Source organism: Eutrema salsugineum, unplaced genomic scaffold (genome assembly GCF_000478725.1).
Source record: "Eutrema salsugineum unplaced genomic scaffold, Eutsalg1_0 scaffold_5, whole genome shotgun sequence".
NCBI classification, from domain to species: domain Eukaryota; kingdom Viridiplantae; phylum Streptophyta; class Magnoliopsida; order Brassicales; family Brassicaceae; genus Eutrema; species Eutrema salsugineum.
In genome coordinates, this window is record NW_006256612.1 from 729,169 (window position 1) to 801,257 (window position 72,089).

Genomic DNA, 72,089 nt, shown 5'->3' on the forward strand with positions numbered 1-72,089 from the left:
TTTTCAATAACAACAGTTACACAAACATTATATTTTTTGATCGTCCAAGTTCATATCCATTCAAAAAAGAAAAAAAAAACTGTTTGCATAAAGAGAAAAACAAAAGAAAGATCAACATAAAAAAATGGTTACTGAGATATAAAACTGGCTACTGAGATACCTATTATCTACCTTTATTGGTGAGATACTCATTCGAAATCTCATCAATGTAATACTATTATTTTTAGTATGGTTTTATATTTCTAATTTGATTTAATCAAAAAAATTGTGTTAGATTTTATCCGTAACTAGAGAAAATATTGTTTGACGACTAAAAAATAGAAAATATTTAGTTAAAATATGAAATTAAATATGAAATTTATTTAACTTAATTGATTAGTTATATTTATCTATAATATATATAATAGTAAATTCTTAAAACTGTAAATATTACCAATCTTAATAGCAGTATAAATATTTTAATACATTATAATTAATATAATTATGTATATTAAAGAAAACTTAAACTGCTCGAAAACATCGATAACGTGTAAAACCATGATCAATGATATAACTAATTTGGGTCTAACATTCAATTTTTCAAACATTAATTTTAACTAAAATAAAAGAAAACTTTGTGTTTCAAATCACAGATTTTGTATGAAATTGAATATTATTTTATTAATTAAAACATTACTAGTTTTATATTAACCTTAACTAATATTAATTTAAACTAATTTTATATTCTCATACATAATAGAATTTGATAGACAGATAATTTTAATTTAAAGAATCTAAAATATTAGTATTAAAAAGGTTTGATATTCGATTTTATGAAATATTATAGTAAAACAATATCTACTTCTTAATATCACAAAGAAAAATTTCTTAAAATAACATAAAAATTAAGGGGGAATGGCTAAAAATAGGCCACAAATTGAGTTCACTTGTAAAAGTATACCCCCCCTCCCAATTTAAATGTTAGCAAAAATTGGTCAAAGTAAAAAAGAAATTACTATTATCTCATACATGACTAAATAAAAAACGGATGGTCTAGTTACGATTATAACCCTACAAAGTCTGTTAAGCAGACTTCATAAAAAGTACTCTATTATTAAATATTATATTTTAATTTAAAAAATATATAAAAATAATAGGATTTAAAATTTGTTTCTATAAATTAAATATATACAATTATGATGTATATAAATTTAAATCTAATATAACTGAATTAAATTAGACCAACAATAATAAACATCATAACTGAATAATTTTAATTTAGGGTTATAGAATACTTTAGAAGTCTGCTCAAATCGTAACCGGAAATGAAATTTAAATGTTTACATAGACTGGAAATAATTAACCTAACCGGATATTTTAAACCTATTAAATAAACGAAACTTACCATTTGTTACCCTAAATTAAAACCCTTGACTCTCTGTAAAACGGTGCTGCACTGTTCTCCATTTTGGCCGGTAAGCCAAGTTCTCTTTCTGCTATTGTATTTCTTCTCTTCTTTTTTATCTCTTCACCTCTTATTTGGTTTCTGCTGCAGATCTTATTTGGTGCTGTCTTCATCCTCCTCTCTCCATTTTTCTGCTTGTAAGCCTTACTACTCACTCTCCAACTACATCTCTTCTATCTTGTTTCTGATGCATATCTTGTTTCATCTATCTCACTTCTTATCTTGTTGCTGCAGATCTTATCCGGTGTCTTCATCCTTCATATCTTCTCTTCTGACCTGTAAGTTCTTCACCAAATCTTCCTCTTTTTAGTCTGTATCATATTGTTTATATGTTTGTTCCATCGTCCTTACACATTGTCTTTTTTGTTGACTATTATTGTTGCAGATCTAAGGCCCAACTCGAGAGCAAGTAAGTAAAATTTGTTTTCTTATCAGATTTGATATTTCAGCATATTTTTTTGGTAAAGTTTATTTTTATTATTTTTTTTAGCTACAAATAATTAAAATGATGTTATGCGTTTTTTTTTTGTTTTTTTTGTTTTTTTTTGTTTTTAGCTACAAATAATTATGTTTTTCCAATGTATAAGTTCGACTGCTCGACGTCGGTCCGGTGGAAGTTTTGGATTTTCCATCTGTTGTCACTGCGATTTAGTGCCAGTGCTCCAAACATCCTCCACAGCCTGAATCCAGGTTGAACGTTCTATAGATGCCGTAATACTGAGGTAATTAGTGGTTTGTTGTATTGTTTGTATGCGATTGGTTTGTGAGAATTTTGTTTTTTGTTGAATATGGTTCTGTCTGTGATTGAAAAGCTTAGGTTGGTTGTGGAGTAACAGGCAGACTTCATTCGTTACTTCAAATTTGGTGATTACCAAGCTGTACAGAATTGTATATATTAACAAGCCACAAATGGAGACAATGTGGCGTATGATTCTGAGCTTGGGTACAAATATAACACAACTAAGGGACCAACTTTTGGAGAAGTGTTTGGGAGGCTTCAAGTTGAATCATGTGATGGTGGCCGGTACAATCCTGATAGGTGTGATCATTTTGTGTGTGTTTGTTTGAGTAGATCCTAGTTCTTCTCGAAAGAGAATATGAATTACAAACCTTTAATTATGTTGTCTGAAATGTATGTTTAATTTATATTTGTGCCATATATCGCAATAGAATGTCAAATTCTTACCGCAGACTGAATACGCAAATTGAAAACGCAGACTGAAACCAAATAAAATTTTACGTTAAACCAATTAAACTAACCAATTAGAATTTTAAAATAAACCAAGGTGCTTACCAAAATAAATTTGAACTAAACCGTACTTGAATCAGTGTTGAAATTGAATTGGTACATATGGGTACGTGAATCATTGCTGAAATTGAATCGGTACAACCATACCCGAAAATATACAGACATATATAAGTTTTTTTACAGAGTGTTAACATAATATCGGTAAAAAATTTTATTGACTGTGATAATTTCTCTCTGCAGACTCGACAGATTCTACAGTATACGCCACCATACGGTATATGGTAAGCCATAATTAATGCAGACTTCTCTTGCAGATCAGGATCGAAGTCTGTGTTATCCTAAACCATAATCCTCTTTGGTTTCTATTCCATATCTGGTGTCACCATTGGTTTCTGTCGCTTTTGGTTTCAGCCGCTGTTGCGAGTGTGTTCGAAGGTATGTTGCAGATTTGGGTTAGTATTTTTTAATCCGACAACCATAGTCGGTTATATCGTGTGGGGTTTGAATCCCGTAACCGTATTTTTTAAATTCGTGTAGAGTTTGAATCCCTAGTGTTAGAGAACTCTGTCACTGTCTCGTTTTCTGGTAAAAACCGATATGCTTAGTGTAATAATGCATGTTAGTGTTAGATATACTCTGTGGACATCTTGATTTTTGGTAAAATCGAGAGAAAACCGATCTGCTTAGTGTTATATAACTCTGTCGGCGTCTAGATTTTTGGTAATTGTCAGAATCGACATGTTGATGCTAAGAGAATCAAGGGTTACTTCTAGCTTCACATTTTAAATTTATAACCCTAAATATCTGCAAGTGCACAGATGTACGCTGTAGTACTTAGGGGTCGAACCACAAAGATTTTGAGCTTTTAGTGCGAATCAATCAAGACTTAAGACTAGCAGAACAAGCAAATGAATGTTTTTGGTTTTTGTGTCACTAAATCTAAGTGTAAATCGAAATAAACAAGTTGTAAAACAATAAGAAACAGGCGCTGGGTTCAAAGGGTTTTCGCAGGGGTTCATGAACTGATCAAAAGACATACAAATCGATAAAGGTAATCATCTAGTGAGATTTCGAACTAGAATATACACATATAAGATTAGCCAACTGTCGTCACCCTAATCATCTAATCACTCAACACAGCAATTAACTCTCGCTCTCATGCTGCGAATAAGATCATGCATTGTACACAGAATTCATCCACGCTCACGATTCTCTACAGGTAGCTTTTGTCTCCTGTAGAGAATTCGCTCGATCACTTCTAGGTCTGGTAATTCGATACAGCACTTTCGTGGCTCCAATTACTGAAATCAATTTTTAAGCGGCTAGCAACAGAAAACATAGTGAATAAGAATGAACGAAGGACTCCTAGAAGATCAATAACCCTAAATCGAATAAAGCATATAATCAAGACATGAAATTCCCTTTGAAAAATCCCTTAAAAACCCAATTGGGAAATTACTCAGACATAGTTGAATTCAACATCACAAGAGTATTTAGAATTGCAGAGAATTGAAATAGACAGAGTTTAGAAACGAAGAACAAGTTGAAGAAGGAGGGCCGATGGTGACCCTCTCGGTGGCTCCTCTTCTGGGCGAGCTTCTCTTCTAGGGTTCCTGGTGAAAGATGTGGCACCCCTTTCTAAACGACTTGAAAGGGGTTTATATAGTGTCTTGAGTCCTCGGGAACGCCTAGGGCTTGCAGGAATAATGACAGGAGTGACTTGGGCTTTGATATGGGCTTCTGAGGCTCGGAATTTAGCTCCCCACGGTCTAAAATTTTGCACCCCCGGCGGATGATGTTCTGGCCGCGGGTGAGCTTTTGACTGACTGTGATGATTTTCCTTCAGTTTATCGATCATATCTGGAGATATAACCGTTGGATTTATCTGATTTCACTTGTATTGGAAAGCTGGTTGTCTCCTCTATCTTGTATCAAAATTTGGAGATGATCGGACGGTGAGAAGGCCTCTGTTTGTTACCAAACTTATGACAGTCTGAATTTATCCAAAATTATGCTTTTTTCTCCCAAGTGCATTCCTTTTGTCAAAATATCCTGAAAACTCTTTTGAGATACTAAAACATAAAAATCATTTAAAAACCTTTAATACTGAGTGAAAACACCTGCATAAGATATTAAAAGTGATCCATAAAAGTGGTCACAATCAGGTGTTATCACATATTTAAAGTTTCAGACTTCTTTTCAGACTTTTTTGCAGACTTCTATTGAAGACTTCTTTTTCAGACTTCTCTTGTGGAATTCTCTGTCAGACTTATTTTTCAGACTTCTCTTGTAGACTTCTCTGTCAGACTTCTTTTTCAGACTGCTCTTACCGCATGTTTCTCTTAACGCAGACCTCTCTTTCCATTTTGCAGAATTTACCCAATCCAATGATCAAGCCAGAATTCCCGCTGCATCTATTCTTAAAAGGCGATGAGCCGTATCCTCTTAAAAACATAGACTACTATAGTGGTGAGTCGAAGCTGATGACTTTCTTAGCGGAAGTACTATGAGAAGATGAATGAGAAGAGATTTGGAATTCCAGACTGGGAGTATTCTTAAAGTTCACTCAACTAGATTTTGATTGGGCATCTAGACTGGTGCATTACATTTTTTAGTATGCAGCTAGTTTGCAACAAAAAATTTGAGATATGGAGCCTCATAGGTTCAACTCTCGTACACTTTTCTTTGAATGAGTTTGAACTTATTACTGGGCTCAATTGCAACTATGTGGAAAAGCTTAAAGATACGAAGGTTGAGGTTACTGATGAAATGCAAGAATTCTGGGAGCAAATGGGAGTAAATCAGGAATTGGGCGTGAGTACTGAAGATTTGATAGAAGCTTGTAATGATTGTGGATCATGGTCTCGTAAGGATCGGTTGAGGATAGGATACCTAAGCATTTATTCTTCTTTTATTGAAGCACGAAAACCATCTTCAGCTACTCGGGTTAGTTTGGCTAGGCTAGTGATGGATTTAGATGCGTTTGAGAATTACCCTTGGGGAAGAGTCGTCTTAAAGAACCTGATTCGGTCGGTGAAAGAGAAAGATATTACGAAGTCGTCGTACACGATTAAAGGTTTTGTACAAATTCTCCAAGTTTGGATTTACTTTTCTCTTCTTGAATTTGCTGCTAGATTTGCTGAACCTATTCCAAACGACCCTACTCCACCACTGCTAGCTTATAAAGGATCCAGAGGGAGAAAGTTTATGAAAGAGAATATGCTGAGACAGGTAAATTTTCAGACTTGTTTATTTTTTAAAGGATGGTGGTTTAAACAGATATTGTTTTCTTTTATATAGACATGTATAAACAACTACGCTGTTAAGGATTTCGAGCAGATGTTTTCAGTCTGGGAAGATGATGATCATGATGAAGAAGATGTGAAAACTGGCAACATTGTGCGAGCAATGTTTGGACACTTTGGCACTCTACCATGGAAATGGGAGAGAAATCATTGGCCTCCAACAGGTGTGACCAAGTCCAATAACGTAAAGTCTGAAGTGGTGGTTGACCTGAAAAGGAGATCGGAATCACTCGGTGATGAAGAAAGTTAGAAGCGGTCTTGGGCAGGCACATATGATGAAGAAGATTCCATGGTTACGATTTTGAAGGATCATTGGAAGATTGCTTCCAGAAGATGATGACTGAGTTGAGTAGTTGTGAATCTCAGATCAAACAACTCAACACAAAACTGGTAGCTATCGAGCAAAATTTAGAAGCCGTTACAGGTGGCCTAAAGAAGGATGTGACTGATGGAGAAGAGTTCAAGTCCGCGGAAAATCCAGAGGATCCGAAACCCTGTGACGAAATTCCGACAGACATAAATCTTGACATTAGGGTTAGTAAAAAACCCCTACAAAGAAATTGAAAGAAACCCCAAAAAAAATATACTTGTTTTCGAATTTGTTTTTACCCTAAACTATGAACCCACTTTTAATACTTTTAAATCTGTCTAAACACATTTTACTACTTTTAAATACGTTTATGCTGATGTTGTTTTGCTGTTATTTGACTTATGGTTGCAGTTGTTGAAATAATTGTACTTGGTTTGGCTTAATGTTTTTGTTGAATCTCTATACTTGCAGAGTAATTTTAAGTCCATGCAAGATGATCAAAATAATGTTCCGAGTGAGAGCGTGAATGATGGTAAGGATGCAAGTGTTGAACCAAGCACCGTCATGGTTGATAAAGACAAATGCGACATTGACTTTGAGGCGTTCCAGCAAGAGAAAGCAGACAAAAGCAAGAAAGCGGCACATTGCACGAGCAAAGAGTGATAGACAGCGGAAGTTGTCTACTTCACAACAGAGTCCTTTCAAAGGCAACAGCACAGCAAAGAAAATCATCCCAAATCGAAGATTGCCAGGGTGTGGATATGATCCATTTGATATGACTTGTGTTAAGCAAAAGCTCAAAGTCCTAACCAATTATCTGAAGCTTGATCCGTAAGTAATAGTTTAGGGTTTATATATCCTTAGTTTTTTTCGTTAACTTAAATTGATGTGGTTTATATTTTTTACAGCAATCATCCCAAATAGATCGAATGGTCTTCACTTGACTGGTACTACATTCTAAGAGTCCCGAAACAATGTTTAGTGGACACTGTAAGTTAAAGTTGCCCTCATTAAAATATTTTGCTTCGCATATTTCATGGACAACTTCAGAAACATTTTTGTTTTTCTTGTAAACGCAGCACATGGAAGCTGGGATTAATCTACTCAGACTACGATTTGCAAAGCATCCTGAGTGGTTTAGGTCCAACAGGATCTGTTTCCTTGATTCACTGTTTGCAGTGATGTGGAGATCAAAGTACAAGGAGTTTAAGTACTACACAGGCAAAGCACCAACTTATTGCAAAAGTGAGAAGACCTGGGGGAACGATTTGGATGACTTGTACTTGATGTTGCACATAATTGACGATCACTGGGTGGCAATGTGGATTTCAATTCCAAACATGCACATTGTCATTTGGGATAGTCATGCAGAAAAGCATGAATCAGACAAAATTATTGAAGCAGTTGTGACTCCAATAGCAGTCTTGGTTCCTTACATACTTCGTGAGTGTGCTTCTGCTGAAGATCGGTTCACTCTTTCATACGATACATTCACTCATTAGCGGGTCAAAGGCTCGAGAATCTCGCAAAACAAGCAAAGCAGTGACTATGTCGTTTATTGTCTGAAGTACCTCGAATGCCATGTCCTTGGGATGCCATTTCCAAAAGCCTTACATAATGCCAATATCAAAAATGTCCGAGACAATATGGCAGCGGAAATATTCTACGAGACTAACATTAACGGTACAGAGAGATATGCGTATCAATGGTTGGATGTATATGAAGGATAATGTATTTCCAACTATTTATATTCTAAATTGTAAGATAAAAGGATTATGGTTGGCACTACAAGAAAACACCCGATTTCAGACGACCATATCCATCGGTAATCTGTTGGAAAATGTCATTCTGGACGGAATTCCGACAAAAAGAAGTCGTCGGGATCAACTCGTCATAAAAACAAATCCGTCGGAATTTCATCGGAAATTTCCGATGAATTACCGAGAACTCCAATTATCCAACAGTTTCCCGTGGACGCATCTTTTCCGATGGATTCCCGATGATGGATATTTTTCGACGGATTCCCGAGGATTATAGTCTCTGACAGATTACCGATGGTTGTTTAAACCGAGGAGTTTCCGATGATCGTTATTTTGTCGGGGGGTTAAATTCCGATGGAATACCGACGAGTTTGACAGTTTTCGTTTCCTAACGGATTTCCAACAGGTACTCATTTCCGACGGATTTTCGACGGTCTTTTTTATTACCGACGATTTTTCGACGGTAAACGGAAAATCAAAATAAAATTAATTTAAAACCTAATATTTAGATAAATAAAATTGTAATTTAATAATTAGTAAAACTGAAATTTATAAATATAATTACAATATTTTAACAATTTTAATATTCAAATAAAAAAAAAACTAAATCTAGGTTTTCGGATTTCCCGTTCCCGAACTTCCAAATCCCGGGAAGTCAGGGGATCTCGCCTTCATCCAATTTGTCATGGTTGCGACCTCCGATTTGGTCGTAGTGAGCTCCGATTTGGTCGTAGTGAGCTCATGTTGTGTAGCGTCCAACGTCTGCTCCAAATCCGCTGCTTTTGCCATGAGCTCTTTGTTTTGCTCGACGATATCTTCGGGATAATAAGAAGAACCGAAAGACTCTTGACTCGAGACAACATTACCTAAACCATGTCGGCGTCCTTTCTTCAATGGAAGTTCATGCACAATTAAAACAATAAGTTTTTAATACCAACAGCAAATCTATACAAAAAAAAATGTAAACAAACAAAAAAAAACTTACTTCGCGAACCAAACGGTTGATTTCCTCGTGCGACAAAAAGACGGGGATGAGGAGTCACCTTGTGACTGTTGACTGCTATCGACGGTCTGCGTCACCTTCTCATATATTTCATTCATTAGAGGATCCTGAATCACATTGCTCCCCTTCTTTGTGTGCACCTTCTTCATCACCTGAAGATGATCTGGACACACTACTCCAGTCTCTCTAGTCTATTAAAAAAAACACTTAAATGTTATAATAAAAAGTGAACAAGTATTGTAAAATCCCAAAAAAGATAGAAGAAAATTTACCATTTAGTCTTCTTGACTCAAGAAGCTAATCGATCCGGAGTTGTGAACATATTGTCCTTTACCTTTTTGGTCAGTCCTTTTGTTTGTGGAATTAGTCTTCGATCTCTTCTCCGTCTCGGGGTTCTCCCAATATGGGATGTAGTGTTCCCAGATAGTAGCATTCAACCCTTTCGGTTTTCCTTTCCCATTCCTCCAATTCTGCTTCCACTCGTACATGTTTTTTTTAGAATTGCCTAGCACACTCAGCAAGAAACAAGCCTTCCACCTTCTCCGTGCGGTTTGGATGCCATGTAAAATTTTGCTGAAAAACAAAAAATAATGTCTGAAATAATACTAAATTAAAAAAAAAAATTGAGTATTGAATAAATTGTTTGAAACTTACCGCAAACTGTTTGAACCATATGTTTTTCTCTTCGATAGAGATGTCAGAAAACTTCTTGTACGGTTTCTTGAGGATTGAATGCAGCATTCTCAAAACGCATTTGCCAATCCTGTTGTTCGAATATCCAAACCTTTAAACAAAATCTTGTTATTTTTATAAACATATTATCAAAAGAATAAAACGATAAAAAAATTTATTACCAAGTCGCATTTCTTTGCCGAAGTGGATCAAGCGGTGTGCATAACTCTCGTCCGGGCTCACCGAGTAAATTGTTAATACTCGTGTAGAATGCATCATATGATGGAGGAGCCGAGAAAAACTCTCCGGAACCGCGGAAATCTCTGGGATATCATCCAACTCCGGAAACTCCGAATTATCATTAGACTCCGTGATATGCGTATCCGTATGAGTCCTCGACCAAAAGCTCTCATTGGTACGTCGTCGTCGGGATTGAGATGACGTACCAGATATATAACCTTGGTATTCTCGGTACTGATCCCTTTAATAAAAAAAAATTATCTAAAGTTAAAAAAACATATAAATTGTAAAAAAAGACATTAAGAACAATTTTTTTAAAGAAAACTTTAATGTTTTAAGAAACATTTTTGAAAATTATCCAAAAATAAGTCCAAAAAAGTAATAACAAAATTTTGTTATAACAACAGTAAATGTGTTTTAAAAACAAATACATTATCTATCCAAAAATCAATTTAAATAAAATTTATAACAATTTTTATTTCTTATCTACAATAATAGGAGAACACGTTATCTTTTATTGATAAAATTTCTAAAAAAAACTATTCGAAATGATAAATAATTTCTTGTGAATATATTTGTTAGAACTAGGTTCTTGTATATATAGTATTTTACAAAAATTAGCAAATCAATTTTTTTGTTGACAAAAGTAATAATTTTAGAAATCAAATAATTTTACATATCTAACAAATCTAATAATTTTCCAAACTAAAAATTTTACAAACAAATTAACCACAATTATAATCTAACAATTCTAATTTTTTCTTACAAATCTACACTTATCAAATCTAACAACTCCTAACAAATCTCCTTAAATCTAACAAATTATACTAAATCTAAGAATTTCCATAAATCTAACAAATAACTCATAAATCTGGTTTTAAACAAACAAAAATCAAAGAAATCTGGTACTTAGGCCGGCGAACAGGGGCGGTGGAACAGGAGGAGAGACGGCGGCCACCGGCAGAGCAGGAGCGGCGGAGCAAGAGCTGCACAGGAAAAAAAAATTCAGAATACCAGAGAAGGGAAGAGAAAGGAGGAGAAGAGAAGAAAAGAAGAGAGGAAGAGGAGGAACTTACCAGGAGCAGGCGGCCCAGATCTGAGGAGAAGAGGTGGATCGATGGAGGAGATGAAAAACTCGGCGATGTTGTCGAGAAATGGAAGAAGAAGATAGGTTTAGAGAATAAAATTGTTAAGTCCACATTTATATCCAGTTTCCGATGTAGAAGTGGTCGGAATTCCGTCGAGACCCACTAAAAAAACCAAATTTTTCATTTGGCAGTTCCATTTCTCGGGTTAATTTTTAGAATCCGTCAGAAATCCGTCGAGAATTCTGACCGATTTCGATGGAAAATTAAAAATTCTGGTATTTAATTGTTCAGTTAACATCTGGATACATGTGTTGACCTACGATTATTAAACTTTCCGTCGAAAATCCATCGAGAATCACGACGGATTTCAGACGATTTAGAGTTTAGGGTATGAAAAATTGAAACTAAATTGAGACTTGGCTTTAAAAGAACATTCTTATATCCATATAACAACATTTAACATATAATTCAACATAAAACAAAACTTATGTTAATTTTTAAAAATCGAATAATCATCACATGTAACCCTTCATAAATGTATGTATTACTTACTTAGAACTTTAGGGTTTGGTTTAGGGATTTGATTAAATGATGAAAACAATCTTATATGCATATAATAATATTTAATTTATAGAATTAATTAATTATAAATGATAAGCTACTAGCTAGTTATTAAATTTACCTACGATAGCTTCATGAATGTTTTTAGGTAGAAGACCGGCGAAGGCAAATGGAAAGGAGGTGTTGCATAAAAACATGGCAATCATGACTCTTCATCCCACACAACTTACCTTCTCCACTATCAACGCAATTAAGTAGGTTAGATGCATATCCATCAGGGAATTTAAATTTTTTCTTAATTCAGTCGAATAATTCTTCTTTTGAAAGCGCATTTAATCGAAAAGCTGGGGGCAATGATTTTCCATTTGCCATAATATGCAGTTTTTTACGAGAGCAAATATCAGATAAGTCTAATCTTGCTTTCAGATTATCTTTGGTCTTCCCTTGCACATTAAGTACAGTATTCATGATGTTGTCAAAAAAGTTTTTCTCAGTGTGCATCACATCTAAATTATGCCGAAGTATATGGTCTTTCCAATATGGCAAATTAAAGAAAATACTCTTCTTATTCCAATTGTGGTGCTCTCCACATCCTTGAACAGGAACATGACCATTCCCACCACATGAAACCGTCTTCTCAGCATCAAAATCTCTTAATTGTCGGATTATATCTAAACTTGTAGGCTCTGGAGGTGGAGCATCATAAATATTTTTATTCTTCCTAAACAGTGTCGTGCTCCTTCGATATGGATGATCAGGGGGTAGAAACCATCGATGGCAATCAAACCAAGAAGTTTTTCGACCCTGTCGTAATTGGAATGCATCAATGTTATCTTGACAGTACGGACATGCTAATCTTCCGTGAGTGGATCATCCAGATAGTATACCATATGCCGGAAAATCATTTATCGTCCACATAAGAACCGCTTCCATTACAAAATTATGTTTTAGAGAAACATCATACGCTTCAATGCCATATTTCCATAACAGCTTCAACTCATAAATTAGTGGCTGTTAGAAAATATCAAGAGATGTCTTGGGGTGATCTGGTCAGGAATGAGTATTGTAAGAAACAAAAACTCTCGTTTCATGCCCAAACTAGGTGGCAAATTATAAGGTGTGAAAATTACTGGCCACAAAGAATATTGCTGCTCATGCTTGCCAAAAGGGTTGAATCCATCCGTAGATAACCCAAGGTAGACATTCCTTGGCTCAGACACAAAACTTGGATAGAGCTCTTGAAATGTTTCCACACTTCTGCATCTGAAGGATGCAATCTTTCCATATGAGTTGTGTTGTGCATGCCATCTCATTGGAGCTGCTGTTCGCTCTGATTGATATAACCTTTTCAGCCTCTCTTTTATTGGCAAAAATCACATCCTTTTATGTGGAACATGTACTCTGCTACTTGTTTCCTGATATCACGGTTTATGACGAAATTTGCACTTTAAACAATGCCCGTTGTTCCTCCAGAATATTATACAATTGTCGATGCAGACATCTATCATTTCATACGGTAATCCAAGGCCACTTACAAATTTCTGAATCTCGTAATATGAAGCCTGTGAGATATTATCTTCAGGTAAAATATCTTTAACAAAATCAGCTATTGCATCCACACAATCTTCAGCCAGATTAAAATTCGTCTTGATAGTCATCAACCTGCTTGCGGTTGATAAAGGCGATATACCCTCTCTACATCCTCCATATAAAGGTTGTTTAGCTGCATCTAGCATAACAAAAACCTATGGGCTTCTATATTAGGTTCTTCTGTTCTATTACCATCCTGAATATACGATGCTACATTTTCTTGAAATGCGTCATCTACCATCTGAACAGTACTACCTACGTTTACATCATTCACCATCTCAACTTATGGAGTTGGTTCTTCTATCACACCAGAAACACTGCTATAATAATTTACCATTGATTCAGTTTCTCCGTGCATATACCAAATCTTGTATTCTGGCATAAATCCATAGTCCTCTAACAGAGTTTACTCTGCTATTGCGACATGTAAGACAAGGACAATAGAATTTACTATTTCAAGATCTCTCACTATTCTTTGTCGCAAAGGTTATAAATTCTTCAACACCGCTCGCATACTCATCGGTTAGATTTCCTGATGTTGGATCAAGACGGGGTTTATCCATCCATGATCGAAAATAATTATATGTGTTTGGGTTTGAAGAAGACATGTTCTTTTACCCTTGATTTGTATGTTGTGAATGATAATGAGGAGGTATTTATAGAAAAATCTGACTTCATTTCTGAGCGAATTCCGACAGATTTCCGACGAAACTTTGAAACAGCTAGAAATTGCTAGTTCAACGGATACAACAACGGCTATACAATTCTGTCGGAAATCCGTCAGAAATGTTGAAAATTCAAAAATTATACAATTCTATCGGAAATCCGTCAGAAATTTTCCGACAGATTTTCCACTAAACCTTTAAACCCGACCATTTCAATATTTCGTTGGAAATTGGTCGGGAATCTTGACCGATTTCCGTCCAACTTTATTTTGTCGGTATTTTTCAGTTTTTCGTCGGGATTCCGTCGGTATTTCCCGACGGTTTATATTCCGTCGGAAATTCCATCAGGAATCGTAGTGTTTTCTTGTAGTGTGGGTGTGGTATGGTTGTAAGTTTTTGGTTAACCTACCACTATTGTTGTTTAGTTGTAAGTTAGTATGGTTTAGGTTTGTTGTAATATTGTAAACGGTGGTGTGGTATGGTTGTAAGTTTTTGTTAACCTATCACTTATAATGATCTGATATAGCTTTTGTGTTAGATTAAACGCATTCACTGTTTAGTTGAACAAGTTCATTAAACAAGAATGAGTTTTATAGAAATCGCATAGCTTAGAAAACAAATTTAGAAGTACTTAATAAGAACATATTCAGTATGCATTAGCATACTTCTTTTGAAAAGTTCTTGCGTAGACTTTTGGAGTAGACTTAAACAGCAAACATTTTTCTGTTATCCAATCTTCTATGCCTACAAAAAAACATAGAAACTTAACTTCTAACTAAGCAATATAACTCAAATAACATTAAACAATAAATATATTAGAGTACTTCAAACTTACATAATCCAGTCTAGTATGACCCGGTTGTTGACATTTCGAACAACAGTATTGCTTGTGGATCTTTCACGATTTGCTTTGTTTAAGCCTTGAAATCTCAAGCCAAATTTTCTACATTGCCTTCTTCTGCATACCTATATTAAGTTGGACTAGAGTTAGACATTGCATTGCTTCCTCGGTTTTGATACCAGAGCTCGCAGGATATATATTGTACGAGTATGCTGCATACAAGTAATCCTTGGAGTATGTCGGGCATACAAGAGTTGTCAGATGCATATGCCTTTCTTCTGAACGACAATAACATAAGAACAAGGTACTTTCTCAATATTATACAGACAACACACACTTTTGATATCAAAGTCAACAACACAATCTCGTGTTGATTTGCCAACCATAGATACCTTCTAGCGGTAAATTATCAGCATAATGTGAACGAATTGCCAACAAATATTCAACTCCCGAGTATGGATGGTTTGAAGACTCAAAGCATCTTCCCGCCTTTTACAAAACAAGTTTGCTAGCTTCTCACGTATGTAGTCCAACAATAATACTATAGGAAATCTCCGTGCTCGTTTAAGAACAGAATTGATAGACTCTGCAATATTGCTCGTCTTTATGTTGTATCTATCACCCGGAAAGTGAACTTGTGACCACACCTTAACGTCTGCCTCCTCCAAGTATGTTCCAAGCTCATGTTTTATATGCCGTATCTCGTCCATGTACCGGTTAAAGTCATAAACCGTATACGCAAAGCCAACGCATTTGACCAAGTACATAAGATGTTTTCCCTTAAACTTGGTGACTATGTTGTGGTGCAGATGATAATAACATATCCCTCATGTTAACCATGGTAAAACCGTCTCACATGCCTTCTTAATGGAATTGTGTCTGTCTGAAACTATCACCAAAGGAAATTTGTCGTGCAATTTGTGAAAAACAATTCCTATGCACGATCATTCTCAGTGTCTACTATCCCAATGCTAGTGGAAATATCTGGAAATTATCATCTTACGCCGTTGCCACTAGCAGAGTCCCTTCATACTTCCCAGTCAGATGTCACCCATCAACCACGATAACCCGTCTGATATATTAAAAACCAGCTATCGAAGCTCTGAAAGCTATGAATAGATATTTAAATATATTATGGTTGTCATGTTCAAGGGCGGTAATAGATATTTAAATATAACCCGGGATTGGCTTCTGCGATTTGATGCAAATAAGAATGTAAATTCTCATATCCATATTCTAGGGTTCCCCTCACATATTCTTGTGCATACATCAATGCTCTATACGAAATTGTATAATCTAGATTCATACCAAACATCACCTTCATTAAAATCTTTGATGTGTTGTGCAGTAATTCCATCAATTATTCTCACACGCTCTATAAATAACTTCTCAATGTATCTTGGAGTAGTATGCTTTCGGTTAGCCAACCGGTCTGAAACAGAACATGTATGAGTTTTTACATACTTTGTCACCCAAAACGTCGTTGCTTCGTTCTTTATAGCTGCTCTAACTCTCTATTGACATCATTTCACAGCACATTTAGACACAAACAAACGTTTTGATGACTTATCAGATCTGAATGCGAAATTTAACATAACCGCCGTCAACCTTATCTCTGATATCAGCTCATCCTTGCTAGCAAAACTTCTGTTGACTTTGATTTTGTAAATCCAGGTTCTTTCATATCCTTGTTGAGGAACTGAAACCTCATCATCAATCCACTCACCCTCTGAATGAGAATCTGAACCTCATCCTTCACTTTCCCATATTGTCTGTAGTCCTAATCTTCAGACAATGTATCGTCTTCCTCTTTTACTGGTTCGTCTTTGATGTTGTCATTGATCATCAGCACACCATCAACATTTTCGTCCTCACTTTCTTATGCAGTTTCACTTTCTGCTGCAATCTCATTCCCATCGCCACCAGCACCCCATCACATATATCCACATGATCATTACGAGTAGATACACAAAGATGTATAACATGCATCCTAGTAAACTCAATCAAGCTCTGTACTTGTCTATCATTTGTGATATGCATAGGAGAGGTATCTGGAGCCATTTTTGTAACATTGAATCTGGTAATACATAAGTGATCGACACCAAGTCAGTATTCTTCTCCAGCATATAATCATCTAGAGCCATAGCCATGAGTTCTTCATGTGTACAACCATCATTCAAGAAGAATATCATCCCTCCTTTGTGATTATCCACCACAAAATCCCACGACTGAGCACCCATAACCCATTCTCCAAATACAACAGACAATTGAATCAACATCGATCTGTGAAAAATGTTAAACTCCATTAGAAACCGTGTTCTGAAATAACTGCAGGAAGACTTCTTTAGAAGTCTGCAGTAATCCGCTAAAAGCCTAAACATCCAAGAAAATTCATTACTTTGTCAAACTTATATGGATGCAACACAAAAAATAAATAAACATGTCAAAAAAAAAACATTTTTAACAGTAACAATTATGCCAAAAACGAATTAAAAAAAAATTAGACATACTTCATATGCAGTCAGCTTCGATGTGTTAATACATAATCACAGACTTCGTATGCAGACTTTTTATGAAGTCTGCTTAAATGTGATAATTACCATTTAAAACAAGAAAATTAATAACTTTATAATTATAACACATAAACACACCAAACTCATACAGATGCAAGAACCATACCGAACATGCAAGTAAAAATAATAAAAATTAAAAAACATTACACATATTTTAGAAAATGCATTTTAAAAAAAAATCAAAAAGCAGATATCCGATCAAAGTCCACTGGGAAAATTTCGTATCGAAGTCTTAAAAAAGGACTACTTTTGCAATTGACCAAAAGTTTGACTTTTTAGTAGCAGATTTTTTTTTTTGCAGTCAATGGTATGCAAGAGTTATTTTTGCAATTGACTAAAAGTTTGACTTTTAGAATAGATTTCTTAAGAAGTCTGCTGACGGATAAAGGAAGTTTACTATAATAAAGAAGTCTGCCTACGAAGTCTGCTCTACTAACAAAGTCTACTCGAAGTTATTTTTGCATTTGACCAAATGTTGACATTCAAAGCAGACTTTTAAAGAACTTATTTACTTGTAGGTCAGATTTACATTTGACCAAATCTTATTACAATTGATAGCAGACTTCTTATGAAGTGTGCTAGGTTTTTTTTTTTGTTTGTTGCAGACTTCTAAAAAAAGTCTGAAATAAAAGTTAAAAGTAGTCAACATCTCAATCAATTGCAAAAATAACCTCCCGAGTCAAACAACAAAATCTTAGACTTTTAAGGAAGTCTGCAATAAAAGTCAAAAGTTTGACAATTTGTTTGGTCAAATGCAAAAACATCCTCGCTTTTACGGAGACTGCATTTGAAGTCTATATGAATAGTTTTTTAATTTTCAAAGGACAATTGTCAGACTTCCAAAGAAGTCTACTTTCAAAAATATCAAAAAGTTCAATTACAAATCTAACATCTGTTTTGACTAACAGACTATAAATGAAGTCTACTTTTACGAAACAGAGCTAAATGTTAAAGAAAATGAAGTAGATGTTTACCTACTTCTAATTTGAACTCGATTAGCTTCTACATACACCCATAATTTTGTATTGCACCGATAGCAAACTAGCTAAGTCGTTGTTATACAAGAAACTCCAAAAATCGATGATTTGTGAAATTGGAACTTATGAAAACGTGCATGAAAGAGTTTTTAAGATGAAATTGGAGAGAAATGTGGAGATAAATTGAAGTTATGAGCGACACAATAAGCATTTAGAGCTTCAAAATTGGTTGGAGAAATAGTAAGAACTTCAAAAGTGGTTGGTAATGGTGGCTGGCAATATTGAAGAATATGACATTTTCATGAATAACTAATATATTTTAGGATGATTGTGTCTTTTTGGTATTTGTTAAAAATAACGAAAATTTAATACATATTGACATTTTCATAAATATGTATATGGCTGTGAGAAGATAGTAGGGAAAAAGTGGTATTTATTGAAGAAATAGAAAAAAAAGATTATCTTTGCATTTAGCTTCAAATTATAGGTCATTTATGAAAATAACTCAAAAATTAAAATTAGTTTTTGTTTCAAACATATCATTATTAACAAAAATGGTTTCTTGTATAAGAGACATGCCTCCTTAGTTGTATTATGCATATTGTTTTATCATTTTTTAAATTATAGTTAGGTAGATGATAAACTAATATTTTTTAATTTATGTGCCAATACCTAAAACATCACTGAAACATAAAAATATATATTTAGTCTAAATTACCTATAATGACATAATTAAAATTGTCTTAAATTTTTAGCATTTTCATAAAAACAGAAACAAAAAGTTATTTTTTTAAAAAAATCTCATTATAGATATAATAATTAACATTTATTTTTAAATAATGTTTCTTCAATTAATAATGATTGTTATTAATATGTTCATGTGGGCTCCAACGTGCCCAATAATTGAGAAACATTATTTAAATTAATATTCTTTATTTTATCATGTGTTCATTAAAAGAAACTAACGTGCCATAACGTGCCATCAAATAGTAAAATATTATGATGAAGAAGCCAAGACGAAGAAGACGTCTAATCTGATCTTCCTTCTCTCTCACTCCACATCTCTCTGTGTTTCTTTGTTTTCCCACTTCTCTCAACGACCAAAAATTTCCCATTCTGTATACTTAAGAAGTAAAACAAGAAAATACAGAAAGAGAAAACCCATAAAAACAATGTCTACAAGTTCTATAACTCTCTTGACCCTCTTGGTGTTACTAATTTCTTTGTCTCTTGGTGTCGTGACTTCAACAAAGTCGCAGCGGAATGAAGCGGAGGTGCAGAAGATGTACGAGCAATGGATTGTGGAGAATGGGAAGAACTATAATGGTCTTGGAGAGAAGGAGAGGCGGTTTAAGGTCTTTAAAGATAACTTGAAGCGCATTGAAGAACACAATTCGGATCCGAACCGGAGTTACGAACGCGGGTTGAACCAGTTCTCGGACCTGACTGCTGATGAGTTTCGAGCTAATTACTTAGGAGGGAAGATGGAAGGAACAAGCGTATCAGATGTAGCGGAAAGGTATCGGTACATGGAAGGAGATATTTTGCCTGATGAAGTCGATTGGAGAGAGGGAGGAGCAGTTGTTCCACGAGTTAAAAAACAAGGAGACTGTGGTATGATTTCCAATTTTTCTAAAATCCATTTTATTGTCCAACAATCAAGATGTTACAAAAGTAATTTTCCTAAAAAATAGTGAAATTAGTTTATTACGGTTTTAACCAATTCTCAATGAAAAACAGAAAACCAAAGACCCAAAATCAAAAACTAAAAACTATTCAATCATTTTTCTTAGCATTATTTGATTGGATTGTGATTGCGGGTGAGATTGGTGGTTAGACCTTTATTGTTTGTAGATTCCACTAGGAATTTTTGTAATTTGTTTTCTTTCTAAAATCAATTTTATTATCCAATCAAGATGTAGAAAAGGTAGTTTTTCTAAAAATTAGGGGACAAGTTTGTAAAAGTTTTCACTAATTCTTAGTGAAAACAAAAAACCCAAGAACCAAAAACTAAAAACCAAAATCCAAAAACTATTCAAACAATCATGGCCTTAATAAATAGGAAGTTGTTGGGCGTTTGCGGCTACGGCAGCTGTGGAAGGTATAAACCAGATCACAACCGGAGAATTGATATCTTTATCGGAACAAGAACTCATTGACTGCGATAGAGGGAACGGCAACTTTGGATGTGTTGGAGGTGGAGCAGTATGGGCTTTTGAGTTCATTGTAAGAAACGGTGGTATAGTAACAGATGAAGTTTATCCTTATGTTGGCAATACTAGTGCCGCATGCAAGGCCATTGAGGTTTGTAAAACCAACATACGAGTATATTATTGACATTTTTTTTTTTCGTAGTTTTGATTGTGGTTTCAATTTGGTAACTTATATGTTCTTTAATCTTTGTTTTCAACCCACAGATGCCTACCACTCGTTTTGTTACTATTGATGGTCATGAGGTTGTTCCTGAAAAAGATGAGATGTCTTTGATGAAAGCTGTTGCTCATCAACCTGTTAGTGTTATGATATCAGCAGCAAACATGAGCGACTACACATCTGTAATTCCAATTGACACTATAACCAAAATGCTTTGATATTCTTTTTAAAACTTAATACTAAGTTGTGATCAAGTTTTGTTTTTCTTGTGTTCTTCCTCAGGGTGTGTATAAAGGACCATGTAGTAATTTGTGGGGAGACCACAATGTGCTAATCGTTGGGTATGGAACATCATCAGAAGAAGGAGACTATTGGCTTATTCGTAATTCATGGGGACCAGAATGGGGAGAAGGTGGATACCTTAGGCTCCAACGTAACTTTCATGAATCAACCGGGAAATGTGCAGTCGCAGTAGCGCCTGTATACCCAATCAAGTCGAGCTCGTCATCTAATTTGTTGTCTCCAAGTGTGTTTAAATTGCTTCTTTTATTTGTTTTTAAGTTAGTTAGTTTAACCTTGCTTTGAGATAGACTTTCATCGATGTTCGAGCTCCATTAATCTTCTCCGTTTCGGCTGTATAAGCAGAATCGTTTGTTGTTTGTTGTTCGTTGGTTTTAGTATTAGTAAAGAAAACGAGAATCGTCTCAAACCTCTTGCTTGAACTAAGGTATCATTTTAGCTCCACGAGATCTTTTCGACGAGAACAGCAAGGTTCTTTAAAATCATTAGCTTTCTTGTCACGCTTTAAGTTGATGCAACATTTAGTCCATCCTCTCAAGGGGGAGTGGGGGGTTGACGTTAAATCTCAAGATAGCTTGAAAAGATGGGTGGGTAGACAAACCACTATGATATTATGACGGGAGGAGAAGCTATGCAACTACTTAAGATGTTAACATTGATACGAGATTTTCCTAGAAGTTCTCAATTTCTGAAGAAACTTTAAGTTTCTAGGCCGATATAATAATTACTTCATACCGTATAAGTCCCGCATGAATTGGCTCAATGTCCTCACAGTTGCATCACTTGAGAGGTTAGTGGATGGTTTTCAGAGCCAACCTATGAGTTCTTATAGCCCTCACATGCTTCTATCTTTCTTTGAGCTTAATATGTATCTAATTTCAACACCAAGCCATTCTTAACTAATACAATATATGTAGTTTATCATCAATTTTAAATTATGTTTTACTATCAATTTATCATACGCAAACAAACTTCACTGTTATATTATTTCATAATGCATAATCTATTGAAATTATCGTAAACATCTAGATCAATACATTGTTTTATATTCATGTTTTCACCAATAGCTAGTTCTTAATAATCGATTGTTCTCACTTATAGCGTGGGTTATATCTTATTTCTTGTAATGAATACATAAACAAAAGAACATTTTTAAATAATGTTTCTCATTTGTTATGTGTTCGTCTGGGCTCTAATGTGCCAATCCAAAATTCAAGCGGGATATGTGCAATCACATATAATACTGTATACCCAATCAAGCTGATCTCGTCATCTGATTTATGGTTTGCTTCTTTTATATTTGTTTTTCAGTTAATTAGTTAGGCTTTGCTTTGAGATAGCTAGACTTTCGCTTTTGCCAATGATTTGGGTTTAAATTTCTATATAACCTCCTTAATTGATAATAATAATATCGATGAGTTTCATTAAATATACCTCTTTTAGCACAAATATCTTTTTAACTCTTGTTATTTTATTTTTTGTAATAATTTTTCTATTAATCATATATATGAAAATAGGTGAATTCTCTTCATATCTTGCCACATCAGTAATTGAGAAGCTGACACCTATCATTTTACATAATTATTAAATCAAAAATTTTATAATTAAAAATCAAAAACTAATTAATACCACTAATTTTAACATAAATTTCTTTTTAATGTTTATCTATATGTTCATAACCATTGAGTTACATTAAAATTAAGACTTTTCACATTCCTAATAAAAATAAATAAATAATATTTTTAATACATTATACAAAAAATAATAAAAATAAAAGTTATTTGTTTGATACAGATTTTTTTTTAAAAACTAATATCAAATAATCAAGCAAATTATCATATTCTTATATTTAACTACGTATATATATAAAAACAAACATATTTTTTAAAAAATTATGTAAAAAAAAAATTCGGGTGTATGCGCAGATACAAGTCTAGGGAATATTAATTTTAGAATGCACTTAAATTATAGTTTTACAAAATGTTATCGTCATTTCTTCCTTCCACTCCTACAAATATATAGTTTTCTTTATTTTTACTTTGTAACTTTGAGTGCTTCGAACTTTACTTTTTTCTTCTCTCTGATTACCTCTCGGGTTATTACTTCTCTAATTTATTTCTTCGGTTGGAAATTTTCCAAGTCCTTTGGCATATGCATGATTTTGTTGTAAAATTTTGATTTAAGATTCTAAAAATTGAACCTTTACATTATTTTTTGCATAAATAACCCTATACATTAATATTATTTATGTATTCAGAAAAATCCTCTATTATTAACTCAAAGAGTGTAACTAACATTGTTTGTCAAAGAGTTAGCGAGGAAACGAGAGTATAACCAAAGTTGGAGATGCATTGCTTTCCTAAAGTATGCAAGACTTTTAATGCATGTCTAGATTTGTGTACTCTTCATGCTGAACAATGTGATTTTTTTTTTTGTCAACGAACAATGTGAATTTTTTACCTTGAATTATAAATTGTATCTAACATATAGAAAATTAATTTTTCAAAACATATATACTAGCTACAATTTAAAAAAATTGTTTTCATTGTGTTTTATATATTTTTTTAAAATACATAAAATTTATAAACTTAGTAAAATAAAATCTTAATAAAAAAATATCTGCCTAGCGCGGGAATTAACCTTAATCATATTTATAAAAGAACACTTTCATTCTCTCTCTATTGGGCCACTTGGCACTCTCTTCAAAAAAAATTTTAAAAGTTATTTCATTTAAAACTACACAACTAAATCATATTAAATTCATTCAATTCATGCAAACAACAATAATATAGTAGCATCTATAACATCTTTATCAAAAAAAACCATATATGACATCTTAAAAAAAAAATGTATATGAATGTTTGTTCCTACAAAAAATTTTAAAAGTATATATTTCAAAAAAAAATTGAAAGAGGAGTTAGAATATTCCATCGTTCCATCAATATGATTTGATATAGTTACTAAATTTAGTGGAACCAAAAAAGCATCCTATCAATATATCCATGGTTACATAATCGATAAGTCTAAGAAAACCAAAAAATTATAATAGATACATTTATGTTGTACATAAAAAAATAATTGTAAACAAATGTAACGTCAATTTGTAATTTAATTCACTAAGCTTTCAATTGTGAGTTGACTTCACATTAATTATAAATTGACTGAAAAAACAGTCCAATAAAACACAATTTTTCTAACGTATGGATCAATGAGGGGAAGAAAATTGGGATTAAACCTCAAATATTATATGGCAATTAAATCTTATTATGTGATTGATTGAAAGCTAAAAGCGAAACAATTTAAAACCATAACGTATGAGTTAAAAACAAAGCCAATATCTTGAAGAAAAATAACTTATTCGTTTAACCTTTTAGCAACAAAAAATAAACGTCTTCGTTTCTTTCATTTACTATAAATAGCTCACATGCTGTCAATATAATATAAAAAAAAAAAAATATCACGTGCTGTCAAAACACAAAACAATTCGCATTATATACACACTTAATCACTTATCAAATGTCACAAACATATTAGTTGAAAGCCAATTAGAAAACCATTGTATATCAGTATATGGGTTAGCAGAATTTAAAAGTTTGCTTGGATTCATGTAGGGCATTGTCAATATAATTTTTCCCCCAAATTTTTACATCTTAAAAATTTTAACACGGCTTCTTATGTGTTTCTGTTGCAGTTGTGAAAAGATTATGATTTTCTGAAATAAATTTTTATATTTGTTCTGTTTTCTTACCACCATGTTTGATTCATTTACTGACAGTAGAAAATTATGTATTCTGTATTTGCTGATTTTTCTTTGTGTCCTTTCTCATAGCCTCTTAGCCTGAGGCCTGGGATAATGAAGAATATAGTGAATGGACTGCCACGACCATTCCCAACCTTGAGTATATGGGTGAATGGAAGCCTAAAGTTTGTCTATCTAACTGTCTAGGGGTAAATATAACATGTTCAACCTTTTTTTTACCTTTCAAGGTTGTCATGTCCTTCTGTAGCAAATCAATAACCCCGACTACAAGGGCAAGTGGGAGGCTCCAACGATTGACAACCCTGGTAAGTTTCTACACTTTGTGGCCTTCTTATTTCCTTTATTCATATTTTTCATATTCCATAATACACCTCTAGGGGTCTCATGTTTTTTTTATGTAATACTTTTTTGAATAAGAAAATTGAAGGCATAATGTAGTGAAAGCCTGGAAGGTAGTGGATTGAGATTGAAGATTTGGTGTCCAGACTAAAAAGTTTTTGGTCATTAAAGTAAGTTTAAACTTCCAAAATTCATTCTTCTTCTATTTTTCTTACAAAAATATAATTTTTTTTCTTCTATTTCTTGCAATTTGGTAAATAAAATATTGTTTATGTGATATTCATCCATCTTTAATATTAGCAAAGTGCAGAACATAGTATTAGAAATTTATAATATAATATTGTTTTCTAATATATTTTCCGACTTGAATCTAACCATTTGTTTTATAAATACAGACATGGATTGATACAAAGTTACAAACCTCAGTATTGACATTCGGGTTGATATTCATAAATTATTTTGTTTCTAAGCTCTCTTTCTTGTATGGATTTATTAGCATTGGTTCATTAGCATTATTCAATTAGGTGCAAGTGAAAGAAAGAGAAGAAGATGATGAAGTAGAGAGCAAAAAATCTGATGAAGTAGATTAGGATAACTAATTAATTTATTGGAAGATGGGTATTATTTTTTGTATAGAATTGTTTTATAGAATATAGATGATTTAGAATAAACATCTATACATATGCAAAATTATGAATTTCTAAGTTTATAATTTCTACTAATTTTATATTTTATCATATTTATAAGATTTTAATTTATTCATACATACTTTGTTTTTTGTAGAAAGATGATAACACCGAATATACTTAATCAACAAATAATTTTGTTGTTGTAATATATTAATCTATTATATAATGAGAGAGTTTTCTCTCCATCTAGACTATCCACATCACCAAACTCATAAAGCTTAACATTTAAGTATATTTAAAGTATGCATTTAATAAATATATCAATGTTTGTTATTAATATATTTAGTATAAATTAAATTAAATTTAAAAAATTATAGTATAAATAAAAAATAAGTGATAATTAGATATTAATAATTAAAAACATTGTAATTCTAACTAGATTAAAAATATATATATTTTCTTAAAAATGATAAATTATTAAATGGAAAAAATGTTTAAAAATGACGATAATTAAAAAAAAGCAAAAATAATGAAAAATAATAAGAAAAATAGAAGGAAGAAGAAAAATTAAAATACAAAAATAGAAGATGTTAAAAAGATGAAAAATAATAGAAATTAAAGACCATTAAGAGGAATAAGGAAAAAAAAAGAACACAAAGCTGATGAAAAAGGATTTTGAAAAATATGAAAACAAAGAAAGAAAGAGAACAGAAGATAAAGATATCAAAATATGAAAATATGAAAATGGAGAAGAAGAAAAAATTAACAAAAATAGATAAATATGATGTTTAAATTTCAAAAATTTGTAAGAATAAATGATTAAAAATTATTACTGCGCAACGTGTAGAGCATAAACAAAAAAAAATAATTTTAATACTGTAATAAAAATCACACAATAGTGACAGACAAAATATAAAAGTACATGAAATAAAAAAAATAACAGAAATTAATAACATAATTAAGAAAAAATTTTATTATATACAAACACTAATAAGGATTGTACAATATAAATATAGAAAAAAACTATTAAACTATAAAAAAAATTATCAAACAAATTATTTTTTTAAAAAAACATATAAAAATGTAAAACACATAAAAATATAAAATAAAATGCGCGCGAAGCGCAGACTCAACCCTAGTTATTTATAACTAAAAAGAGAGATCAACCCACTACAAAAGCATTTAAAAAATCGATAATTTACATTCATTTGCTATAAATAGTAGTTTTTATTATATTTGTTTAATGATTATATTTCCAGTAAATAGAAAAAGCTACAGATGAAAATCTATAAAAAATTTCAATTCACTAAAAAAAATTATTTTTTGTTTATCAATATATACATAATCAGAAGTTTTGTTGCTCTCATGACATATATTCACAATCATATCTATAAATCATTGATTTTGATGTAAACTTTATTTTATATACAACAAACAAAAATAATCATTTTATCATGACCATAAATTCAATTTAAAACAACAAATTATCACTAAATATATAATCTATCCATCGCGTGGACAATCATCTAGTTAATATTAATACTCAACTAGATTATATCGGACCTTATCGGAACAATTTACTAAAGATAACTCACACCCATAAATCACGCAATAACATACAATAAAAGATGCTAACGAAAAGCATAGGCTCCATATAATTAAATTGAGCATACAAAGTCTAAAAAATTTAAATTTATTAATAAACTTGAAATTGTATTATGATGAAATGACAGATTAATAAATAAATTATGAATATACATTTTAAACGCTTATAAATATGATATATAGATAATGCATATGTATAATCAATGGTTTAAATCACTTAGATCACTTACTAGTTACTACTATGCTCTAGAACTATACCAATCAACTAATACATGTATAAAACCGAATTATAAAGAAGAGTATACTGTCCACGTTGTTTACTACTATGCTCTACTATATGAGCTCTTCCAACTACACATAGAGAAGTGGTTTTGGTTTCTTCTTGAGTGAAATATCAGTAGTTCGGTACCTTTTGTGGCAGAGTAGACTGAGCCGACATTAAGAGACACGACTCCAGCAACAGAGGATATGAACCCGATGTTCCCAAATCCTGAAGCCTTGAGCAGAGGATGTGCAAGCTGGCTAAAATGGTACGCAGATTCCAAATTGGTCGAAATGTGGAACGAGAAATCCTCTGCTGTATGTTCCATTGTTGGCTTTGACCGGATTGCACCAACATTGTTAATCTAATATCAAGAATATACAATCCGAGACATGAATCAGCCAATAAAGTTTTTTTCTTGCACAGGACAATACAAATCAAATGATATGGGATGGAGACTAATTACAAGTATACTAAGCTTGGCATCAAACAATGAGGACACGGTTTGCATAAGCTTCTCTCTTTCGGTCCAGGATGATGCGTCACAGACTGAACCAGTCACTTGAAACCCTTTCTTTTTCCATTCACTTAAACACTCGTTGAGTTGAGATTCGTCTCGAGCACATGTATGTATTATTGCCCCAAATCCTGCAAGTTCCTCTACTATAGCATGCCTAGAAAGTTTCAAGAATCAACAACCTAGTGTAGTTCCTAGTGATTTCAAGATGTATGGAGAGAGAAGAATGATGATTACGAACCCGATGCCTTTGGTTCCACCAGTGACAAGTGCGGTCTTGCCTTGAAGACTCCATCTGCGTCTTTGCTCCTCTCCAGCCATTTCCCTCAGATAGAAGTGGATGGTGATGTTATCAGAATAGTTTGTGTTTTTTGGTTAAATATAAGTAAAAATATTGAAGGCCACAATTATGAAATAGTGATGGTCGATCTACCACCATTGACCAATATGAAATATCTCATATTTTGAGGATCCTACTCGTTCGGTGAGTCATGTGTCTCATCAGAGCCTTAGTATGAACGCACAGTATTCAATAATGTTTTAAACGTGGGACATTGAGCCCGCTTGTTCTTATCCGTGACCTTAAGAAGACAAACTAATCAATGAATCTTCTAGGAATAACATGAGTAGATGAACTTAGTCTAGTTCTCTTAGTTAAACTAATAAATGAAATGTCAAGGAAATAACATGAGTAGATGAACTTAATCTCGTTCTCTAAGTTAAACTTTTTTTTTATTATTATCATTATTTTTTTTAAAACTAATCAATAAAATGTCAAAGAAATAACATGAATAAAGGGAACTAGATAGTTGCTCACGCGATACTTAGATTGTGGTATCTAGTTACTTTTTAGATTCATTTACTTGATTTTGCGTCCACGCTATGCGTGAGAATTTTATTGATAAAAATTATCTACAATCAATCATATTTATTAAGATATAATTATATATTAGAATTTTAATAATATATTAAAAATATTATAGTGTTAATATAATTTTTATGTAAATTGTGAGGTTTCAATGGTTTTTTTTTTAAATTTATATACAATATGTTTTTTTCAGAAACGTACTATTTGGTCAAAGACTTATAAGTTAATATACTCAAACCGATTAAAAATTTTACAAAATAATCAAATGCTACTATTTAAACATAGTATTGACATGACGATAAAATATTATACATTCACTTCTTCAAATCAAGAAGATAATTGTTTTTCATCATTTTTACTTTCATTTCAGTTATATATGTGATCTTAAGAAAATAATAATAAAATTTTAAATTTAATCTTTTTTTCTTATTTAACCAATACAATTTTTTGATATATTAATTAAATAAACAAAGTAATAAATAAAAATTTTGCTTTGAGATTAATTCCAAAAAAATAGTTGAATATGAAATGATTAAAATCACACAAAATTTGTGAACTAAATTTATTTTTGTCATTTGGTTGTGTTAACTTTTAAATAATTTTTCAATGATTATACCTCATCTCTTCTAATAAGAATATAAAATAATTTTCATCATGTTCATTTTTATTCTTGTTAAATCTGTTTTTTCAATAAATATATCATTTTATTTATTTAATAATTTGTTTTATGATTATATTCAGTTTCATCATATTCATTGTCATTTCTTCTAATTATAATTAAATAGACAAAATTGGTATAATTTAATAAATACAAATTTAGAAAAATGAATAACAAACTGAATAGCTCAAAACTAAGAACTTCTTCATTAATCTATTGTAATTCCAAGTCAAATATAAAAATGTATTTTTTCAATCATTTTTACATAATATATTATATAATATTATGTGGAAATATGTTTTGTATATGTGAAAGAAATTTAGATGTAAATCATATATATTATTTATTAAAAATTCTACTTGAAAAGCCTTTAAATCAAGTAACTTAAACTTGTATAAGTAGTATATTTTTTTATATTTAAAAAAATAAATTTGTAACTAAAACAGTGATAACGGAGATTTTAATATCATGTGGTTTATTTTTGTTGTTAATTATGGAGATTTTTTTAAAAAAATTTTTAACCATAATATTAGGATTTGAAACTTGATTTTAATTTTTAAATGTTGATATGAATACCTTAAAAATAATATGGCTAAACTGTTATTAATAATAGAATAGTTTAAATTACAATTTTTCCTATATTGTTTTGTATTACCAATGTAATTTTATAATTTAAAAACTTTTTGAATTTTAATTATTAATGTGGACTAAAAACATTGACCTTTTAAATTTTATGTGGATGTCCTTGGAGGCATATAACTTCAGCTTTTATTTTTCTATAAATTTTTGTTTTGTTAACAATACAGTTTTAAAATTTGAAAATTTCCTTAATTTTAAATATTGATATGAACCAGTAGAATTGAAATTTTAAATCCTATACACTCTTTGAGGCATATAGATTCAGGTTTTATTTGTAATATATTTAGATATTAACGCTGGAAGATCCCACACGAGACCCGTTGCGGCAAGTAATTTTGGTTTCTCCTCCATGTTTTGAGGCTTACGGAATATATTCTGCTATTGTTTGATTCAGCTAATTGTTACCTTTGTGCTTCAGGTTGGATTGCTAAACCCTTGTCAGATGTCATGTTATTCCAAAGATTTTTCTCGGATACCTCAGTCTCTTTCGCCTTACTGCGGAGCCTCTTTCTCTATTTTTATTAGTTCGTTTTCAAAAATTTTGGGTATCAATCATTTGACATGTTTTTCGAATTACATGAAATTTATCATTCTTTTCAAATCTAGTGGTAAAACTTTAGAGATTTTACGGTCTCTTTTTCAATATTAAAGCAGCTTGTAATGACTTTGTTTTCATCATATTCTTTTTAATTTAGCTAATAGTTAAACATATAGTTTATTCAAGTTGGTTCTTAATTTTACATTGTAATGATTTATTCTTTAGTGAAACCTAACTCTATTTTTTTGCTTTTTTTAATTGAAATGGTTGTACACACATAAAAAAAATTTAAAATTTATTATAGTTATGTGACAAAAATTTGGATACTAATGTAGGAGTCTCTAAATATATGTGTATAAGTAAATAAATTTTAATATTTTATTTGTTCTTAGTTATTTTTATAATTGAAACATCTAATTTAAATTTAAATTTTCCTATTTTAAAATTATTTATTTTATTTTATTATTATTAATATAAATTGTATGTATAATTTATTCATCTTTAATAATTTTTTTTTAAACTATAATAGAATTTAGAAACTTTTTTATTTTTAATGTTGAGGTGGACCAATAAAAAATTTATATGCAAATTTCTTTATTCAACAATAATATTAGAATTTGTAAATTTTCTTAATTTCCTTGTTTAACACTAATATTAAAATTTGGAAATTTTCTTAATTTTGAATGATGATGTAGACCAATAAAATTGTTAATTTCTTTATTTAACAATAATATTAAAATTTAGAAATTTTTTTAATTTTGAATTTTGAATGATGAAATGGACCAATAGAATTGCCCTTTTAATCCTATGTGGACACCTTGAGAAGCTTATAGCTTCAACTTTTATTAGTATATAAGATAAGATAAGATGATTATGATATAATATTTTTTGCACATAAACTAGAGTTTAAATAAAAATTAATGAATCATAGTGCGATAAAAACTTATATACTTCATGAGCGCAACAAAAACTTATATTCATGTATATGTATGTTGATTGATAAAAAAGTGTGTTTTGGGTGTGAATCAATTGTTTTTTGAATAGATTTTACTAATAATTTATATATACACGTAACTAGAGTTGGCTTTCAGGTATACAAGAACATAATAATATAGACAGCTAAGCTTTTGTTTAATAGATCAATAAATGTTGTTTCATACAATTTAAAAAATACAGGTAAGCTTCATTGATATCTATATATGTATATAATAATTTCTATATATAAATAATCAAGTCTCTTGTCTTCATGTCGACAAGAAAATAAAATAATATTAGTCCATTGACTACAGTAGTAGTATATGAGAATTTGACTTTGTAAGAGTATCTCCAATGATCTTTCATTTTTACATTTTCCTTCATTTTGAAGATAAAAATGAAGAAAGTTCTTCAATGGTGCTTCAAATTCATCTTCAAAATAAAGAAATGAACAATGTTCCTTTAAATTTGAAGGAACACTGTTCATTTCTTCATCTTTTGAAGGTGAACTTTTTTATTTACAAAATATATCTTTAACTTTCTACATGCTTTGTTTTATACCCAAACAAAATTTATATATTTTTTTATCCAATTAATTTTAAAACTGTTAATTTTTTAATTAAATTATTAAAGTAAAAAAATACAGTAAGCACAATAAAAATATACAATAACATATATTATATAGAAAATACAATAACATAGCCCACAACAAAATTAAAAATGCATAATTAATACTGAATTATAAATAATAAACTTAACTAATATAAATTAACAACTTAATAATTTGGAAAATCACTTCCAAGTCCATTAAGATGATTAAAATACTGTCCAAATAAAGTTGATGCTGAAGGAGGAGTTTGTTGATTTTGTTGTTGTTCAGCCCTTTTCTGTAAAATCCGTGCTTGTTCAGCTTGAACATATGTATGAATATTCACATCTTGTATAGAATTTATGTCTTGAAACAAAATTTTTTTTTCTTCTTTAAATTCTTTCAAAGCATAATTCTTACTTTGAATATCTAAATGGTGCTGTCTTTGGGAGCTGGTCTTTTTTAGTTGCTCCACAAGTTGTCTACTTCCTTCTTCTAAAGTGTTGATAACAAGTGATGTTTGATTATCACTTTTTATTTTCAGCTTAGCTTTTCTCACTCCAATCGGTCGTTTAGATGCAGACCCACCAATAATGTCTTCTTCATCATCTAAATTCAAAGAAAGTGAAAGCAAACCTGAAGATGCTTGTGTACCAAAGTCTGGGGTTGGATTTTCCGACTCCGAAGATGCATACCCAAAACCACATGTATTTGGTACGTTTCTAGCTGGAGTTTCACCATCTTTAAACTTCTCAAAATTCTTAATAATGCTCCACACATGATCAAATTTCCAACCTGCTTTGTATTTTGGATCTTCCTTTAACATTATTTTGGCTTGATCAAACTACACATAATTAAAGAATTTATTAAAACTAATGTAAATGAATTAAGAAATCATATATTAACTATCACAAAAAATACTCACAATGTCATCATTTTGAAGCACCACTTGGACGTTGATTTTCACATTGTCTGATGCATGCATGTAATTTTTTTGTTGCTTTTTCAATAGCTTGAAATCGACATTGGATGGATTTCTTTGACCGTTCACTCCAAAATGCATCTTTTCCATTCTCGTAGCCTTCTACCACACGAGACCAAAAATGATCAGATGATTGATAAACACCTGTGATAGGATCTTGATAAATTTCCATAAAAATTTGACATAAAAATTTATCTTCTTCTTGAGTATATCCACAAGAACATAAAGGCATTTTTGTAAATAAAAGTGAGAAAAGATATAGATGAATATGAAAATTATAGATTGTACAATGTTGTGAATGAAAATAAAAACTCATGATCTTATTTATAGATGTTGGTAAAAATTGTCATATTTTTAATTTTTAAAAATGATCTGACAATATAATTGTAAAGTGTTTTAAAGATTCTCACGTTTCTTAACTTATTATAATATAAATTGACAATACAAATGCAAAGTTAGTCAAAGAATCTTTTTTTTTCTCAATTTATTATGACAGAAATGACAATACAATAGCAAAGTAATTCAAGATTCTCACGTTTCTTTTTTTTTCAATTTATAGTATCAGAAATGATAAACAATGGTAAAATAATTTAAGATTCTCACATTTCGTTTTTTTTTTTATTATGACATGAAATGATAACACAATAGCAAAGTAAATCAAGATTCTCACGTTTCTCTATCTATCATGATAATATATGTCATCTGATAATACAAAATAAAGTGATTCAAATATTCTCATGTTCTCTATTTATCATAACATGATATAACAATACAAAAATTAGTAAAATAAAAAAATTGACAATACAATAGCAACTTGACTCCAAATGTTTCAATTATCATTTCTATAAGTAGCACCAAAACTCAATATGTTTCGTCACAACCTCAACAAATATTTATTACTTTTCTCACTCTAAATCCTATCTCTGAAAATGAATTCTAATTTTCCAAATTTACTACATTTTCATGATTCATCATCATCATCTTCAGATGATGATAATATGGAAATGATCAATAGTCTCGAGGAAGAAGAACAAGCAATACATCTTGCTATTGCTAATAACAATGCGATCATTCAATACCTTCTTAGCCAACAGAGTAACCAAGTGCTCCACGGTGGTTCGGTTCCTGGATGCTCTTTCATACACCGTGATCGAGAAAGTGCACATTACAGATTATTCAACGACTACTTCTCAGACAGCCCGCATTACAATGATGCTATGTTTCGCAGGAGATATCAAATGTTTCGCCCCTTATTTCTTCGTATAGTCAATGCCGTTGAAAGTCATGACAAGTACTTCAAACAACGAAAGGATTCAACTGGTAGACTTGGATTATCCTCCCTACAAAAAGCAACAGCCGTATTTCGGATGCTAGCATATGGTGTACCAGCAGATGCCACAGACGAGTACATTAAGATAGGCGAATCAACGACAATTGAAAGTATGAAGAGATTTTCTCGAGCCGTAGTGGAAATATACTCAGCTCAATACCTGCGTTCACCAACACCTGATGATGTTTCTAGGCTTCTTTACATTGGTGAGAAACGAGGTTTTCCAGGAATGCTAGGTAGTTTGGATTGCATGCACTAGAAGTGGAAAAATTGTCCAACCGGTTGGACTGGACAATATGCTGGTCGTAGTGGATCACCAAGTATAATTCTTGAAGATGTGGCGGATTATGATCTTTGGATATGGCATGCATATTTCGGAATGCCTGGCACAAATAATGATATCAACATTTTGGAGTCTTCCCACCTTTTCTCCAACCTTGCTCAAGGTATTGCTCCTCCTGCTCATTTTGTCATTCAAGGAAAAGAATATGACATGGGCTATTATTTAGCTGATGGTATATATCCAAAATGGTTGACCATTGTGCAAACTATTCATGAGCCAGTGGGTTCAAAAAAAAAATATTTTGCTACACAACAAGAAGCTTGCAGGAAAGATGTAGAACAAGCATTTGGAGTTCTTCAATCACGTTTCCCAATTGTGAAAGGGCCAGCTCGTTTTTGGGATAAGAATGTGCTACATGACATAATGACTACTTGTATAATTTTACATAATATGATAATTGAAGATGAGCGTGATCTCAGTGCACCAATTGAAGTAAGAAGAGAAGTTCTACCTCCAGAGGTTGAAATAGAAGCGAATGAAAGTATCCGGTTCCAAGAATTTCTGGCTCGTTATAGAAAAATCAAGGATAAAGAAATTCATTTCTCTCTTCGAAATACATTAATTGATCATCTATGGGAAAAATATGTGTCTTCTAGTACATCATAAGATTAGGCATGGTTTGCTCTTATTTACATTATGTATTGTAATTTTCTTTATATAAATTTTTTTTAATTATATAAAATTTATAATTTGGTTGAATAATTACTCTACATAAATAAATAGGTGAAAATTTGTTAAACTGAAAAATATAGAACCTTGTTAGCAATTAATAAAAAAATAGAGATAAAATATGTTTGGAATATTCTTTCTGAAGAAAAAAATAAAGAAAGTTTGCTCCAATAGTTTCTTCATTTTTTCCTTCAAATAATAGAGTCAATTAACTAGAGTTGGCTTTCAGGTATACATAAACACATATGTGCAATTGAAAGGATTGAATCAAGTCAAGAAATTTGAAATTAAGAGTATGTGAATAGAAAATCCCTGACATTAATTAAGGCCTCGATAAAATATCGAGTACACAAGCCACTTGCGTAAAGCCGTAATTAAACATAATCAAAGGAAAAGTAAATTGGTTCTTTAATTTGTAAGAGTCTTTATTCATAAGAACCTCAAAATGTCTCTCACAGAAACAAAAGCTTATTCTTCACCGCCGGCATTCTCGCCACTCTTAACGATGTGCTTCCTTGCGTATGTCTGATTCCTCAGGAACTTAGGGTCCATCTTAATCATATCACAAAGATAGAGAAGCGAAATCAAACTCCGAAACTAAAATTGTTATATGGATAATTTGGTTATAATTGTAATCGATACTTATTTCTTTGGTGGAGGTCTGACGGTGCCTCCTTGGCTTCTTGCTTCCGTTCTTGTGGGCCTTGACCGACTGGTTATGCGCCGTATGATTCTTCGATTTGGCTATCTCTGTTAAAAACGCCCGAATCAACTAAAACCCTAATGGCCCAACATTTATAAGAGCCCTAGGGCAAGAAATTTTTTTGGGTCCTTTATAACAATCTAACACCAAAAATCTGTATTTAAGAGTCCTTTTAAAACAATATTTTTGCATGAGCCTTTCAAAACAAAACATTTTGATAAATATGGATTTTTTGAAGAGATTTTTTGTCAAATATGGGCTTTTGTGTAAGAAAAATTTTGTAAAAAAAAAATAGACCCAGGGGCGGTGGCACCTCTGCCCACCTCTTTTGGGCCGGGCTAAACAATATAAATTTAAGCTAATATTATTCTGATATTCTCAAAAGTCAAGAATCAACTAAACCTCCAAACAGTATAAACTAAAGCTAAATATTATACAGATCCAGTGAAACTACTTGTAACACGTTTTCTATTAATCCAACTTCTGAGAATTATGAAATCGAAAGATCTAACCCCAGTGCAATAAATATAACTAAACTAAGAAACATCATCAACCAAACACATGAGACCAACTGTTTCCATATCAAAAATCAATAAAACACGATGAAACGAGCACTAGGAAAACAGATCGGACTGATTATAAGCCAGAACAGCAAGCGAGGCTAATAGTTCCTTTGATCTCATAATGATTATTTTTTTATATATGACTTGGTCTGATACCAAATGGATGCCTGGATTAAGACAAACTAGGCTACTTGCAAAAAATGGAACTCTGCTAGAAAGATGTTTTAGTTTAAGGTAGAACTGTGTATCATGTTGTGTGTTCTGTTTGTGGTAAACAATCCAAAGCATACTTTGCATGAGTTGGGAGAGTGATATATGTGTTAGTAAAGTATGTATGGTTCATGGAAAGAACACAATGACGGAGCTAAATAGTAATATAAGAAAAGCAGTAACAACAACCCACAATCAAAAAAATCCATCAAAACAAAAATATGTATAAAACACAAGCGTCTCTGTATTTGATGATTGGTTTTTCTGTTTAGCTCTGTATCTATGGTTCATGTTATATCCATTATTGTATTTTTAAGATATTCAATCAGATTAAAATTTTAACATTGAAACTGATAAATATTAATATTATATGGCAATTTGACGGAGCGGGTTAGGTTTTTTTTTAATAATTGTGATCTTATGCATCAACACATGCAAGATATTAAAATAAAAATTATTTCAAAGTTTGTAAATATTTATATTACATAGTAGTATGAACAGGCAGAATACATATGGTTTTATAACCTTGGTTCTTTCAGATTAATAGAATGAGCGAGTTAGAAATATGTTTTTATAATAATGATTATTTTCGATCAATAGAAAGATTGGATTAGAATTACAGTTTTATGCTCGTGGTCATAATAATACTAAAAAAATGAAAAACAAATTATATCTAAACAAAAAAAAATAAATTTTTTTTACTTATTTGAAAAATTATATCTATAAAGAAAATAAAATTACATTACAAATTTTGATTAAAAAAAAATTTCTGTGCGGATGCACGGGATAAAATCTAGTAGAATATTAAAATTCAAACAATAATTTTTATTTACATATGTTTATGATATATTTAGCAGCTTTTTATTAATTTATACTAAAACAAAAATCTAAATGGATCTTTTTCGAAAAGAAAAACTAAAATCAATAGCTGTTTACAAATTATCTGTGTAATATGTTGATAAAGTCGAATTTGAATGAGCCATTTACTGCAATCTCCTACCATATCCAATATATGCAATCTCATTTATACTTTTGAAGCCAAACGAATTGATATGATCTGTATAACACTTTCTCCATCATAATCCTCAGAGACTTCATGCACATATCTTGTAGATCAATTATGATTTTTTATTATTTTTGAATTTATGTTGGAGATAGTGTTTAAAGAACCATGTAGAGAAAAAGAAAACTGGTGTTTTAATGCTAGTGTTTCAACATCTTCATTAGCTCTGTTAAGTTGGAGACTGATAGAATCAAAGATTCGTAGCATTGAGTTTTTCCTAAATATATATATATATATATATATATATATAGATCATGCTAATCAAAAATCAGTTAGACCTTAAGCGAGTCCCCCTCTAATTAGTAAAATTTAAGATTAAATAACAATATTTGAACCATACAAAAATAAAAACATATGACACATTATTTTGAAACCGCTTATAGCACAAATAAGACCCAAACGATTTGAGATAACCTTACAAAACTTGAACTATAATAGGTGACACCGACCATGTACTATGGTTTATAAATTCAAGATCCTCTACCTCAACTTTTAACACTCCACATTATTTTCTCTTTCTTCCACCTAATCATTCAACACCCAATTCAATTTTAACTTCTACAATAGTTTTATTTAATAAAATTTAACATCTTACCCCCACTATTTTTTATTTCATATTATTATTTTCTTTTATAACTTTATAACTACATAATTTTTAATAATTATCTATTAATGTTAAATTAGTATTATTAAAAATTGCATCATATGTTTTAAATATATATATATATATATATATTTAATTCTTATTTATATTCTTAACTAATTTTTTCAAATAAAAACAATTATTATGAAAACAAATTAAATTACGATAAATTTAAAATATGATACCATACAAACACAAAACACAATCAATAAAACATGTACATAACTTAATTAGTACAATAAACTCAATTTACAAACAAAAAAATTCTTAAATTACACACAGAAACTTAAAACTTAATCATGGAATATTTTGATGGATTTTAGAATATTTTGAGGTTGATTTCCAGATGGATTTTAGAACTGATAATTGTTGGGATTTGGGTAAGAAAAAGGGTAATTAGTAGAATTTTGGTGTTAAAAGAATTATTATTCGAATCCATTTTTTTAAAAAAGGCTTAGAAATATAAAAAAAGAGTTTAGAGGAGAATAATTAGAAAATTATAGTAAAAATATCGATTTGTTCTGTATCCAAATGAAATGAAACAAGTCTCTATATATATAGTACAAAAAAATTATAAATTTTGATACAAAAAACTTAAAAACAAAATCTCGTTTGCTATATAATAATTGGTGTTGAATAGATAGGGTAGCATGAAAAATCTCAAAAATCTTAACCACCTATAAAAGAAAAACATGTGTCTTATCCTTAATCTTTGGCAAAAACGAAAAAAAAAAGATAATGTAGTTTACTTGTGTTACGCGCATAGAGAATAACTTGCTCCTTAGAGATGACATGTGTCTCTCGTGTGTCCAAAAAAAAAGTTTCAACATGTTGAATCTTTTCAACATGAAATAATCCAGGTAGGTTTTTAATTTTATTCAACACTCTCATTGTGAAAATTAAAAAGTTGAATTTGAAATTCAATACCTTCATTGTAGGTGGTCTAATGTCTCATTCTCTAGTGGTCTGAAAGACTACAACTTTAGACTTCCATAAAATAGGAAATACCACATCTTCAAATCTCAAACATGAACCTGTGTTCAAGTCTTGTGAATCCAAGCAGATATTAACACATTATCCTGCAAAAACAGAAAAAGGTAACATCATGCAAACTAAAAACATTTGTTTAGGCTTCTGCAATATATCGCCTAATATATTAGAGTACACAAAAAAGAACCATGAGTTAGGAGCAGTTTTATATAGGAATTAAAATAAGAGGTTCATGGTAAAATTACCAATTGGATGTTCCAAAATTTGAGTTGTGTAAGTTGTTATATTTTTTCAATCATAGTGAGTTTTGAAGCAACGTACGTAAACTGTTCCATCGCTAAGTAGAGAAAAATCAGAAGACTATAGCATCCACAATAAAATTTTCAGTTTCAACTGTACTTTTAACAATTAGATGGTATGGAACTCCATCCTGTGGTACATATCTGAGAATTAAAACACAGATAGCCACGACAGTGAATGGTATTAGAGTATCCACACTGAACTATTGGATGAATAACTAATGTGAACTACTTAAAGATCCTTATCATAGTGGACGTGAGTTCCCACCTCTCTTGACTTAATAATATAAAAACATCTGTGATTGTGATTTTCATCAGTACTTGAGTTCACAAGGTAGTTCTAAGAAGAAAACCGGCAACAATTTATTATTTATCCCTAGCAATTGCAGTGAAGATCCAGCTAGCAGAGAGCACGTTCTGCATGCGGAGCAGAGACTGGTCACATTTCTCTTTGAAGAAATCAAGCTCGCTGCGGATCATGTCGTTGTTGAGGTCAGTCTGTTGTGTGAGCATAAATTGGCGAATAGTTGGTAACCCGAATTCCGAGGGGACATTGCCTCCATTCCGTGCGACAGACTGAAGGGTGTCCCATGTCTGACCGGTCGCTCGGCGAGGTGTGGTGCGGTGGGACCACAGTATCCCGTCGAGCTCGTCCGCCCAAAGGCCTTTCTTCGCGTCTAAGCGCTTTCTGAGGCCGTCGAAAATCGTTTTGTTTGTTGCCTCGGCCTGTTCGTTGCTTTGTGGGTACCTCGGGTGGATTTGCTTAGCCTGATTTTCCATTTTGCGCAGAAGTCTTCGAAAATGACCGACGTGAACTGGACGCCGTTATCCGTGACGATCTCGTAAGGCAGATCATGCCACAGATGATGAATCTCCACACAAATTTTCGGACGTCCTCGGCGGTGATCCAGGCGTATGATTCAGCCTCGATCCACTTGGTGAAGTAGTCTGTCATCACCAAGAGGAAACGCTTTTGGCGGGATCTGGGTAAGGATCCCACGATGTCCATGACCCAGCGCATGAAGGGGTATGGCGGTGATGCCATGGTAAGGAACTCGGTTGTTGAGTGTATCATAGAACCGTGGCGCTGGCACTTCTCGCACCGAGCTGTGAACTTGTTGCATTCTTGAACAATGGTCGACCAATAGTGCTCTTGATTGCGGATCCGGAGTGCGAGGGCCCGGCCACTTGAATGTCTTCTCCCAGCGCCCTCATGCATCTCCTTCATCACATCGATGGTTTCGTCTCCATGGAGACAGCTGAGTAGGCAGCCCGTTTCGCTCTACCAAAACAGGTTACCATCGTTCTGGAAGTACTTGGCGGCCTTATTTTTTATTCTCTGAGCCGCCCATCGATCCTCTGGGACAGTGCCATCTATGATATAAAGTAGGATATCGATTCGCCAGTCAGACTGCTCGGGCTCGGGTGAAGGAGGTGGCAAGTCTTCGTTGCCCTGGGCGTCTTCCTGATCCTCATTGGGGTCGTCGGCGAGGAGCTCGTTGATTAGGCAGACTCCTTTTAGCAGTTCAATGCTGGGAGAGTCGATGCTCTCGACTCAGATCACGCGTCGTTGAGTTGGGTCCGAGGTAGAGGCCATGACGGCTAAGGCATCAGCGGAAGTGTTGTCTCTTCGGGAGATTTTAGTGAAGCTGAATTCCAAAAACTCGGAAGTTAGTCCTTGGACCACTTTGAGGTAGGCCTCCATGCAGTCGTTCTTGGCTTCGTACTCACCGCTAAATTGATTTACGACGAGCTGGGAATCACAGTACGCTTGGATTTTTTTGTCGCCGATCTTCTTTGCAAGTCGCAGGCCGGTGATCAAGGCCTCGTATTCCGCCTCGTTTTTAGATGCTTGGAAGGCCAGGCGGAACGACTGCTCCAACACTTCGTGAGTAGGTGATTCCAATTGTATGCCGATGCCGGAGCAGTGTTTTGAGGCCAAGCCGTCGACGTGGAGACTCCATTTTTCTTCGGGTTCTTCGCCTTTCAGCTCGGGAGCTAGCTCTACCAAGAAGTCGGCTAGTACCTAGGATTTGGCAGCCGTGCGTCTGTGGTAATCGATGTCGTATTCGCTAGGCTCTACTACCCACTTCTTCAGTCTTTCGGATTGGCTCGGGCTGTGGAGGATTGTCTGGAGCGGATAGGTTGTGAGAATGGCGATGGTATGAGATTGGAAATACGGACGCAGTTTCCGGGCTGCAACTACGACTGCTAGCACAAGTTTTTTCCATGGTTGGGTACCTGCTCTCCACCCCGTTGAGGGACTTGGACATGTAGAATATGGGCTTCTGCTCGCCCCGGTTCTCTCTTACGAGTATCTCGCTGACCACCGACGTGGAAACGGCAATGTAAAGGTAGAACGTTTCTCCCTCCTCGGGTTTGGCCAGGATGGGAGGTGTGGAGAGGTACTCCTTGAGTTGTTGGAATGCCTGCTCGCCTTTATCGTCCCACTCAAATCGCTTGTTAACTCGGAGCAGCTGATAGAACGGGAGGCTCTTGTCCGTGGATCGGGAGATGAAACGGTTCAGGGCGGCGATCCTCTCAGTGAGGCGCTGGACTTCGCGGGTGCTTTGTGGTGATTTGAGCTTGAGGACGGCCTGGATTTGTTTCAGGTTTGTTTCGGGTTTACTTCAATCCTGCGCTGTATTATGACGTACCCTAGAAATTCTCCCGAGGTGACGCCGAATATGCACTTCGTGGGATTCAGCTTCATGTCGTATTCGTTCAGAAATTTAAAACGCGTTTTCAGGTGACCAACGTGATCACTTGATACCATAGATTTTATGAGCATGTCGTCTATGTACACTTCCATCGTGCGGCCGAGCTGATCAGTGAATATTTTGTTCACAAGGCGCTAGTAGGTGGCCCCGATGCTTATTATCCCGAACGGCATGACCTTGTAGCAGTAGGTCAGTGATAAAATTTGGTTGTAGCCTGAGAAGGCATCCATGAACGAGAGCAGCTCGTTACCCGCGGTTGCTTCGACGACCTGGTTGATCCTTGGCAGAAGGAAACTGTCATTCGGGCATGCCTTATTCAGGTTGGTGAAGTGCACGCATACTCTCTATTTGCCACTCTTCTTCTTGACGACGACCGGGTTAGCCAGCCATTCTGTATATCTGACTTCGGTGATCTGGCCGGTGGCTGTCAATCTTTCCACCTCGTCATTAATCGGTTGAGCGCTTTTGGCGCCTAACTTTCGCCTTTTCTGCTTGATGGGTCGGAGGTCGGGTCCATGTTGAGCTCGTGGCTGCATATGGTCGGGCTGATGCCAAACATGTCACTGGTTAACCAGGCAAAACTAGAGAAGAACTCGACGAGCTTGGTCTTGATGCTTTCTTTCAGGTTGGCCCCGATGCCGACGCAACGATCACAGTGATTGGGGTCGATGTTCATTTGGATGATGAGATCTCGGAGAGGACGATCTTCTTGGCTCGGTTTGCCTGGAATATCTAGTTCGACAATATAGCAGGTATGTATTTTTTGCGGCTTATTGTCACGCAGAGCTGAGTGCGCGCAGCGTTACGGAGCTTATGTTCGATTATGAAACATGAACGCGAGACCCTCAGGCCGCTCCGGACTGTGAACGTTTTGCCCTGATTGGGGAACTTCATGCATTGGTGGTAACCGCCTTCATCGAATGCAGCTAAGGGGTTCCGAGGATGATGTTGTAGATGACCGGTCGGTCGATGATGGTAGTTTAAATATCTTCATTACCCGGCCTACGTAGAGCGGTAAGGATAGACTCTATAACTGTGTTGGTGTCTCCGGCGAAGCCGGTTAAGGGAGTGATGGATGGCTTCATCTCGATGCTGTGCAGGTCCATCTTCTTGAGGGCTTCCTTGAAGATAAGGTCTACTGAGCTGCCTGTATCGATGAGCATCCGGATTATGTCACAGTCGACTACGCAAATTTGGATGACGAGGTGGTCGTTGTGAGGTTGATCGACGCCCTCAGCGTCCTCTTCAGAGAATGTTATTCCCCTTTTGCTTGTATCATGGGCGTTGGTTTCTCTTATTTTGGCCACCCACATCTCCGTCGGGGTAGATTTTTTCTCGTGCACTTTATCGACCGAACCGAGTCGTTACAAGATAGGAGGCCACACATGATCACTCCGATCATCGTCCGGGTTGGCGGGGGAGATGCCTGTCTTTGAGGCGCGGCGGACGGGTTGAACTCTATTATTTTCTCGAGAGGGAGATCGCTGACGCCAATTATCTTGCTGAGTCCGGTTGTCTGGGCGACGACGGTTATTGTTTCGAGGTCGCCCGTTATTCCCCCGTGACGGTTGCTGGTCGAAAACTCTTATCTCTCCCTCTCCCTTCTGGTACTAAGCGAGGAGGGCTTCTTGAAGTTTGCGACACTGCTCGGTTGAGTGCCCTTTCAATTGATGGTACTTGCTGAAGGCCTGGTTGTCCTTTGTTGCGGGAGTTTCGACTCGCTATAAGACGATGACCCGCGCTGGGGGAGCTGTTTCTATAGTCCGAAACCACTTGTTTGATGAGAGAGATTGCTGGGACTGGCTGGGGATGATGGTTTCAGGTCGGTTGTAGTGCGTATCAATTGCGTAGTGGGAACCGTCCATATGGAAGACAGCTGGTGCTTTTTTGATGAGGCATGTGGTCGGTGCATCGCTGACGAGGAAGGTTGCAGTTTGCTTGCGTTGGTATTCCTCGTCGTAATGCTGGCGAGACTCGTGATATTTGTCCTGAGCCTTCTCTTTTTGAGCCGGGTTTTTTTGGGAAGCGATCTTCCTGAAACTCGTCTTTTCTTCCTCAACTTCGATGAATAACCCAGCGCGGTGCAGTGCATCTTCCAGGGTCTGCGGCTCATTAAGCTTTAATTCATCCTTGAAGGCTGATTCGAAAGGAGAGCTTTCCTCAAGGCCGGGATTGCGGATTCATCTGATACCGAGGCTCGCGAGGCCGTTGCTTTGAAGCGCTCGATGAATGACTGGAGTGACTCCTTTGGTCCCTGTCTTAAGGCCCAGAGGTCGGCAGTTGAGGCAGATCGATGGATGTATGTGGAGTAATGCTTGAGGAAGGCAGTTGAAAGCGTCTTGAAATTATCGATTGAGTGCGTCTTCAGCCTGGATAACCAAGTCAGGGCGGGGCCGACGAAATTTTCCACGAAAAGTTGGCAGTAACCTGCCTCGCGCTTTTCGGATGTGAAGTGAGCTCGACCCATGGCGATGGTAAATGCCGTTAGATACTTTGTGGGGTCGGTGTTCTCGGCATACGGAGGGAGTTTCACTTTGCTGATGTGGCGGAAAGGAGTGGAGGCGATTTGGTGGGTGAAGAGCATGTTCTGCGTCTCCTGCAGGACATGGTCTATCTTGGGGGCCAAGCTCGTGGCCTGATGGACCTTGGAGGTTATCTCGCAGATTTTTGCCTAGATGGCTTCGATCTCCGCGTCACAATCCCGCTCTGCGGCCATTTCTCGGAACGTCTACGGGCTAGAATGTGGACGCATCTATGCTGAGTGATTAGCTAGTTGGGCGGATCTCCGGCTTGGTCCTGCTGAACCGGTTGGGGGGTCGCCGAAGAGGTTTCTTTGTAGACGCAACACCTCTGAACGATAGGCTTCTTCCAGATCGCGTTCGACCAAGGACCTGGGGTTCCCCTTATTTTGTCCGGGCTCCGTGCTCTGCCGTTAGTTCGGCAAACTTTTGGTCAGTTTGGCGGGTCATCTCTTCCATTCGATCGAGCAAAGAGTGAAGTAGAAGAGCCAGGACGTGCTCTCCGCTTGCTGGAGCGTTTTGCTCGCTGGCGTATGCGGGGTGGCATGTACCAGTCTCGTTGGCGATACTATTGGCTCCGGGATCTGGCGGGATGGGCTGTTTTTTATCGCGGAGTCCAGGGTGAGCGGCGGTACTGGTGGTTGCGCGGGAGCTGATGGCTGTGGTGTTGACGTTCCATCCTCTGTTAGCCTGGTGGTTTCCTTGGATCGGGGAACTGGTGCGGGCAGTGTGGGCGCCGCGAGTGTTGTGACTGATGCTGCTGCTGATTGGGCTGTTGATGGTGATGATTTCGGCATTCCTGAGGTCGAGGTCAGTGTTCCTGCCATTTCCAAATCTTTCTTTTGCGTGTAGAAAATCACCAAACCCCTCCCTCCCCCCTTCTTTTAACGCCAATTGTTGATCATGGAGATCACTAAGTGTATTTAAGAGATATTACAGATGATTAAGAGTGAATATGGGGCGAGATTTCTGTATGAAGAAAGAAATTTGATTTGGACGAGGAAAAAAAGTCAGGTCGGAACTAGATATGGTATATTAGTGAAAGGATGTTTAGAATTCCGAACTAAGTCTAAAGAGAATTCAGTTTGGCGTTCTAAACCCTATTACAAAGACCTCGGTCTGAGAGAGAGAAAGAGTTTTTATATAGAGAGAGTGTATTAAATTTCGGATCCCCCCATAAATGATCTGTGGGAAGTATTTATAACGGGGGTTGGGAAGCAAGTTTCCTCCAAACTGGGACGACGTGGTAGCTTCAGCGCATCCCGCGGGTATAGCGTCTCGAGCTGTACCTTTGAACCACTCCGCTGTGATGATGATAGTTCATCGCCGAGCTATTCGCGTAGATAGGTCACTGTAGACGAACTGTTTTTAGACATGTCAGCTTCTACTCGGTTCTGCATACTGTAAATTGGCGTCGTAATGATGATGATTTAGACGGAGCCACGCTGACTTGACTTGTTAATTTTGGTTAGACTCTTTGTTGACTTAATCCATTAATTTTATTATTCAAAATGGACTTAGCTAATTGGGAGTGCTAAGTACTATCTCTAACAGAGATATGAGTTTTGGGATTCAGTGAATAGTATGGGACTAATCCAACAATAACTAATGATGAAAGTGTATACAAAATACAACATATCGATTACACAGTCGACCGGCACTTTCAAGAACCATATAAAAATTAAATAAAACAGAACAAATAAAGATTTATCTCGCTATTCTTCTTTTTCTTCGATCGTATTCTTCTTCTTCGAAGATGAAAGTATAATTATGAAAACATCACAATACTCGAGAATCTAAAAATAGTGTTTTGTTTGTATGAAAAGTACACTCACGAAAGTCAAGCCCCTCAAAAACGATAAAAACACTAATTCAAAAGAGGGCTTCTGATTTACAAACCTGGAACAAACAAAAACCTAATTTGAAGCAATAATTGTAAATATCTGAAAAGACGACAGATCTGATTTATAAAAATTCGATCTAAAACAACTAATATAAAAACTACAAATAGAAACACATCTTCGGGAATAAAAGTCCTAAGCTGCAAGAACACACTGACATAAGAGTGTATTAGTTTTGCTTGTTATTGCGGCAAAATAATCATCATCGCAAATCTCTTATGAAAAATCCCAGATTACACAGCCCTCATCCACACATCCCGCTAACAAATCAATAATGATAAAAAGTAGCATAAATTAACCAAATTATAGATAACAAAACAGCAGGCTTAATGGAGAAAATTAAATACAAGAAGTTTATTCATTTAATTTGAAGATAATGGAAAACCAAAATATTAAAATTGATGCTCATGCTTTGTCTAGAGCTATATATGAACTCATTAATCCTAATAAGCCGATAGCATAAAATAAATAATCAGAACACACATACACAATTATTCATAACAACATAACCCATAACCTGATTTAACGTCAAGAGAGTATGAAAGACATCATCCAAGGGGCACTAGACACTACCCACAAAAGAAACAACAAAATATCAGTTTACAAAGAAGAATATACAGTACAAAGAATAATGAAAAGTTAACTGTAAATAAAAAATAGGTGACATAAGAGATTAAAAATATTTGAATTCGAACTATTTTCAAATTCTTTTGTATGATCCTTATCTTCGTGTATATTTGAGACCTCGTTATCCGTATCCTATGATATGGACAATCATAAAGTTAGGTGTAAAAGGGCACACACGTTTAAATAATAGTAAATCAAACTATTCAAATTCAAAGAGCCATCCCGAAAATTGACTAAGATTATACTAAAATCATTAGAAGTCAAAAATCTTAATCTAGACATCACAAATACCATTATTCCATTAGACATTTTATTTATTGATTTTTACTTTTTCGTTAGATTTGATTAACTATCGATTTTATTAAATTTGAGAAACGATTTAATTGACAACATAATGAAGTATTAAAACCATAATATATACTTATTTTTTAAATTATTTTAATACATCATTAGATAAGATCCAATCAAAAAGTAACATGTAAGAATTAAATTTTCTTTTTGCAGCAGAAATTTATTGTAAAACTGACACGTAAGCAAAACGTTCTAAAACTCGCTGTAGAACTGACACGTAAGTTTTTCACTACGCAAATAAGTATATAGATAGATGATAAAATATTATATAAATTGAGTTTTCACTTCATTTTAATTTTATCTTTCAACCTTTTGAAATGTTCAAACTTCAAATCTCTCTGATTGTTCAGGGACAAGAACGTTCGCAAGGGAAAAAGAAAGAAACGCAATCCAAAATTGGTATATGATTAAATGCTCGACTTAGACGTTCTGTTAGTGCTGGTTTTTCCAATATAATTTTTATGGGGGAATTTTTTATTTTTTTGAATGAATGTTAAATTTTATTCAAACCCAAAAAATAGCTTTTCTACATGAATTCATGCGAGCAGAAATTTAAAACCATCAGCAAGTACATAGAAATTTTAATCGGAGAGATGTGATCTTTCAAATCAGCTTGTAGTTCTAGTTGTGAACCAGAGTTGCAACCCTTCCTCGTATAGCTGATCACCCAACATACGAATTGAGCTGAAGCGATTTCCGACACCCTTGTCTATTGTCCGGATCATTTGAGTCGCAGAGGTCGGAACAGCTCCATGGCGACGGCTATTTCTTTCTCTCCATAGCGCATAAACAGCTGCTTGGAACAGAGTCTTGATCAAAAACCCCTTCAATCTGTCTTGAAAAGGATTAGAGATGAAGTTAATAATGCTGTTCCAGTCTGTAGTGAAATTGCGAAGAAGAAGCCCCTTCATCAAACTCCTCCAGATTTGTCTCGAGAAACTGCAGGTAAAGAACAGATGTTCACGCGTTTCCTGTGGATCTCGACAGTAAACACATGCAGCAGAGATGTTTCCATTCCAAGCTTGCATTCTCACTCCGGTTGCCAAGCGATTATGCAATGCTAACCAAGTTATGAAACTGAACTTCGGAGAATTATGGCGAAACCAGACACCTCTCACCCACGGCACTGAAGGAGAAGCTTGCCTCAGCTGGTCTGTTACGATAAGAGTTTTAAACCAGTGTTTATACTCTGTTCCACTCGATCCAACAGAGCATGTCCTCCCTGTCAACTATGTATTGCCTCCTCACTGACTCAATTTCATCTTCCACCTTGTTTAAAATAGAGAGTCGATGCCGTCGTCGTCTGTGACGAAGAATAACATCCTCCACAGTAACCTCTTTTGGAATACTGAAATCAATAAATCCCCTAGCTCCGATGAGAGGGAGCAAAGAACTCATCCATGACCAATCTTCTAGCCAGTATAATGTGCTCTGCCCATTCCCGATCTCTGTTTTTAAGAACTCAAACGCCTTCTGTCTTCTCTTTAATAATTGTTTCCACATCCAGGAGCCAGGCAGATTTCACATGGTATCAGGGAGAAGCCAGATTGAAGAACCGCACATAAGGTTTGATCGACACCAACGAACCCACAGGGAATCTGTTGCCGTGAGAACCCTCCAAAGAAGCTTCAGAACACTAACCTCATTTGCCACACAAAGATTTTTCAACCCGAGCCCATCCTCTGCTCTGGGTTTACAAACTTCTATCCATGCCACCTTAGCTCGTCTTGGATTTAAATCTGGTCCATACCAGAGAAAATCAGAGCATACGCTCTTAATCTCCTCTAAGCATCGATTAGGTAGTTGAAACGCAGACATCCAAAATTTGTTATGCTGGCGATGACCGATGATAACAGCTGCAACTTTCCTGCAAAAGAGATGGTCCTGGCTGTCCATGAACTAACTCTACATCTGATCTTATCGATAAGGGGAGCATAATCAAGAGATCTCATTTTCTTCGTTAACAATGGCTACCCAAATAGCGAACCGGAAGGTCGCCGAAATCGAACGCAAATCGTTGGGAGATTGTGTTTTTCGCCTCAACTGAAATCCCAGCCAAGAACGCTGTAGACTTCTCAATACTAATCCTCAGCCCTGAAACTCTTGAAAATTCACCAAAAACTTCCATTATTCCCTCGAGAGATCTCAATGAACCATCAGAAAAGATCATTAGATCATCAGCAAAACAAAGGTGAGTTAACTGTAGATTCGAACATTTGGGTGATAACCAAAACGTCTTTGCGCAGCCGCATTATCTAACAACTTAGATAGCACATTCATACAGATGAAGAAGACGTAGGGAGATAAAGAACACCCCTGTCTCAGACCCCTAGAACTCCCGAAATACCCAGCTAGCTCACCATTCACCTGAACAGAAAACGATGCTGTGGATATACACAAACGAATCCAATGAACAAACTCACTAGGAATATGCAGCACCTCTAGAATCGTCAATAGGAAATCCCATTGAACCGTGTCGAAAGCTTTTGAGATATCAACTTTCAACGCACACCGAGGGGAGATCGTATCCTTATGATAACCGTCTACAAGTTCTGACGCTAGAAGAAGATTTTCAATAAGCAACCGATCTTGCACAAACGCCGATTGATTCACAGCGATGAAATTAGGGAGCAGACGGTTTGCGAGGATCTTTGATATTATTTTGTAGATTACATTACAGCACGCAATCGGTCGGTAGTCTCTCATACTTTTAGCACCTTCTTTTTCGGGATAAGAGCCAGAATGGTCGAGTTAATTCCCTTTGGAAGAAACCCTTTAATAAAAAATGACTGAATACTCACCACAAGATCCTTTCCAAGTATCGGCCAGCTCTCTTTGAAAAATTCAACAGTGTAGCTGTCTGGACCAGGAGATTTATTTGCTGGCATAGAAAAAAAAACCTCCTTAATTTCCTGCTCTGTTACCTCTTTAACCAGATTCAGTCGTTCCTCAGATGAACAACTATAACCGATGAGATGTTCAAGTTCACCAATGGTCGCTGCACGAAGATCATCCAGAACATCATTTAAGAAGTTACGAAAATGATTTGCAGCCTCTTCTTTGATACCCTCCTCGTTCGTAATTAATGTTCCACCCTGAACTTCAAGCTCTCTTATACCATTTTGCATCACCCGAGTTTTCACAGCCCTATGAAAAACCTTTGTATTCTTATCGCCAACATTCAACCAATTCAGTTTAGACCTCTGCCAGAGAAATTGTTCTTCTAGATGTGCAGCTCTTTCCCACTTTTCATAGGCCTCGCGTTCCTCCGCCTGAGTAGTTTCAGACGGATTCAACAGAACCTGTTCCTGCTTAGTACAAAGCGCCTCATAATTGATCAGAACTCGACGAGAAATATCACTCAACTCCTCCTTTGTGATTGAACGAACAGTAGGTTTAAGGTATTTTAGCTTCTTTGAAAAACGATATAGTGCAGATGTAGAATGAAACAATGGCGTTGTGTCATCCCAATATCCCCTCAGAGCATCTTTGAAATGTGGAAGACCCGCAATAGCATTAGGAAACTTGAACGGCTTCCTCATACCAGGCCTATCACCGTTGATATAGAATCTGCACCTTAAGTGGTCTGAACAGCCACCAGCATAAAAAACACCATAAGAAGTTGAGAAGTGATTAATCCAGTGATCATTAATCAACATTCTATCCAGCTTCTTGCATATTAGACCCTCAGATCTCTTATTACACCAATTAAACATCGGCCCATGAGATCCCAAATCACACAAACCTCCATCCCTTAGTATTTCTTGAAAGTTACGTGATAAGGGCATAGAACCACAAGCTCCACCTATACCAGCCGTGAGACAAGGACCAAGAACAAGATCCGGAACTAGAGTCTTGAGAGAAGAGTTTAATCAAGCTATTGAAGCCTTACTTAGCATCCACGAGCAAGAAGACTCTTTGTACACAAGCTTTAAAGCCACGGTCCAAGAAAGAAGCCTGGAAGAGCCTAATAAAGGAGAAGCCTATCTCATACAAGACGGCCCAACAGCTGAATTACCACTTCTCCGACCCAACAAAGAAGTGTCTTTATTCAGCATCAGCATCACGCCAACTTAAGACCATCCTAGCCGTCCAACCCACCAAAGTAAGGGAATGAATACGTTTATTTACTTGCCTAATATGGGTTTTCTGTCTTTGGTTTGTTTTACAGGTTCCATTCATAGTTTTAAGTCTTAGAATATTTCTTTAGTTATTGCACGAGTCTGTTCCTTTAGAGTCCCAGAAAGTTGTGTCCTTTTATGTAATTTGCTTCAAGTCCCCAAGAAGGGCAAAGCTGCATTGGACTCTCTTATAAAGTCCCTTATAAGCAGTCGTGTATCTTTTACCCTACTATCAATAAAATAACGCAGTTCTTTCAAGCTTTTGTCTTGTCCTTGAATTCTCTGAATTCGCTTAAGAGTTGGTGTTTGATCCTCCTCTTGAGAGTTGGTGTTTGATCCATCTCTCGCCGGTCTTATCAAGGTTCAGTCCATAGAGCTTTGTGGCGACCCTCATTCCACCGTTTGCATCACCATCGTTTCATCCCTTGACTCAATCAGAGAGAGTTACACAACCAACTGATCGAGTTCCATCCTCTTTTCACATCAACTTCCATTCCTTATTCTTGTTGAGAGAGTTACACAACCAGCAACAAGGATCCATCCCCATCTATAGGCCCGTGCCTATATCATCTGGTATCAGAGCCGAAAGGTTCCAAAACCAGGTTTTATCTTTTCATACCTTTCGGTTAAATCTCCTTTGCATCTTTGTTTTCTTGTCGCACACTTATTAAAAAAAAAAAGAGTTCTATTCGGTTGCATACATTGCATATCATCTTGAGCATTCATCTATATATCTAAAATCATTCTCCTTAGCATCATTCATAGCATCGACTAGTTGCGGCTCATTGTTAGAACGAAAATTTTGTCAAAAGCCCTAATTAGCCAGAAAAGGAAAATTTTCATAATCATGTACAAAAAAAAAAAAAGAAAGAGTTTACATTTCTTTAACATTGCACCATCGTTTTATTGCATTAAAAGAAAAGGAAAGACCCAAAAACAACACTTAGTCGTATTTTTATTTCTCTTTTGCACTTGATCTTTGTTTGCTCTTGAACGTAGACACCAATCATGGGAGACAATGCCGCACCCTTACCAGAAGTCATGCAGCAACTACTTGACGGTATGAGGACTCTGAGCGACCGTCTTAACTTGATGGAACAACGGTTGCCACCACCAGCCCAACCCAACAACAATGGGAACCAACCAAGGCAACAACATGACCGCGATGGAGAAGAGACTGATGATGACATGCCTAGTCTCGAAGATGAACTCCCACCTGACCCAAATCACCGGCGTGGCAGATGGGATAATCATGGCCAAGGCCAGCATCAGCGCCGTGAGAGAGGGAGGAGCCGAGAGAGAGATAGAGAAGACGAGAGATATGGGGGGCAAAGATCTTAAACTTACACCACCTACCTTTGCTGGAAAGGTCAACCCCGAGGCTTACCTGGATTGGGAAAGAAGAATGGATCATATCTTTGATTACTACCAATATTCCGAAGCCAAGAAGGTGTCTCTAGCCGTCGTACAACTGACCGACAATGCTCTCACATGGTGGGACCGAGAAGTCTCTGAAAGACGGAGGCTAAGACGTGGCCAGATCACCACTTGGGAGGACATGACATTCCACCTAAGGAAGAGGTATGTGCCCGCTTATTACTTTAGAGACTTACAGAAACGTTTTCGGAAGTTGTCTCAGGGAAACAGGCCCGTAGAAGAGTACTACGAGGAGTTTGAGACCATCAGAAATCGATTGGAGCTTCAAGATTCGGAGGAGACATTGATGGCCCAATTCGTTGATGGCCTCCAAGATAGAATAGCGAGGAAAGTAGAGTGGCGGAGCTATGAGCACATGGAGGATCTACTGCACTTTGCTATACAAGCCGAGCAGCATTTCAAGAAGAAAGCAGCCACTAACCGAGGAAAGTCTACTTGGACCCAACCCTTTTCTAAACCGATGGACAAAGGAAAATCCATAGAAGTGGAAAATCGGTTCAAGAAACCAGCTTCCGGGCCATCAAAGCCGGCTCCACATGAGCAAGGTAAGTTCCCTAATCAAAGGTCTCGAGATATAACGTGCTTTAAGTGTCAGGGAAAATGCCACTTTGCAAAAGAATGCCCGAATCAAAGAGTAATGGTATTGAGAGACAATGGAGAGTATGAGTCACAAGATGAAGCCGAGCTAGAAGCCACTGACTCCGAAGAAGAGGTAACCGATTTCCCTGAGGTTGGAGAGATGTTGGTAATCAGAAGATCTCTTGGTGCTCTAAGTGACCCCGAGACACTCCAAAGAGAAAACATCTTTCATACAAGATGTAGCATTGGAAACAAGGTATGTAGTCTCATTATAGATGGTGGCTCTTGTACTAACGTGGCTAGCAAGTATCTTGTAGACAAGTTAGGTCTTGAAAAGACAAAGCACCCAAGCCCATACCGATTAAGATGGCTCAATGATACCACGGAGGTGAGGATTGCGGAGTAAGTTGTTGTGCCATTCAGCATTGGAAAGTATAGTGATCAAGTCACGTGTGATTTTGTACCCATGCAAGCCGGTCACCTGCTCCTTGGGAGGCCATGGCAATTTGACAAAGAAACCGTACACAATGGTCGCACTAACTACTACTCGTTCACTCACAACAACAAGAAACACAACTTAGCCCCTCTCACACCATCAGAAGTTCATGAAATGCAACAGGCCATGCAGCTAAGTAAAACTAATCTATTTGTCTCACCGAATACAATTCTTAAAACTATTGATCATAAACAACCGGTATTACTTATGATCTTTAGAGAAAGTCTGTTTTCAGGTAATGAAGAAGGTCAAGAGCTCCCACACGAGGTAAATCAGCTATTGGATAAGTTCCAAGATGTCTTTCCGGAGGAGATACCAGCCGGCCTTCCCCCCATAAGAGGCATTGAGCACCAGATCGATCTAGTACCCGGAGCACCTTTGCCTAACCGAGCCGCATATAGAGTTAACCCAACATAGGCCAAAGAGCTAGAGGCTCAAGTCCAGGACTTAATGTCTAAAGGATACATAAGAGAGAGCCTCAGCCCGTGTGCAGTACCCGTCTTGCTAGTACCCAAGAAGGACGGCTCTTGGAGGATGTGTGTGGACTGTATGGCCATTAACAACATCACCATCAAATACAGGCACCCAATTCCGAGACTAGACGACATGTTGGACGAGTTAAGTGGAGCTACTATCTTCTCAAAGGTGGATCTAAAGAGTGGTTATCATCAGGTGAGAATGAAGGAAGGAGATGAGTGGAAAACTGCCTTCAAGACCAAGCAAGGTCTATACGAGTGGCTTGTGATGCCTTTTGGCCTCACAAACGCCCCAAGTACCTTCATGAGACTCATGAACCACGTCCTGAGAGCATACATCTGTAAGTTTGTAGTGGTTTACTTTGATGATATTCTGATTTACAGCCAATGCTTAGAAGATCATATTAAACATCTTGAACAGGTTCTAGAGACACTTAGATTAGAGGGTTTATATGCAAATCTTAAGAAATGTATTTTCTGCACTGATCAATTGGTATTTTTAGGATTTGTTGTAAGTTCTCAGGGTCTTAAAGTGGATGAGGAGAAGATTAAAGCCATCCAAGAATGGCCCACACCATCCACGGTTGGACATGTTAGAAGCTTTCATGGTTTGGCAAGCTTTTACAGGCACTTTGTCAAGGATTTCAGTACCATAGCAGCCCCATTGACATCGGTGATCAAGAAGAACACTACTTTCACTTGGGGGCCGACTCAAGAAGCCGCATTCAACAAGCTGAAGGAGAGCCTCACACAGGCACCAGTTTTAGTCCTTCCTAACTTTGATAAAATGTTTGAGGTTGAGTGTGATGCATCAGGTACTGGCATAGGAGCTGTTCTAACTCAGGGAGGGAGGCTAGTAGCTTACTTCAGTGAGAAGCTAAGTGGAGCAACACTCAACTATCCAACTTATGATAAAGAACTCTATGCTTTGGTGAGATCACTACAAACGTGGCAACACTATCTGCTTCCAAAGGAGTTTATCATTCACACCGACCACGAGACCCTCAAGCACTTAAGAGGCCAGACCACACTTAAGAAAAGGCATGCCCGATGGTTAGAGTTCGTAGAAACCTTTCCGTATGTGATTAAGTACAAGAAGGGGCAATAGAACGTTGTAGCTGATGCACTTTCAAGGTGTTACATTCTCATCTCTACAATGGAAGCCAAGATCATGGGTTTTGAGCACATCAAGGGTGGATACGAATCTGATCCTACTCTTGAGAGTTGGTGTTTGATCCATCTCTCGCCGGCCTTATCAAGGTTCAGTCCATAGAGCTTTGTGGCGACCCTCATTCCACCGTTTGCATCACCATCGTTTCATCCCTTGACTCAATCAGAGAGAGTTACACAACCAACTGATCGAGTTCCATCCTCTTATTCTTGTTGAGAGAGTTACACAACCAGCAACAAGGATCCATCCCCATCTATAGGCCCGTGCCTATATCATCTGGTATCAGAATAAGGATCATATAGTCTGTCATTGTCTTTCCAAAAATCCCAAAAGAAAACATAAGATCATAGCATTGCATCTATTTTAACGTCATATTCATCATTGTATCTCATCTTTACAAACCTTTACGCTAGCTCATCCTTGTCTTCTTCATTAGATCGTTTAAAGAAAAGTCAAAAAAAAAAAAAGGAAATCCTCATTAGTCCCGTAATTGCATACTTTCCATTTTTAGTTTTTAATCATTTTTCTTGATTAGTTTGACTGGAAAATTTACTTAAAGAAGACCGAGCAAATTTCCTTATTTGCTTTTGTCCCAACTAATCTCTTCTGTTTCATTTTTGCGAGAAAACTCAATCAACAACCATGGGAGAAGAGAGTAGTAATGCTCAAGATGCTCTTCACCAGCTGATAGCATCCATGAGAGATGAGATCAAAGCCCTAAGACAAGACTTTGGCGACCGACTCAGCCGTGTGGAACAAGCAAGAGTGACCTTGCAACCCACTCGTAACCTTGGAGGTTTGAACACCGGCTTTACCACTAATCAGCACACCCGAAACAACTTGAGACCTACTGGAGTTCGCATCAACGAAGCTAATCACACGCAACCCACCGATGACGATTCTTCTCAAGATGACGAACCAGACCAACAGCGACCTAGAAACAGGAGACGTGTGCCGCAAGACGACTATGGAGAACAAGATGAAGATGAGATCTACTCATCTACAAGACAGAACCAGCATCATGTCAAGCTGACCGCACCAAGCTTCGCCGGAAAAGTTGATCCTGAAGCCTACCTTGATTGGGAGAAGAGGATGGATCACATCTTTGACTACTATAACCATCCCGGTCCAAAGAGGGTAGCATTGGCGGTAGCACAACTCACAGACAATGCCCTTATCTGGTGGGACAGGGTGATATCAGACCGCAAAAGAAATCGCCTTAGAGCCATCGACTCATGGATCGACATGAAAGATATGTTAAGACAAAGGTATGTCCCACCTCACTTTCATAGAGACTTACAACGACGTTTCCGTGGTCTTAAGCAGGGAACTAGGTCTGTGGAGGAATATTATGAGGAGTTTGAACGGCTGAGAAACCGTTTGGAGCTCAATGATGACGAAGAAGCTCTTATGGCCCAGTTCGTAGACGGTCTACAAGAGAGACTTAGCCGCAAAGTGGAGAGACAAGTCTATCAAGATTTCAAGGATCTTTTCCATTTAGCTGTTCAAGCTAAGCAACACATCAAAAAGAAGACCATGAGTGCCAGAAACCGACCTCAAACCGCATGGACGTCAAACACAAACAAGCCAATAGACAAAGGCAAAGGCATAGAAGTTGACTCTCGGTTCAAAGGCAAAGCTGTTGAGACTAGCAAAGACACTAGACCAGAGCTCGGTAAGACGTCTAACCCTCAGAGATCTAGAGATATCACTTGTTTTAAATGCAGGGGAAGAGGACACATATCAAGAGAATGCCCGAACCAGCGAGTGATGCTCGTGACCGAATCCGGAGACTATGAACAGAGACTATGAATCTCAAGACGAGGCAGAGACAGAGCCTCTAGAGGAGTATGGTGACATTGAATACCCTGATACTGGTGAGCTCCTTGTCACAAGGCGTACATTAAGTGCAATGGTGGAACCCTCCGAAACTATTCAGCGTGAGAACATTTTTCATACCCGCTGCACCATCAAAGGCAAGGTATGTAATCTCATCATTGATGGTGGGTCTTGCACCAATGTTGCTAGTGCTCACATGGTCGACAAGTTAGGCCTTGAGAGAACTAAACACCGTCGGCCTTATAAGCTAAGGTGGCTCGATGACAAGGTAGAACTTAAGATCAGTGATCAAGTGTCTATACCTTTTAGTATTGGTCGATATCAGGATCAAGTAATTTGTGATGTTGTTCCCATGCAAGCTGGACATTTGTTATTAGGTAGACCATGGCAATTTGATAGAGAAACTAAGCATGATGGTAGAACTAATATGTATACTTTTGTGCATAACAAGAGAAAAGTTAGCTTAGCACCTCTCACGCCATCACAAGTGCATGACTTGCAAATGCAAATGCTTAAAGAAAAAGAAAATCATTCTAAGTCCAATTTTCTTATTCAACCTAGTCATGTGAGAAGAGCTATTGCCTCCAAACACACAATGCTACTAATGATCTTTAAGGAGCTTTTGAGCGCAGGTTTTGGAGAACTCGATCTACCACCCGAAATTGTTACTTTGCTTGACAGGTTTAAGGACGTGTTCCCTGATGAGATGCCTGAAGGACTGCCACCAATAAGAGGCATAGAACACCAAATTGATTTCATACCAGGAGCCGCCTTACCAAATAAGCTGGCTTACCGTATGAGCCCTGAAGAGTCTAAAGAATTGGAGAAACAAGTCAAAGAGCTATTAGACAAGGGGTATGTAAGGGAAAGCCTCAGCCCGTGTGCTGTACCAGTTCTGTTGGTGCCAAAGAAGGACGGGTCTTGGCGCATGTGTGTCGACTGTCGAGCCATCAACAACATTACCATCAAATATAGACACCCGATTCCAAGACTAGACGACATGCTTGATGAGCTCAGTGGAGCTACCCTATTCTCCAAAATCGACCTCAGGAGTGGGTATCATCAGGTGCGAATGAAAGAAGGAGATGAGTGGAAAACTGCCTTCAAGACCAAGCAAGGTCTTTATGAATGGATGGTGATGCTACTCGGACTCACCAATGCACCAAGTACCTTTATGCGACTAATGAACCAAGTTCTTAGAGCATACATCAGTAAGTTTGTTGTGGTTTACTTTGATGATATTTTAGTATACAGCAAATGTTTATCTGATCATGTGTCACATCTTGAGCTTGAATTAAAGACTCTTAGACAAGAGGGCCTTTATGCAAACTTAAAGAAGTGCACATTCTGCACTGATAAGCTGGTTTTTCTAGGTTTTGTTGTGAGTTCATGATATGTCTATATTTTACATCATTTAGATTGCATTATAGAGTCCTCATCATGTGTTTTCTCATGTAAATTGAATCTTTAGGCGTTAAAATAGGACTTAGGGCTTGCATTAGGTCCCAAAGAGTTTTGCATGTTTTGAAGTCTTTATCAGGAGCTTTGGAGACCAATTGGAGCCTAAGAAGAGGAACAGAAAAGAAAACGGTGAAGAAAAGGATCAAAAATGGTGAAAGCCGCTTGGAGGAATTTCTCGGCCAAATCTCGTACCGCTGGTCGGAAACCTCGGCCAAAATGTTTACCGGACGCTCATTACCAGCCAAAAACCTTACCGATCGGCTAGAATCGAGTATCGAGTGCAAAAATACCACGGGACAAGTTTTTGACCGAAGCAAGAATTTTTACGACCAAAAAGCTTACCGCGGTACACAGCCCTCGGCCATTTTTTTTACCGCGGGAAAGTTTTTACGACCAAAAGTTGTCCTTGCCCACGCAATTCAGAGATCAGCAATCCGGGGAACCTTCCAGTCCGAATCAGTTGGCGGGGTCTTCACCAAAGTTGGAGATAATCAAGCAAAGATTCCAGAACAGTTGGAATCATCCAATTCGGACCAGTGGAGAGAAAGATATGGCTTCCGGAGCATTCACCAGCATTGCGCGTACTCGAGAACTGAACGGCGAACTTCAAAGATCATGGCGGACGGAGCCCCACCAGACCGAACCAGCTTACCCGGTCTTCACCAAAGTTCGAGATCCATGGAAGATCTTCTCAGAGAATTTGGAATCGCTCAATTCGGAGCAAAGGTTTGGAAGATAGGGTCTCCGGAGTTCACATCGGTCTAAAAGTCTATTTTCCGGTGATTTCAATGCGGCGCAAAGATGTTAAATCCAGGAAGCCTTCCACTCCCCAAGCTCCGATGGTTTCTTCACCAAAGTTCGAGCTTATTGAGTCATCTTGACTGTGGAACTGGTCTCAGAGCAATTGGAGTCGTGTGATGAAAGTTACTGCTTCCGGAAGGTGACATGGTCGATACAAGCCTAAAAGAGTTGCGATACGCGCTAAGTATTTTCACAAGCCTCGGTATCTTTACCTTGGCGTCACTCAAGTCGAGGCTCATATCTTGGAAGTATTCTGGACTAGACCTCGTGCCAAAGCCTTGGCATGGTTGGATCGAGGCATGCATACGTAAGAACTGAAGCTGGAAACGACTAAGTGTTGAAAGTACACCTCGGTGTAATGACCTCGGCGTGCATGCCGGACTGTGTTCTCCCAAGCACCTCGACATCATGACCCCTCGACATTTTATCCCGAGGTCCCTTGTCACGAACCCAGAATCAAGAACAGAATGGCTCAAGAACATACACGTGAGGATAGATCAAAGACTAGGGTTCATGCATGTTCTTGACGTGTTCTTCACGAGATCTTCATCTGGATCCTGACTCACGTGCACGCCTCGGCATGAAGACCTCGGCTTCACTTTCCGACACACCGTGGCACTCACCCATCAACCCAAGAAGGCGGTTCAGTACCCGGTTTGTTCCGGGCTGACCCGCGACACTTTCCCTTTGCTATAAATACATTTTGAGAATAAAAACTTAGTTATCTTATCTCTTATCTGTTTTTAGCTCTAAGAACTTGCCTCTTTTGTGAAACTTGATTAATCTAATCCGATATCTCGTTTTTGCATCAGAATCTTGTTCTTTCTTTATTTCTTTTATCATCCAACATCAAACTCCTTATCATGACTAGCTACACGTCTTGCAAAGGACTTAGTGAGCTCGTTATGATCAGTGAGTAGTCGTTTAAGCGGATTTAGATAGGTAGATTAGGGTGCTTTCAAGGTGGATTAATGGGTTTAGGTGTCTAGTCTTGCATGTTTCATTCCTTAACCGACGCGATCTCTAAGCTGGATCCAAGCACATCACTTGAGGTTCAGATCTGAGACATATCTCGCATCAGAAGTGTTTGTAGAAATGTCTGAACCACTCGGTTAAGGGTTTAAGAGTCTTTCATCGCGAGAGTGATAGTTTGTTCTCTTAAATGACGTTTTTGAACCGATTCTTATTGCTGACTGATTCGTGCTTCTCAAAAGGGATTTTGGTATGAAAGAGGATCAGTTTAGACGTTTAATACTTTCATGAGAAGATTAACGTGCGTTGAGTTCAAAGTCAAATGAAATCGCTTGATAAAATGATTCATTAGCCCCTTAGTCTAACTTGGAAGCACCCGAGTCAAATATCCTGTCTAAAGCTTCTGCCTTTATCATTCATTACCATCATCTGAATCACCTGTCTGTTATTTGCATCTTGATTAGTTTAAATCTCTGCTTTTATTTAACTTTATTGCTCATTTGCCTGTTAATCATCGTCACCAAACTTTTATCATCCTGTCTTGACTTAAGTGAACAAATGACATAGGCTAGTGTCTCGTTTACAAGCTTGGTTTGACACCCCTTATACTACTTTGACAAGGGGATTGATAACCCTTCTAAGAGCCTGAAAACTCTTAGTTATCAATTGGCGCCGTTGCCAACTTGTAGGAGCATTAGTCTCTTGTTTGTTCTTGAGTTCAAGCTTTTCTTTCCTTTGTTTTACTAACTTCTTTCCAAGTCCTTGTTTTGTTTTCAGGTGCATGAATACCAGGTCTCGGAGCACAGGATCGCTTTTCCCATACGACGATAACATCGACAGATTAGAAAGGCAAGCTCGCGAGAGAGAATGGCACTTTGACAGACTTGGAATGGCAGAACAACAGAGAATGGAGCAACAGGCTCAGGCAGCCGAGCACCAGGCTCAGGCTAATCAGGCGCAGGCAGGAAGAAATGAACAACAAGCCTATGTTAATCAGCAACAGGCTCAAAAAAACGAACGGCTTGCTCAGCAAAACCAACACCAAGCGAATAGAAATGAACAACAAGCCCATCATGTTCATCCGCCACCGCCCCAAGTTCAGAGACAACATCCTCCAATCTGTGTTGGAGAGAATGACCGAGCTAATGCGCACCAATACCGAGCTGGGATTCAAGCTCCACCAGTTCAAAACAACAACTTTGAAGTTAAAGCTTCCCTGCTCAATATGGTGCAAAACTCAAAGTTCCACGGTCTGGCTGGAGAAGACCCTCTCGAGCATCTAGATCAATTTGATCGGGTTTGCGACTTAACCAAGATAAATGGCGTCTCCGAAGATAGCTTCAAGCTACGCTTGTTCCCTTTCAGCCTCGGTGATAAAGCACACCAGTGGGAAAAGAATATACCGAGGGGTTCTATACAAACCTGGAAGCAGTGTAAACTGGCGTTCTTATCAAAGTTCTTTTCCACATCACGCACGGCTAAGCTCAGGAATCAGATCTCAAGTTTCACGCAGCACAATAACGAGAGCTTTAGTGAAGCTTGGGAACGGTTTAGAAGCTACACTAACCAATGCCCACACCACGGCTTCTCAGAGGCATCCCTCTTGAGTACTTTATACCGAGGTGCACTCCCCAAGATCAGAAACCAACTCGATACAGCTTCAAATGGAAAATTTCTTGGAAAAGAGATCACTGCGGCAATGGAACTAGTTGAGAACCTAGCCATGTCCAATGACACGTATGGAGAGGACTTTGATAGAGCAAACCGTACAGAGGGATCTAGTGATGAACAGAGCATGAAAAAGGATATAAGAGAGCTTCAGAGTAAGCTTGACAAGGTTTTGATGGCGACTCAAAAGCCAATATACTTTGTAGGCGAGTTTGATGAGCAAGGGCCAAGTTTTGACAATGTTAATGAAGATGGTCTAACACAAGAGGAGCTGAATTACATAGGGAATCAGCAGAGGTATCAGCGTTTAACAACTACAACAGTAACCCAAACCTCTCATACAGAAACCCGAATGTAGCTAACCCTCAAGACCAAGTGTACCCTGCTCAACAACAACAACAAAGCTATGCTCAAAAGGCTCCTTTTCAGAATACCTTCCAGCCCAAGCAACAGTTCAGTGGGCAACAGCACGGCTACACTCAGCAGAATCAAGCGACTCAGAGTAACAACTTCAACAACCAACCGCAGCAACACAAGTTTCCACCAGGGTTCTATCCGCAGCCGATGGGTAATCAACAACAGATTCAGGGAACGACGTCTGTGGGATACTACAGCAACTGTTACAGGGCCAGCAAAGGGTTGAGAGCCAGCACGCGACAATGCAGCAAGATATCAGAGAGCTTAAGCAGAATCAAGCTTCTACATCATCGAGAGGCCCGGCTTTACCAGGAAAACCGGAGCCGAACCCTAAAGAGTATGTGAACGCCATCACATTGAGGAGTGGTAAGGAATTACAAACTCCAACGCCTAAGACAAAGCTCATTGAGGCCAATGAGCAATTAGAGGGGGAGGCAGCCTCAGACGATGCGTGTAAAGAAGCGGTCTTAGAGAAGGAACCGATCAAGGACAAAGGAAAAGAGGTGGAAAAGACAACCGAGCTTGAAAGGCCCTATGTTCCACCACCACCTTATCAACCCAAGATACCGTTCCCAGGGCGTTTCAAAAAGAAAATCCTAGACAAGGCCAAGGCGGTCTTTGAGAAACACTTGGAGAACACGCAACTCACCTTACCCATTATAGATGCTTTCTTAGCTATACCCCAGCTTGGGAAGTTTCTAAAGGACGCGATCCTCAACAAGACAAAGGAGCTCCAGGGTATGGTGATACTGAGCCATGAGTGCAGTGCCATAATACAAAGAAGATCTAAACCCAAGGAAGCTATCCGATCCGGGCAGCTTCACTTTGCCGTGTGCTTTAGATCACCTGAAGTTCTCAAACTGTTTATGTGACCTTGGAGCTTCTATGAGCTTAATGCCTTACACAGTGGCCAAGAGATTGGGATACAAAAGCTACAAGCCAGCCAAGATCTCTCTTGTATTAGCTGATAGATCGGTTAGATTACCGGTGGGGTTGCTTGAGGATCTACCTTTGAGGATCGGTGAGAGAGAAATCCCCACGGACTTCATAGTTCTTGAGATGGACGAGGAACCATTAGACCCTATCATCTTGGGCCGACCGTTCTTAGCAACCGCAGGAGCCATAATAGATGCGAGAGGAGGAATGATTGAACTACACATCGGTCCCGAGACTATGAAGTTCAACGTAAAGGAAATGATGAAGAAACCGACCATTGGAGGTCAGGTTTTCTATGTGAGGTAATGGAGGAGCTGGCTGATGAGCTCCATGAAGAGTTGAACGCAGAGGATCCGTTACAAGTGGTCTTAACGCGGGAACAAAGCGAGCACGGGTACTTGAACGAGGAAAACGAGGTATACAAGCGTCTTTTGGACCAACCGAGGGAACTTGGAGCTGAGGCGAGGTTTTTGGAGCTCCACACGAGCAGCCTCGACATTCTAGAAAGCGAGGAGTCAAAGGGAAAAGAAGAGACACCTCGGGATATCATGGCCGTGACAACTCATACCGAGGCCGATGGTAAACCGCTCGAGAATGAAGCAAAGGCCGAGGAAGCTGTTCCGGGCCAATGCAGCTTTGATGCCGATTGGAATGAGGCAGACGCACCCCCTGTTGAGCTCAAGCCTCTACCAACAGGGCTCAGGTATGCATTCTTAGGTCTAAACTCTACTTTTCCTGTGATCATAAACGATAACTTGCTTGAGCATGAGGAACGTGCATTACTTAGTGAAATAAGGAAATTCAGGAGAGCCATAGGGTATTCCTTGGCTGACATTAGAGGAATCTCTCCTGATATATGCACCCACAGGATCCACCTAGAGGACCAAGCCATGTCCTCTATTGAGCACCAACGTCGACTTAACCCGAACCTCAAAGAGGTGGTTAAGAAGGAGATACTAAAGCTCCTTGAGCAGGGATAATATATCCAATCTCTGACTCTCGGTGGGTATCTCCTGTACACGTTGTGCCCAAGAAAGGTGGGATCACGGTGGTGAAAAATATAAGGATGAACTCATAGCCCAAATAACTATAACCGGCCATCGCATGTGCATTGACTATAGGAAATTGAATTCTGCATCAAGAAAAGATCATTTTCCTTTACCATTCATTGATCAAATGCTTGAACGGTTAGCTAATCATCCTTATTTTTGTTTTCTCGATGGATACTCGGGGTTCTTTCAAATACCTATAGACCCCCGAGATCAAGAGAAAACGACATTCACCTGCCCTTATGGCACTTATGCTTATAGAAGAATGCCATTCGGTTTGTGTAATGCACCGGCCACTTTTCAAAGATGTATGATGCACATTTTCTCTGATCTAATTGAAGAGAAATTTGAGGTGTTTATGGATGACTTCTCCGTATACGGCTCCTCTTTCTCCGAATGTCTTGCTAATCTTTCTCAGGTTCTCAAGCGGTGTGAGGAGCATAGGCTTGTCTTAAACTGGGAAAAGTGTCATTTCATGGTCCAAGAAGGCATTGTCTTGGGACACAAGGTATCAGAGAAAGACATCGAGGTGGATAAGGCCAAGATCGAGGTGATGGTGAACTTACAAGCCCCGAATTCTATGAAAGGAATAAGAAGCTTCCTTGGCCACGCTGGGTTCTATAGACGGTTCATCAAGGATTTCTCCAAGATAGCCAGGCCTTTGACCAGGTTATTGTGCAAAGAAGTGGATTTCAACTTTGATGAAGAATGTGAGGAAGCGTTCAAGAGAATCAAGGAGGCTTTGATCAGTGCACCGATTGTACAAGCCCCTGATTGGTCTTTACCATTTGAAGTGATGACCGATGCATCTGATTATGCTGTAGGAGCTGTCTTGGGACAGAAGAAAGAGAAGAAGCTCCATGTGATCTACTATGCCAGCCGCACTTTGGACTCGGCTCAAGAAAAGTATGCCACCACCGAGAAGGAAATGCTTGCCATTGTGTTTGCATTTGAAAAATTCAGGAGTTATCTAGTGGGATCAAAGGTCACGGTTTACACAGATCACGCGGCCTTGAGGTACCTGATGTCTAAGAAGGACGCTAAGCCGAGGCTTTTGAGATGGGTCTTATTGCTCCAAGAATTTGACATGGAGATACTTGATAAGAAGGGCATTGAAAACGGAGCCGCAGATCACCTCTCAAGGCTGAGGATTGAAGAACAGGTCCCTATAGATGATGCTTTACCCGAGGAACATCTCATGTTAGTCCGATCTTACTTAGAGGTGGAGAAAGCCAATACGATCAAGGAAAGAAGCCTTCCATGGTTCGCGGATCTTGTGACTACTTGTCTTGCGGATTAGAGCCACCAGATCTTGATACTTATCAGAGGAAGAAGTTCTTTAGAGATGTGATGAGGTATCATTGGGATGAGCCGTATCTTTACGTGCTTAACAAGGACCATCTCTATAGGCGATGCTTGGTCGAAGAAGAGATCCATCCAGTGCTACAAGAATGCCACGGCTCATCGTATGGTGGTCATTTAGGTGCGTTCAAGACAGTTGCCAAGGTTCTACAAAGCGGTTTCTGGTGGCCGACCATGTTCAAAGACGCCCAGGAAGTGGTCTCGAGGTGTGAAGCTTGTCAAAGGCACGGAAACATATCCAAAAGGAATGAAATGCCCCAAAATCCAATCTTTGAAGTAGAAGTCTTCGACTGTTGGGGCATTGACTTCATGGGTCCCTTTGTAAGCTCATATGGGAATCAATATATCCTTGTAGCAGTGGATTATGTGAGTAAATGGGTTGAAGCGGTTTGCATCTCCGACCAACGATTCAAAAGTGGTGGTAAAACTCTTCAAGAGTATCATCTTCCCACGGTTTGGAGTACCAAGAGTAGTCATCAGTGATGGGGGAAGCCATTTCATCAACAAGACTCTTGAGAGTCTTTTGAAGAAGCACGGAGTAAAGCACAAGGTGGCCACCCCTTATCATCCGCAAACCAGCGGCCAAGTGGAGGTTTCCAACCGTCAGATAAAGGCCATTTTGGAAAGGACCGTGAACTCATCCAGGAAGGATTGGAGCAAGAAACTTGACAATGCTCTGTGGGCTTACAGAACCGCCTACAAAACCCCCGTTGGAACCTCACCGTTGAACTTGCTCTATGGGAAGAGCTATCATCTACCGGTTGAGTTGGAATACAAAGCCTTGTGGGCAGTGAAACTTCTGAACTTTGACATCAAGACCGCACAAGAGAAGAGGGTTTTACAGCTTCATGAGCTTGAGGAGTTCCGGTTAGATGCTTTCGAGAGCTCTAAGATCTACAAAGAAAGAACCAAGGCGCTCCATGACAAGAAGATACACAAGAGAGAGTTCAAAGAAGGGGACCAAGTTCTGTTGTTTAACTCAAGACTCAAGCTGTTCCCTGGGAAGCTGAGGTCTAGGTGGTCCGGTCCGTTCACGATTCTTGAAGTAAGACCCTATGGAGCCGTGGTTTTGAAAGGAAAAGATGGACAAGGCTTTGTGGTAAACGGCCAGAGGGTAAAGCATTACTTGGCATCAGAAACAAGGGAGGGAGCTACCTCAGTTCCTCTACTTGAACCGGAATCAGCCTGAAAAGGTATGAAAAGTCAAACTTAGCGACGTTCAACAAAGTGCTCTTGGGAGACACCCCAAGCTTATCCATGTACATATTTCGTTTTTCATCTTCTTTTTCTTTTTATTTGAAGCTTTTTGAAGGGTTTGTTAAGTGTTTCAGAAGTTAGACAGTGAACCTTGAGGGTGAAAGTGAGAGAAAGCTTGAAAAAGACACGGCCTGATGAATTAAGTCAAAGAGCATACATAGCCTCGGTATCGACCCTCGGTATATTCATACCATGGTCATCTTTTACCGAGTGAAAGCTTGAGAACCTCAGCTAGATTCCTCGACTTAATTTCATCATGGTCGTGTCTGAGAAGTGCTATGGTAAAATAACTAAGTGTGGGGGAGGCTCACGGTGTAAACACCTCGGTATAAGTATACCGAGGGGCGATGTTCACTTAAAACGGTCAAAAACCTTAATCCGAGGCCGCGACCAGTTTACACCAAGGCCAGCCTGTTTAAACCCCCAAGCCTCACGTGTTCTTTGCTAAAAACAAGTGACCTCGGCATGATGCCCTCGTGGTGGAGCGTGCCGAGGCACTCGGTTTCAAGAAATGATCAAAAAAGGAAGAACACATGAAACACTTAGAACGAAGAAGAGGCTTTGCGAGGTCCAAAGAAAAGACGTGAAAGCTATGGGGATTTACTCGTTGGCATGGGCTCAGACAACTCGGCTTGGTACCCTCGGGGTGGAACAAGTCGAGGCAGCTCAGAGTAACACGAGAAAATTTGGCTTGGTCCGTACAGCCCACGTCATCCCCATACCGCGTCCATTTGAAGGGTTGGACGGCATTTTGAATTTGAACACTCGGTCAAAGTAGTTTTTGGCGCGGTCAACGGCTGGAGCTGGAACAGAAGGGGGGACCAGTCCCACAACAGTCCAAATGCCAGCTGGAAAGCGCGCTCCAGCCCATACCGACCTCCATACTTGGCCAAAACGCAGAGTTTGCCCTCTAGACTCTTTTCTCTGCATTTCACGAACACAACTCACTCATTTCTCGTTCATTTTGCGTGATTCCAAGCGTTTTAGACTCGTTAGGGTTTTTTCTACTCTGCATAAGCATCTCGTTCAGCTTAAATCTTGCATTCCCAAAGGTATTTGCATCTTAAAGAACTCATCTTTTTCCTTCATTCTTTGCGAGCTTAAATGTTTGTAAAATGTGGAATCGATTCTTTTAGAGTATATCAGCCTTTGGGAACAATTTTGTAAATTCCACCAGGGTAGACAATACACGAAAAACCGGTCTTTGCATTTAAAATCACTTATTCTTGAGTTTTTAAAATTCTTGAGAAAATGCGCTTGGAGTCGGTCTTAATGATGATTTGTGTGTTTGAGCTGAAATGTCTAGATAACTTGTCTCTAATCGGTTGTTCTGGCTTGTTCTTACTTTCCTTGATGTTTGAAAAAGCTATGAATATCAGTTCTGCTAGAGAAAAAGTTTTGTACTTGCCAATCTTGAGATACATGAGCTTAACGATATACTTGGCTCTGACGGTTTCTTTGAGAATCTCCCTTGCAGATGACCGGAGACGGAACCGTTCCTACCCACGAGACAAACAGAAGTGCGGGCCAGAAGAGAGTTTTGAAGGGTAAAGCCGTTGCCGTGCCACGTAGTGGAGAGACCAGCAAGAAACCCTCGATGCGACCCGATGACGAGCCAACCCCCAAACGAGCAAGAAATACTGAGCTCACTCTGGCACCAGCTCTCGAGTCAAAGAGGAACGGGAAGAAGGCAGCTGTGGGATCTGATGACGACGAGCCCGGAGCCTTAGTCCCTTATGTAGACAACGGTGACCAAAGGACCAAAGGTCGAGCCCGAGGATGAGCACTTCCCAACCACTGAGGAATACTTGGACCACTTTAACTCAATCAGAGTGGCTCAAGGTCGATTCCCTGACTTGGAGTTGCTGAAGAAACTCGAGATACTTGATGGCGTGACCCTCATTTTTGAGAATATGGGCTTGGCAAAGTTCTTTGAGATGAGCGATGTTGCCTATGAAGGGATTACACAGCAGTTTCTTGCAACCTTGGAGGTCATCATCTACCCCAAGAGAGATCCACAGCGTTTACATGGCAAAGGATTCGGCCACATTGAGTTTGAAATGGATAGCGTGCACTACAAGGTCAGTTTCAAGGAGCTTGATGAAATCTTTGGGTTTGAAAGGAATGGAAGCTCGCTTGACAAGTTTGTGGACCCTCGTGATGAGTTGGCCGCCTTGTGGGAAACGATATCTTTTGGACCCTACCTCGGAGGCAAGAGCAAGATAAGCTGCATAAGGAACCCTGCGATCAGATACACAAACCGCGTCCTAGCATAAACATTCTTCTCGACCTTTAACCCGGTGTTATTCACACGGCCGAGCTTGAACTATTGGGACTCGGACTGAAGCCGTTCATCACTCAAATGAAGAACAAGAAAGAGTTCCAAGGGCCGCTGCATGTACCATCATTGGGTGCATTCTTTGCCATTCAAATGCTCACTTATCGGCACAATGTATGGTGCGACCGCAAGAAGCGAGGAGCAAGAAGACTTTAGAACGGTTGGATAGTCACCAAGATCCTGAGGGCTCAAGGGTTTATATTCCCTGATTCACCAAAGAAGCCGAATCTCATTGATGAGTTATACCTAAGCAAAAGTGGTTTCTTCAGAGGCAAGTCAGAGGACAAATGGGTTTACAACTTCACCCTACTGCATAGAGACGGCACGCAGGTTCTACTGCCTAACCGAAGCCTCACCATGCACGACAAGCAGTGTAACGTCTCATTCTACGTTCTCAAAGACCAGTTGTATAACCCAGCTCTCGACCCACCAACATGCAAATGCACCAAAGCAGCACCCAGCAAACCCGAGAACACTAATGGCCCGGAAAATTGTGATAACGAGGAGCAGAGACACTATGAGAGAAGGATCGGAGCAGGCCGCTATCACTTTGATCCGCAAGTGTGGGGTGAGCCTGAATACCACACCAAGAAGCTGTATTCGCGAGTGAACACCCTCCAAAAGTGGTGTAAGTGGCAAGACAAAACCATCCACGCATTGGTGGATTGTGTGAGGCATTTGAAGAAGAAGGTAAAGCAGCTCACGAGGCCATCCTCACCGGATAAGAACTCAACGACCTCAACCGCACCGATTACAGAAGAAGGAGTTGGAGAAAGCTCAAACGCGAGGAACCCGGAGTTTCCACCAGGCAAAGAAGACTGGATCGATCCAGCCACGGCTTTCCTGCCTGAACCCTCAGAAAGCAGCCCACCACGTCAGCCCACTCCATCCTGCTCAACATCGAATCCCTCGCACTACTTGGGATCCGACCTCTCTGACTAAGGTATCGACTTCAAACCTTGTACATATGAATCTTGTATATATCATCTTGCATTCGTTCAGTTTGTCTTTTCACTTCTCTCACACGCTTTTATAACACAAGGGACTGTGTTATCTAAGTGTGGGGGAGGAGCTTTTTGTTTTCTGATCTTGTTTTCTTTGTTCTTATTTGACTTTTGCATTCTTGAGTCTCATTTAGCTTAATACATGTGATAAATTACATCATTCTAGTTGCATCTCGCATTTTAAGATCGAGTCTAGTTGCATCATGTAGGATTGCATCAGTGCAAGGAGCAATGATAGATTTTTTCCTAGAGAGTAAATCACTTGAGAACTTGAACTAAATATGCTTGTGAAACTCATTCTGTGCTTGTAAAGCTTGAAACGATTTGAATCTGAGAAGCAAGTCTGAATTACACTCAACTCTAGCTAAGTGATAACCCTGAACTTGAAATGAAAATATCCTTTGATGCATTGCTTAAATAGGCTTGTGGATACCGATATACATACTTGAGCTAGAATCGTTG

The 72,089-nt window shown here is 37.3% G+C and overlaps 5 protein-coding genes and 1 non-coding gene across 6 annotated transcripts; 3 read left to right on the top strand and 3 right to left on the bottom strand.

Moving 5' to 3' along the window:
* The first annotated feature begins 5,309 nt into the window (after window positions 1–5,309).
* Window positions 5,310–6,971, top strand: LOC112084186. The gene is made up of 4 exons (XM_024153425.1): window positions 5,310–5,924; window positions 5,994–6,243; window positions 6,306–6,532; window positions 6,780–6,971. Exons 1-4 carry the CDS (start codon window positions 5,310–5,312, stop codon window positions 6,969–6,971), a joined length of 1,284 nt encoding a protein of 427 aa, XP_024009193.1.
* Window positions 6,972–19,432: 12,461 nt separating this feature from the next.
* Window positions 19,433–21,340, top strand: LOC18991645 (probable cysteine protease RDL3). The gene is made up of 4 exons (XM_024152938.1): window positions 19,433–19,892; window positions 20,341–20,582; window positions 20,696–20,833; window positions 20,934–21,340. The coding sequence occupies exons 1-4, from the start codon at window positions 19,451–19,453 to the stop codon at window positions 21,234–21,236; spliced, it is 1,125 nt and encodes a 374-aa protein (XP_024008706.1). The 5' UTR covers window positions 19,433–19,450; the 3' UTR covers window positions 21,237–21,340.
* Window positions 21,341–27,455: 6,115 nt separating this feature from the next.
* Window positions 27,456–28,408, bottom strand: LOC18991646 (tropinone reductase homolog At1g07440). The gene is made up of 3 exons (XM_006414963.2): window positions 28,305–28,408; window positions 28,013–28,220; window positions 27,456–27,910 (listed from the first exon to the last, which is right to left on the bottom strand). Exons 1-3 carry the CDS (start codon window positions 28,382–28,384, stop codon window positions 27,608–27,610), a joined length of 591 nt encoding a protein of 196 aa, XP_006415026.1. The 5' UTR covers window positions 28,385–28,408; the 3' UTR covers window positions 27,456–27,607.
* Window positions 28,409–32,617: 4,209 nt separating this feature from the next.
* On the bottom strand, window positions 32,618–33,519 carry LOC112084189. Its single transcript, XM_024153431.1, has 3 exons — window positions 33,256–33,519; window positions 32,751–33,174; window positions 32,618–32,628 (listed from the first exon to the last, which is right to left on the bottom strand). Exons 1-3 carry the CDS (start codon window positions 33,400–33,402, stop codon window positions 32,618–32,620), a joined length of 582 nt encoding a protein of 193 aa, XP_024009199.1. The 5' UTR covers window positions 33,403–33,519.
* A 791-nt stretch (window positions 33,520–34,310) lies between these two features.
* Window positions 34,311–35,591, top strand: LOC112084190. Its single transcript, XM_024153436.1, has 2 exons — window positions 34,311–34,878; window positions 35,089–35,591. Exons 1-2 carry the CDS (start codon window positions 34,311–34,313, stop codon window positions 35,589–35,591), a joined length of 1,071 nt encoding a protein of 356 aa, XP_024009204.1.
* A 27,485-nt stretch (window positions 35,592–63,076) lies between these two features.
* On the bottom strand, window positions 63,077–63,183 carry LOC112084218. Its single transcript, XR_002898176.1, has one exon. It is a non-coding gene; the product is annotated as a small nucleolar RNA R71 (small nucleolar RNA).
* Window positions 63,184–72,089: the final 8,906 nt, after the last annotated feature.

Coding starts and splice junctions, on each gene's coding strand:
- LOC18991646 (XM_006414963.2), bottom strand. CDS start 28,384: ATGGCTGGAGAGGAGCAAAGACGCAGATGGAGTCTTCAAGGCAAGACC. Junction 28,221..28,304: donor GGTGGAACCAAAGGCATCGG/GTTCGTAATCAT, acceptor GAAACTTTCTAG/GCATGCTATAGTAGAGGAAC. Junction 27,911..28,012: donor ATGCCAAGCTTAGTATACTT/GTAATTAGTCTC, acceptor TCTTGATATTAG/ATTAACAATGTTGGTGCAAT.
- LOC112084190 (XM_024153436.1), top strand. CDS start 34,311: ATGGAAATGATCAATAGTCTCGAGGAAGAAGAACAAGCAATACATCTT. Junction 34,879..35,088: donor AGGTTTTCCAGGAATGCTAG/GTAGTTTGGATT, acceptor ACCTTGCTCAAG/GTATTGCTCCTCCTGCTCAT.
- LOC112084186 (XM_024153425.1), top strand. CDS start 5,310: ATGCAGCTAGTTTGCAACAAAAAATTTGAGATATGGAGCCTCATAGGT. Junction 5,925..5,993: donor AAGAGAATATGCTGAGACAG/GTAAATTTTCAG, acceptor TCTTTTATATAG/ACATGTATAAACAACTACGC. Junction 6,533..6,779: donor ACATAAATCTTGACATTAGG/GTTAGTAAAAAA, acceptor CTATACTTGCAG/AGTAATTTTAAGTCCATGCA.
- LOC18991645 (XM_024152938.1), top strand. CDS start 19,451: ATGTCTACAAGTTCTATAACTCTCTTGACCCTCTTGGTGTTACTAATT. Junction 19,893..20,340: donor TAAAAAACAAGGAGACTGTG/GTATGATTTCCA, acceptor CTTAATAAATAG/GAAGTTGTTGGGCGTTTGCG. Junction 20,834..20,933: donor ACATGAGCGACTACACATCT/GTAATTCCAATT, acceptor GTTCTTCCTCAG/GGTGTGTATAAAGGACCATG.
- LOC112084189 (XM_024153431.1), bottom strand. CDS start 33,402: ATGGAAAAGATGCATTTTGGAGTGAACGGTCAAAGAAATCCATCCAAT. Junction 33,175..33,255: donor TGCTTCAAAATGATGACATT/GTGAGTATTTTT, acceptor AATTATGTGTAG/TTTGATCAAGCCAAAATAAT.